Source organism: Cavia porcellus, unplaced genomic scaffold (assembly GCF_034190915.1).
Source record: "Cavia porcellus strain 051 isolate PalLab524CR breed Dunkin Hartley unplaced genomic scaffold, mCavPor4.1 scaffold_5, whole genome shotgun sequence".
Classification (NCBI taxonomy): Eukaryota; Metazoa; Chordata; class Mammalia; order Rodentia; family Caviidae; genus Cavia; species Cavia porcellus.
Window position 1 is genome coordinate 78,866,029 of NW_026947488.1, and position 72,089 is coordinate 78,938,117.

Consider the following 72,089-nt stretch of genomic DNA (forward strand, 5'->3'; position numbering starts at 1 on the left):
GCCGATTCAGTGTCTGATGGGTCAGGAAGAATAAAGACATCATATGTAAGTGAACTTCTGTCCCAGCTTTCCCATGAAAGAGGAAAAAGAGATTCACTCCATTGTACGCAAAGAAAACACTGCTCACCCGAAGGCCAGAAGACTGGAGAGCACGCAGAGGTACTACGGCACCTTGTGGCTTTAGGAATGCTATATGGAGCACCTCCATGGTCACTGTCTCTGAGGCCCTGGGTGATGGTAATTAGTTTCCCCTTAATGGGTGGTGGACATCACAAAGAATTTGCTGTGGGAGAGAGAATTTGTGATTTGTTTGGGAACAGATAGGGAAGTCCTTTGTAGAAAGCCCGAAGAAAGTCCTGGAGAGATTCCTTCCTTAGGAGGAAAGTTTTGTTATATGACCTCACTTTGCCCTCTTAGGTTGGTGGGGGCCAAAGAAATTCACACATGGGCTCTAGCAATGACTGTATGTGGGAAATGAGGCACACTTTAAGTCTAAAATTTTAACACATTTAGCAACATTTTGGAATGAAAATGAGTGTATCTTAAGAAGTTCCCCTAAGTTAATTGAGTTTAAGTAATGCAAAAACCTTTATTGAATAGTAGCGGTTAGCAATTTAGAAGTCTGAATCATGATCTTTTAAAATTGCATGGCTCCTGTCACTCAAAAATTCACAGAGCTATGACAAGTTGAGGATGATGACTAAGTTTGCTTCCAGGTGTGGAGTTAGTTTGAAAATAAATACAGTGCATTTTTGACTGATTATCTCATGCTCTTACGTTAATATACTTATGTCTGTCTGATTTATTTTTACTGTGTTATATAACCAAAATTTTTTCTAACACAGAAAATAAGAGAACCACCTGAGTAGGTATGCATCAGTTTTTCTAGGGATGGTTTTGTATTTTGTTGGATCTTAGACCACTACTCTAAGTTTACTTGTGCTTCATTGCAATGAGGATTTAAGATAGATTACTATCCGCATATTTGTTTTCTACCATTTAATATCTGAATTGGAAAGGATGTTTGAACTAGTATCCTAAATAAATTAATTTGAGCAAAGAATCAACCAACCTCAGAGAAATGATATACTATCCCAGGGTAAATAACTCATTCCTTTCTCTCTCCCTCTAGATTTCTTATTGGCATATATAAACTGTTTAATTGTAACATATGTTAATGTTAATAAAAAGTCTTTTTTTCTTCCTTTCTTTCTGATGCATAGAATACAGTGACTTTCAAGCATTTTTTTATTTCTTATAGTACAGGAAGCAAATATAAGAGTCTATGGATGTCATACGTATTGACATACTTTAATTACTGTATTTTGTTTCTTGGAGCATTGACTCTAAGTATTTTGGATTAGTTTATTTTTAAGTAAGCATTTTATTGTATTCACACATTTAATTTTTTCTATTTGTGTATTTTACATTTGTATTACTCTTTTCATTTATGATATTCTAAATAGAAATAAAACTTTTATTTGAATTTTTCACTATAATCTGAAACTTTTAATAATTAGAAAAGCAAATCAGTGAAAAATAGCTGTTTAGTGTTGTCTGCAATAAGGCTAGAGATCATTTAAAAATAGCGTTATATAATTTTAAGAGAATATGTACTTTATTCAGGCTTTTGTCTTTTCTTAAAGAAATCTGCTTAGCTATACTCTCACAGAGCTCTTTCACTTTCTCAAAATCTTCCTGTATTGAATAGCTCCTTTTTTTTTCTGAAATAGTCAACATCCTGTTGACTAACTTTTTCCCCTCTCTATAATTAACAACAACCTTTCCTTATTAATGAAAACAAATGAAGAAACAAACCCTTACCTTCCTATTCAAAATGTCTTAGCCAAACTACCTCTGCTGATCAGGCCTACTCAACCTCTCTCTTACCAACTGACTTTGTCTTGGGCTATTTGTACTATTATATAAAATATCACAGACTAGGTAACTTACTAACAATATAAATTCATTTCTCACAATTCTGGATGTTGGGACGTCAACTACCAGGCTGTCAACACTGGTGTCTGGTGAGGTCTGCTCTCTGATTCCCACGTCTTCATATGGCAGAAGGCAGAAGGGCAAGTGGGTACTCCATTCAACGTGAAGCCCTTTTGTGAAGGTGCTAATCCTATTGGTGAGCATGACTCATGGCTTAATCTCCTACCAATGGCTGTATCTCTTAATAGCACTATGAGGGCTTTTGCTACAACATGAATTTGGGAGCAGACTCACATTCAAACCATAACAAATTTTCTGAGGTCCCAACAGCTAGTTTTTTGACATGCTACTACCTATCTGAGCATGTGGTGAAATTCCTTGAAACCTTATTTTCTCTTGAAATTTATGATGTGATCCTGTTTGAAATTGTTATTTTAACTCATTGCTATTTCCCCAATTTAATTCTATGTACTTAGCTTATCACTTAGGAAAAGTAATAGTTTAGTGATAGAAAAACACCACCTGTGGTATAGGAGTTAGAACATTTTCTTCATCCAATTTCCTGAAAATTAATTTGAAGTTGGTAAGCTTCTGATTTTGACAAGAGATATATGTGACCTAAAGGTTCCTAGTGTACCACCAAATTTACAGTGATGGAGTTAGCATAAAATTGCAAGATGTAACAGAATTGTAATCATTCTCGGAACATTCTTAATTGTTATTAAAAGAGAGATATTAAGATTTGCATGCGGTTTTGCTGTGACTAGTGTCAGCTGAGTGGGCAGTTATTCTCTCAGAAACCTCTTCAAAGTGGCTGAAAGGTTAAGAGCTACTTGGTTTTAATATTTCTGGTCCTTCCATGTGCCCAGTGCTACCAGCTTCTGTACACATTATATGATGTACTTTAGGACTCTGGCAGAACCAACTCTTTACTCTTTCTCTCTCTCTTTACTCCCTAAATAGTTACTTATATTCTTTTGCACTGTATTTACCAATAAACACTTACTTAACCCTGCTATGAATGAAGTCCTGTACTTTTCACTGAGTATATAGAGATTAATACGATCCTATTCTACTTGTAGTCCATCAAGGGAACCAGACATATTAGTGGAGTAGTCATAAAATACTTAAAATGGAACTTTTGTCTGCATAGTAAGTGTAGCTTTGAGAAACAACTCCTTCACCACTCTGTATTTATTTCATGAAACTCAGAGATTAATCTAAAGGTAATAATGTGAGCCACATAAAGCCATTCAGAGTTTTTTTTTTTTCATAAAATCTGATATATGAATAGCTAGAGAACAAAATCTTATTTTTTTAAAAATTTGGGGCAACTAAGACCTTCTGTATGGAGGGACCTAGTCTGAGGATAAGGACAGGAGATAGAACTATAAGTAATAGATGGAATAAAACCAGGTCACCAAATATCATTTAAGTATTTATGTTCTGTGTTCCTGTCTTTCTCCCTTGAAACCTTGAGAGCTGAGACTAAAACATACCATTAGTATAAGATAAGTAGCACATGCTTACTGCCTTTCTCCATGGAATAACTACTTTTTCTTAAATAGCCAACACTCTCTTGCCTGGTATGCTCTTTTTTCACCTATGAACACCATCAACTTGATAGTAAAAGCACTAAGAAATCATACAAGGGCAACATAGAAGTCATAGCTGCAGAGGTGCAACCTGGACAAATAAGGCTGTATTGGATGAAGTCAGCACCATTTTATTAAAGGGATAAACAATATTGTTGGAATGGAGTTTGAGGCTTCCAGAATGTTACATAGAAAAGTACCAGCATCCTCCAAATCCTGTTGCATTGATACATATTCAAATGTTGCATTACTTCACTTTAATCAATAATTGAAATAAATAACTTGATCAGTGAATTACTTGAAAATTCTATTTCATCAGAAACAGTATAAATATATGTGTGATACATCACACAGAGAATAATTTATTAAGAATGTAGATCTGGGGAGGCTTGTCATGAGATTCATTGGGCTGAAAGATTCTCTGCAATCTAACACATGGCAGAAGTTTAATTTTGCCATGAGCCACACCGTCTCCTGCATTTCACCTTCTTAAAACTCAGCATACTCAGAATGATTTTCCTAGACATAATGAACTCCCCAAAGGGAGAACTGGTGTCCCTCTGGTGTTTACTCTACCCTTTATGTCTAGCCTAGCATCTGACATACTCAGAGACATTCAGCACATCTTCTGTACACAATACTCTTCAAGGTGGGAACACTGCGTGCTGCACGAAGTCAGGACTCTTCCTGAATTCAAGGCAGATGTCAGAATGAGAGGATAACAACATGGAAAGAAGAGGAAATGTCTGTTGTGGCGTGGAGGATAGGTATTTCTGCGTGACTGAAGTGGAAGCACCTTACCCTTGTGCTCACACAAAGAATGTACTGTGAGTTCAGCTCAGAGGAATACATTAGTTGCCCTGGAGGGGCTATAATTAGTAAGACTTTCTAGAAGCCAGAGGAAGTGTATTCCACAGAATTACAAAATATCACAGAACTCAAAGCCTAGTTTGAAACCCATCTTAGTGACCCAAGGAGGATGGAGGTGCTGTCTCCACATAATATTCAGTATCATGAAGGTTACCAGTTTAATAATTCTTTCCCTTCTCTCTGTTTCTCTCTCTCTTAAATTCTTTTTAAGGTTATTTTATGTGATACTACTTAATATATATTTATATGATATATATTTAAGGTTATGGTTGTGATATTATTGTCAGATACCTCAGCCTTTGTAAAATACTGGTGATGTAAATTACCTAGTAAAGAGTGTATTAAATTTTACTTAATGCTGTCACATATGCAAAGTAATAAAAACATATATATTTATCATCAAAAATTTGAAAAGCTGTAAGTAGCCCACAGGTGTTTATTAATTTTTGAATACATAAATTTGAAAAATAAATGTACTGAGAACAAATGCCCATTATTCTTCAACTATGATCAACTCATGACCAAGCTTGTTTATACTCCAACCCACTCTCCTATTTTTATTATAAAGTAGACTTCATATAATTTATTAAAGTATTTTATGCATTGTCTCTGAGGATGGTCGTAATATTTCTCAGGAGAGCCTTGATCCTTATTTTGAGGATCCTTGGTTCCACTCCTTGGTTCCACTCCAGAACCCTCAGCCTACTGGCACAGATCTTTCACTCCACTTGCACAGACTTTCTAGCTTCCACTGCTAGAAAGTGGAGGCCTTTGGGCCTTCCAGGTGCAGATCCATAGGCTAGACTTGCATGGGTCATTGTTGTGGGCTCTGGGTTTTCAGCTGAACTCATTCAGGTTATTACCGTGGCATTCAGGCTCTCAGCCGGTCTTTAGTGTTGTGTACAGATTTCCTGCACTTCTTGTATTTGACTCCGTGGGTGACTATTATAAATACTATAAATCATGTGTCCTGTATATAATTATTCTCCTTGCAACCCCTGACTACAATAGGCCCTCTGTCAATTTCCCAAATAGAAATTCTACCTTTGACCCTGCGTCCTTCCCACAGAATCACAATCTTTCCTATAGAACCTTCTCCTGCTACTTTCATGCAGAGATCTGCATGGCACATTATCAAATTTTCAGACCTCTAAGAAAAGGAGAAAGGTATACATAAGTCTGTGTGTCACTTTCCTACCCTGAGCAGGTTGCTTTTACGTAATCTTTTTTTTTTTTTTTTTTCCTTATCAGCCACATGCCTGTGACACAGCTTGTGGTGCTAGGCTAGTGATTATATTGGAATCAGAAGATGAAATTTGATAAACAGTGCCTCTTCTCTGCAGAAACATGATCTCTTGTCTGAGAAAGATGTTTCTTCCAACATAAAATTATCTTCTTTTCACTCTGCCAAAGTAATTAATGATCTATAGTATGGTATATACAATTTTCTAAAATAAATAATGTGCTTTAAAGAAGTTGTAATCTGTTCTTGCTTTCTTTTTATTGCTGCCATACTGATAAGGCCCATTCTTGACAATTTATTTTTATCGATGTTTTCAATAGTCATGTAATGTTTTATTATTATGGATAGATAATATTGATATTGATTCATATTATATATGCAGAATTGGTAAATAGAACAGTCACATAAAGACAAGTTGAAATTTCGACCACTCTTAGAGACATTATTGCTCTTAATCAAATAAATACTTGGAAATGTTTTATATAAAGGAAGAAAGGATTTTTTTTTTGAGAAGGGACAATTATATTACACATGAGAGCATTTTGAAACTAACATAGTAAATAATTGTTGTGTTTTAGCAACCATGATGAATCTTTTTATCTGCCTTTTCTTTTTTACAACAGCTGTACTGCACCTTTCTCCTGAGATGTAATGGTAGTGAGAGTCCATCATAATCTGTGGTCCTGGACTTGGCAGCCATGATGGTCTAATTATGGTTTCCTACACTGCTGAATGCCATGATTGGTGCAGGGACTTATCTCTGACCAATCAAGCCAAAAAAAAACTCTTTCCACAAAGGTTGTGTGGTAGAGGCTGTGGCTGTTTGTTGTGGATCACAGGTAAGTAAGATGGAGCCAGGCGTTTCTGAAACCAGATCTCCTCCTTTGGTCTGTGAGCATACAGAGCTACAAATCATTTTTCCCTTTTCCTGCCCATGTTTTGAAAGGTACCCAAGATCTCTTCCCTTTATTTGTTTTTCTAAGCTGGTTTAAATTTTTGTCATCTTTGAATTTTAAAAAGTCCCTAGTACTTTTCCTATAGAACCTTGTACTATTTTATTTCTAATACAGAAGTGTTCAGAGAGTAGAATTTGTTTTCTTTCACTGGCTAGATCTATATCCTTGGGCAAGCCACTTACACTCTAAACTACAGTCTGTCATCTGTCACAATAATATTTATTTGTCATGGTTTGCTTACAGAGTGATTGTATGGATTTAATGAGCTGCTATATATAACATGCGTAGCTCATAGCCTTTAAATATTACTTTTTGTGGAACATTTTGTTTACTCACTGAGGTAGAACATGTGGTAGGTTGAATTCATCCCTTCCTGTATCCATCCCCTTAGTTTATAGCTTTGCAGTGTTTCTCTCTACAGATGGATGTATTTCCACATTCCATTGACTTTTAACATGGCCATACAAATTATTTTGGTCTATGAGTAGTTAGCTGACTTAACACAAGCACAGGCTTGAATAGCGTTGCACAATGCAGTCTGTCCTGTTGATTGCCCTCTGTGATTGCCCCTAACACACCCCAGATTCTCCTAGAGGATGTAAGTTTTGTAGGGCAGAGCTGCCTCAGGAGACTCCAAGTCTCTTGAGTAAAATAAATGCTTTCTGTTCTATGTTTCTGAAGTTACGCAGTTATGATACAGCAATGATTGGGGCAATCTAGCCGTTAACAGGCAGTTCCAGTAGACAGATTTTAATTCAAATTAATCCCCCAAGTAGAAAAATATTCAATACAAATATTTGTCCCAATAAAATCTGTTTATTAAAAACCTAGTTTGGAAAGGTTTTGCATCCATAGATATTGTGGAAATGACCAAGGATCATGGTTCCTCATGCAAATATAATCAGAACCCTGAATCCCTTGAGAATATGACAAATATGACAGCTTATAAGGTTACATGAATTAATGGATACTTTAATGTTCATGATTAGTCCATAATCTGTAGATTCAGAATCCCCAATCTTGTGAGTTATAGCATAGGAACACTGAGCATGTTATGTATCATAGAAAGCCCAGTTTGAAAAAACCTCCTGATTCTGAAAAATGGTATAGAAGTAAAAGCTTTTACTGATATATGTGTCTTCACCCGTTCTTATGTGATGGCCTATGGACAATCTTAAGAATATGCTTACAGTAATTATTTGATTTATTTTATATAGTCAGTAGGTATTTAGCACCTACTATCATATATGGTACATTTCCTGTTCTCATATGTCTGTGTTGTATGTGTCTACACGTCAATTATACAACAGAGTATAACAGAAAAAAAGAACAAAAGGGGTTGAATTTGATTGAGATGGTGTTTATGAAAGAGAGAGAGAGATTCTACAGGTTGTCCTGTAGAATGTAGGTGAGCTCTATTATGAGGGTGCGTGGACTAAATAGAGCATAAAAGCTGAGTAAGGGAGAGTTTGTCCTATCTGCCTGTCTTTGTAATAAGATACTGATTATTTGACTTCAGACTGGAACTGATGCCCTGTTCCTCAGAACTTTTGCACTTGCAACAGAACTGTGCTGTTTGCACTCTTGTGTTTCTATCTCTGCCTCTGCCTCTGTCTCTGTCTCTTTCTCACTCCCTGTCCTTCCTTCTCCCTCTCTGCCTATCATATACATTTTGTATTTGTGTGTATGTATATGTATATATATATATACATATATATACATACATATGTACATATACATTATATATAGATTATATATATGTGTGTGTATATATATATATAGTATGTGTAACCTCTGAAGAACCTAAACTAATATATGTGTCATCGAGTGGTATATTGTTATCAGAATGTGAATCTGATGAGGCAAATTTATCTAGTTTATCTGGTAGAAATAAAGAAGAGGTTAACAAAACAACAAACTATAGGTCGATCAGACTTTATGGAAACAGAAAGAAGAAACAGCAGTGTAAATATGCAGAACCATGATCCGGTTTGCTTTCTGTTGCTGATTAGAGTGAGGGTAGTTTACAGATAGTGGGATTCTGATTAGAATTAATTAAATGCCTAAACTGCTTCACACATTCTCCTCTTCACTGGTCAAAAAAACTCGTGTTTTATGGCAACTGTATTAAGTGTAGGTAAAGTAAATAAGACTTGAGTGTAACTTTGCAGTAATATGAAGTCTACTGGAGATGATTTGTGTCAAAGGCTGAGGGAATAGAATTTCTAGGTGCAGGGAATTTTTTCTTTTGTTTTTCTACTGCTGTCACTTTTAGATGAGGAAATTTTGAGTACTTTATCCACATTGTCTTATAGTGTTCTTCAGGTTTACTGTTTATGAAGAAGTCCTAAAAGATAGAAACTTAGGGCCTGGGAAAGGTGAAAAATCATTATTCTGGGCCTGCTTTGGGGTTTGCTGCTCTGTGAACAGATGCAGAGAGGCATGAAGTCAGGTGTATCCATAAGGAGCCAACTATACAGGACCTAGAATACAAGGTGAAATAATTTAAAAAATTTTGTGTGTTTCTGATCTTTTTGATTAGAGGAGCTGCATAAAAATCATGATTGTGATAAAAACAGGCAAACACAGATTGATGGATTGGAGACTTAAAGCTGCGTGTGAACAGGTAGATGTACCCCACACCACCATCCAGGCTGTTTATAATATGTGCAACCATAACAAGGACTTGGAAGATAAAAAGTCAACAATTCTTTCCTCGAATGGAACCGACACACGATATAGAGCACCAACTGTGTGTTTTACACAATATTAAACACCTATCAAAACCTCCAGAGAAAATGACAAAGCAAGAGAAAAAAATAGGTACCCACATTCTTTGTTACTTCTTTATTCCCAAACAATATGTGTTAAGAAGTAATTTGAGATTTAATGAAATATGCAAGTATCTAGAATGTATGATCAAGACTTGCAAATTAGGGGACAAATGTACAATAGATTGTAAGGTAAGAAAGCAGTAGGTATGTTCCTAAAATTGGAGAAACGCAGTAGTGATGCGGTTATTGTAGTTAAAAACAGTAGTTATTACCACTGCTCAGAACTTGCATCTTGCAAAGCTAAATCACTTCAGGGACTAAAAAAGCGAGTCATGTGATGATGACTACATATAGGAAGGGTGATCAGCACTCAGTGTCACCAGAAGTCAATGAGCTTATGTCCTTTAAGTGGTGGTGGTGGTGGAAGAAAAGTTAGGAGCAGTTCGCTGAGGTATTAGCACACTGGAGGTCAGCAACGAGGGAGAAGGGCAGGAAGTGCAAGGAAATAAGGTGTGAACTGTAGGTATCAAAAGATGAATACATTTTGCAATTGAGTGAAGTGAAAGAATCAGGGTACTTACTGTAAAAAGATTTTTTTCAGATATAGACATATAAAATGTTCTCCTTTTCTTAGAGGTCTAAAAATTTGATCACGTACTATGCAGATCTCTGCATGAAAGTAGCAGGAGAAGGTTCTATAGGAAAGACTGTGGTTCCATGGGAAGGACCTAGGGTTAAATGCAGAATTTCTATTTGGGAAAATAACAGAGGGCCTGTTGGAGTCAGGGGTTGCAAGGAGAACAATTACATAGAGGACACATAATTTGTAATAGTATTTATAATAGTCACCCAAGGAGTCAAATACAAAGAAGGTACGGAAATCTGTACACAACATAAAGACCTAAAGGTTTCCAGATGTATTTCCTATCTTAATGGGAAATAAAATCAATAGCAAAAAAAAAAAAAATTCATTCACTGTCTCCCACTTCCCTTACTGTTCTCCCCCTCCACCTCACTGCCCTCCCCACCTCTTTGAATTTTTGAGACAGAATCACACTATGCAGCCCAGGCCGGCCTCAAATTGTGTCAGTCCTCCTGCCTCAACCTCCCTAGTGCTGCCATTACAGGCATGCACCAGCATGTGCTGCTGCTTTTTTGATTATTTAACAATTGAAAAGAAAAGCTTACTTCTGACATAAACATCAGGTGGTAACTAAGGTTTTCCAAAACAGTTTTAAAATATGTTATTCTTATATCTCAATAAAGGTTTTACAGATTGATTGACAGTGTTAACTATATAATTCACATGTTTAATGGATGTAAACTTTTATTATTTTAAATTTAAAGCTTCATTCTATATCATCATTTTGTTCTTGTTTTTGGTTTGGGTGGTTTTTTTTTGTTTGTTTTTGGTACCAGGGATTAAATCTATGTCATTATAAATGCACGTTTAATGTGATATAATATTATGGTTAAATTAATAAATAATCTACATAATTAATAATGTGCTAATAAACAAATTATGCATCTCCAAGTCATTTTTAATGTATAAAAATATGAGCTGGTGGATCTTGGAGTTACAATGTGTTTGTCTCCCTAGTATACTTATTTAAATCAGATTTATGCTTTATTTTATGGATTAATTTGTTAAAGAGGATAGGAAAAAAAGTTAAAATCTTCATTTGGGTTCAACTGTTAAGGATTATACCACTCAACAAAGTACAGGAAAAGAAAAATAAAGGCACTGCATCCTATGAAAGCTTTAGCTGAAGAAAACCTTCCTGTAGGAGGCAGCCCTGGGAACAGGCAAACAGGAGCCTGTGGTTGAGAACTGGTGAATATGGAGATCTTCATAGAAATAAGTGTTGAACTTATTTTCTCTTTATAGCCACGATCAGATGAAAAAACACTGTCATTATCAATATCCTGTTGCCAAAGAAAAACCAGAAGCAATCTTCAATATATTCATGTGCAGCTCTTCTATTTCTTTCCAGGAGAATGTTGATTTTGTTTTATTCTCCCACATAATGCATATGTCTTCTGTTTCTATTTCAGTCATACTTAATTGTATTAAAGCTTTCCCACCTGGCTGGCAGAACTTCAGAGTAAACAACACTTTAAAAAGAAAAGTTGATTTTGAATACTAAAGAGATTGTTCCAAAATTTCATCCTGTGTTTTAGTAAACAAGTGTGCATATTTTAATGATCTTGAAGAGGTGTTATTTGTGGATTGTATAGTTGGTGAAGTACTTGAGGTAAACTCAGAGTAAAATGATAGAGGGAAGGAAACAATATCTTATGCCATCCAGTATGGGCTCTGTGTCTGTGTTTGTTCAGTTGATAAGAAATTTCCATTTCTAAACAATAGGCATCATGGGCATTTGTTTCATAAAAATCTTTAAACATGTTTATCTTGGATATTCCTACACTTGGGTAACGTGGAGGAAAAAAAAATTTTTTTTGAGCAGAATGTATTTACTGAGAGAGAAAAAGCTTTTGTCTAAGACACAAAAAAGTATCCCAAGTGGGTTGCCAAGATGCTGTCTTTTCCAGGGACTTTTATAAAATAAAACCACAAGGTGAAATAGGTCCAAGGTGGAGAAAACATGGGAACTCACAAATGGGTATAAGGTGGGACAGAATTCTGGTAAACCAATAAAATTAATTGCTCAGGTAAAAGTGATTAAATCAGGAACAAATTGGGAAGCCAGGCACACAACAAGAGCTTCCTGTAGGGGATTTGAATGGTGACTCCTGGCTTCCTCAGGGTTGCAGAGAACTATTTAGAATATCAATCCTCAGGACCTGGGTGCATTTGTTTGATCTTTTGTCTTGAGGCCTGGCCCAGGCAGTATCTCCTTTCAATTTTGTTTCTCTAATTAGGAGGGACTGATGAATCTAGTTTCTTTTTGGTCCCTCAATTAAGTCAGTAGAGGGAGCCAGAGTTACCCAGCCAGTGGTCCTGTATGATGTTTCAACAAGGCAAGAAAGATGCATCCAGCAAACCACCTTCATTTTCCAAACAATCGAAATGGGTACAGTGAGGGTAGGAAGTTTACTGAGTCAGATATGGAAAGATTTTTATTAAGTGTTTTGATGTTTATAAAAAATGACTTCATTCAAATGAGTCTTTTATGAAGAGCAAATTCGCAATACACATGGAATATGCATTATAGAATGTATTTATAAATAGTTCTTGGAAATACGTTATGAACTTGTGGAATATTATCCAAGGCACTGGTGTGCAAGTAGGTGCACAAAAATAAATTGCTAGATTTTGCCTTAGTTCTCATTAAGATTCCTGCCCAAGCCACTATTTTTGCTTTTCTCGATGACTGGAATACTATTCTAACAGATCTCTCTGCTTCCACTCTTACCCCTATAGCACAACCCAAGAGCCAGAGATTCCTTTACAAATATACCACAGTGTTCAAAAAGCTCTCAGTGGTTTCCTACTTAGAGAAAAACTGAAATCTTCACAATGACCCTGGAGATCTTCACTATGTAATGACCGCCCAATGCATGGTCGCCTTAGCACCTGCACCTTCGCTCTGCTAACTGGGCTTCTCATGGGTTCCTTCCAGACTCCTGCTCACTTTTTGTCTTAGAGGTTTTGCAATGACGGTTTCCTCTGTTGAGTTTTCTTCCCAAAGGCAAACTCTTAACTTCCTCAGTCTTTGCTCAAATGTCACTTTGAAAATACCATAAACTTTAATTGCATTGATTCTCCTTATCTTTTTCTAGAACACATCACTTTCGAATATACTTATCACTAAGCAATGTGTTTGTTTATCACTAATGTGTAATTGCTCTTCACAAAGCAATGTGTAATTTGCTTCATTCTATGTTTATTGTTTGTTTTCAGCCATTAGAACATAAGCTCCAAGACAAAGATTTTAAAAAATACCCCAAAAATAAAAACTTTGATCTCCAGGGGATTTCTGATTCACATGCAGTTCTCATACAAAAAATTTCTACACAGCAGTCACAGACTGTTCAATAGTCACAGCTTGCAGAATTATAGTACAATACCATAGCCAGAGTTGATATTCATAGAATCCGTCCACCTTAGTCACATCTCACTGGTTTTGTATGTCCTCATTTGTTAGTGTGCATTTGTTTTGACCCAATTTTATCCCATGTATAGATTTGTGTGACCAATGTCACAATCGATATATAAAACAATTCCTTTGCAAGGACCAAGGCTAAAATTTGTTGTTTTATTAGAGTGCACTGACACACAATGAGTATTCAATATTTGCTCGATGAATAAATTGAGTTATTTTATGTGCTAGGACTTACAGAAAATACTGTAATCATTATATCTCAAATAATTTGAAACCCTACTCCAGGTTTTTTTGGTTGTTGTTAATTTTAAATGTATTTATAAATTTTACTTTTTAGAATATATGCATCAGTCTGTTGTATCTAAAGTGCCAGTTACTATGCTATGATTTCTTGAAATGTGAATTAATGTAAAACATAAATGCAATATTATTCAAGTTTACAAAATTTATTTACTATTCTTGAGGTTCTAATTATTTCCTTTTCATTCTTTTTTGGGGGGAGTGGGGGAAGTGGTGGTGCTGGAGTTTGAACCCAGAGCTGAACTACATTTCCAGCCAACTTTCCAATTAAATGTAGTGATTTTGAAAATAAATGACAAGTTTTACTGCTAAGTTAACCATGCTCCACATATGTCCCAGAAAAAATAATAAAAAGCAAGTATGGCAGGATTGGTAAGCCTTCTACCTTCTGTCCTCTTTTTTGAGGGAATTCATTAATATAGCAAAATTGGAATCAGAACAAATCTCTTCACACTGAGCTGCTATTCCAACCATCTTTATCTACCTACATAAGAGTTTATCATCATACTGACTTGCCCTTTGGTAGCTGTGATGGTTGCTCAACTTCATCTGTGAATATAGGAAATGGCTGATTTGGTTGGATGAAACCAAGAGTGTTTTCCTTTTTTTGTGAAGTCTCTTGACATGTTCAGAAATTGAACTAAGATTTTTAACTGTATTAAATTACAAACACTGCGGTAGGTGAAGGATACAGTCGTGAGAGGCCTTCAAATTCAGTACTTCCAATCAAGATGATTCTCCAGTAAGTGAAGCATAAAACCTTTCAGACGTTTTAAAAGCAGTGAGCTACTCCCTCTCTTCTACATGCAAGAGCTAAAGATATAGACATGAAAGCAACCTAACTTCTTGTGCTTTTCTTAGATTAACTACTTGGAAGATATTGCTTATCATCAAAAAGTAAATACAACAAATATAATTGAGGACCAGAGGTATATTTTTTTGAGAAATGCATCTTTCTTAGCCACATAAGCACTTTTCTGAGTCAAATGTACCAAAGTTTTATGAAGTCCAAACTAATTTGAATATCTTCAGTGTTTTCTCTAGATCATGTCTAAATAATAGTGAAATAGTAGAGATAAGTGTATCTAAGTCATGTGAGATAAAAAAATTAATAATCTAGGGCCGGGCTCAGCAGCACAAGCATCTGCCTGGCAAGTGCAAAGTTGTGAGTTTGATTACCAGTACCAAAATAATAATAATAATAATAATAATGATCATTATCATCTAAGGCCTATGGTTTGGCTATATTAAATGAGGAAATAAAAGAAAGTATTAACAGGCTGTTAAATTTTATTAAATGAAAAGTATTAAAAAGTATAGGCAAAAAGCTTAATTGATGTGATTAAAATGAAATATTCTATATTTCAAAAAGACTATATGTGTGTGTTGATGAATATGTATATATGTTTATAAATTTTACATGTATATTATAAAAACATAAAATAATAGTTTAAATAGAGATAAAATTATCATTATACTTTGAAGAATTTTAATAGGATTTTATACTCTAACCACTGTTCTAAATATTTCACATGGTTTATCTCATAGAAATCTGAAACAAAATACATACATATCAAAACTTTAAACACAGTGTGGTGACCAAATAACACTTTATGAAGCTGTCCTCAATGTAAATAAGTACAAATGCAGAAAAGAATTATTCTAAAAAGCACTAATCATATCAAAAATAAAATATAGAATAGCCTTTTGTAAAGCTATTACATTATATTTAAGGAAATTAAGTAATATAGAAAAATTATATAATACAAAATGTGCAGTTTAAACTTAACTGTGTGTGTGTTAAACACATTCATCATGGGGAACTGGTACATACACATACTGGCTCTTGGCTTTTTATTTCCTCTTCCACATTCCCTTCCTCTGGTCTCTCTCCATCCTAATGGTCTTCATTATTTTAAATATTGTACACCTAATTTGAACTGGTAATCCATGCACATGGTATTATCTTTAAGTGATTTTATAGGTAAAGGAATCAGTAAACTTTTACCTTCCCTTCTGCTTCTTTTTATTTCCAGGTGTTGCTATTGAAAAGAACAATAATTTCTACATCCTTTTCAGTAGCCATAATTCCTACTTTTGCATTAGTTTTAGTCCTTACTGACAAAGCAAATTAGTGGTCACTACTAGCTAGTCTACCATGGTATTTCCAGACAGCTCTTGGTTGACTTGAGTTTTCCCTCTAACAGTTCACGAAGAAGTGGTGGTAAATATCTTCTCTGGGTTCTTGCAGATTCATAAATATTTTTCTTAGCCTTTATGCTTACATAATATTGCTGCTCTCACTTTCTAAAAAAATTGTCCCAATAAGTTTGGTTACTTTTTAAAGGTTTCTTGGGAATATTTTTTCCTAATTTCCTTACCTTCTATTTATTTTTACAATTTCTGTTGTCATTTTTCTTACATTATTTTGTACAGTATAATATTGGTTTCTTTCTGATTTTTATTTATCTTTAAGTTACATGATCCCTTTCTATGAGAGGTATTGCCTAGAAGTTCATGCAAGGCAGAGGCCAGGCAGTTATTTCTTAGCAGCAGAACTCTGAATGGTTCAAGGTTGGTGCACATGAATTCTTTTAGCGCTGCTTCTCCAAACAACCACCATGATTAGCACTGCAGGGCTGTTGAAAAGACAGAAGATCTCTGCTATTCTCACTCACTGATGATATAGTGACTACAAATATGCTCTCAGCTTATCATTCCCCATCTCATCTGCTTCCTAAAGCCACAGCAAGAGTAGAGAAGCATCTACCACCAAATGTCCCATCACTTTTATTGATATCAGAGCCAAAAGCAGCTGTTTGCTTTGAAATAACTTCCTTATTCTTTAACATGAGGAACATTCCTTGCCATCTTTTTTCTGAGAATGTGGGTTTTCACATCTTCTGCTGCCTGCTTGACCTTCACAGATCCTGGTGGTCCTTCCCTTGCATCCTGATTGGGGTTTTACTTATTTTCTAGATTTATCACACATACAAGTCATATACTGTTCCTTGTCCTTCTTTCAGGTTTTGGGTACTTTCTGAAAGGTAAGTATAAAAAAACCCACAACTTTACTAAAACTGGAAGTCTGGCTATAGGCATAAATGCATACATTCAGAAAAATAATTGTGGCAAATAACATCTGAAGATTTTCGTGAAATTTTGACTTATTCTTGACCTGTTTCCAGAAGAATGGTTTATCTTTAATGTCTTTGTTTTTCATCTTTTCTAGTCCCTTTTATTTGTTCTTTGAATAGTAATTTCCTGGTTTACTGTTCACTTAGCTCTCTCTTTGGCCCTCAGTCCATTTTTCTTCTCTCATGCCATTTTCATTCCTTAGTACTTTTAGTCAGAGTGCTGAATTCATGATGTGTGTTCAGAGAGAATATTTTCAATGAGGATGAGATGAGCTGGAGAAAGGTGCTGAAAAGGAGGGATAAAGGAAGCAGATGGCCTTGACTTCTGCCACTGTCAAAAAAGAAACGCTTATATGTGACAAGCAAGTCTGAATTGCTGTCAGTAGGAGCCTTGAAAATTTTTGCTCAGGTAAACCGTGCATGAACGTTCAAACTTCAATTTTATAAGCATAAGAATGGGAAATCACACCAACATTTTATTCTTATAACAATTTATTTTTACAAAAATGTCAAATTAATCATGGAAAGACACCAGACTTTGAGGTATTTCACATGAACTTGCTATTCAGATACTTTTTTTTGGAATGTGTTATATAATGTAATCTTAACCCAGATAATGTGTCATAACCAAAACCCAGAAATTGAAGAATTATACATTTCTCTATGTTTTCTCAATATAAAGAAATATATCAGTCTTTAACCTGAAATAAGTACTTGAATTCCTTTGTCTTTTCTAACAGTACTGTGAATTGAACTTAGGGCATCATTCGTGAGAGAGAAGTGCTAAAAGAAGCCTCAGCCCTTTTTATATTTTAGTTTGAAACAATTTTGATAAGCTGTCCGTACTAGCTTTGAATTTCAGGTCCTCACTCTCCATCCTCCAAAGTAACGGGGATGACAGGTATAGGCCAGTGCTCACTGCCTTTATTTACCATGAGGCTATGAACTTGCCTTTATTATATTCTAGCAAGACTGCAGTCAAGGTGACATACTCTTAGCCAGGCTTTTAAACTTTCAATTATTTTTTCTTTGAGTGCATCTTGGTCCTTAATCACACTCTCCCATCTTTTTTCTTCTAGTACTCATTCAGAGCTTATGGCCACCAACATGGAACAACCAACACACTGTTTGTCTTTTCTAACAATTTCTATGTCCTATGCGATTTTTTCATTTGGCAAGAAATCATGGTGTTCTTTGACTGGCTCAGCAATTCTTGCCAGAGCTGACAACTCCTGATACATTCAGCACTGTGCTGTTATCTTATGTTTGCATTGTTTATTTAACTGGCTCTTATATTTAAGTATGGAACCTTCTTTGTTCACCAAAATCCTTAACACCCAAAAGACGGAACTCTTTATCGCACGAATATGTTACAATATACGATTCATAAAAACTACTTAACTTCCTAGAACCATGATCAAGAGACAATGTAGGTATGGTTAAGGGTACGAGGCCTGGAGCCAGCTATGATCCTGGATAAAGTTTCTTACCTCCTGTAATTCAAACTTATTACTTGTGAGAAAGAAATGTGAGTATTAACTAAATTATAATTATGATTATATTTGCCATGTGATATAACTTCTATTATTATAGTTATCAATGTTGATACTGTTATTTTGGCAGAAGGAAATTGCAAATTTGCTGAGCATTAACATAGAAATAAGGTGAAAATCAAACTCCACTAGTTCCTAGAAAATCACAGATATCAAAAAACTAATTGGATTATACATAAGTGAAAAAGTTTTATAAACAGATGAATATAAGTTATATAAAAATAGCTTTTGAGACTAAGTATTTTTATTTTCCCCATCACTTGTTAATTAACAAAATAAGTCACATACAGCAAAGACAGTTTCAGAGACAACTTAATTTTTCAAGTACTCTATTTCTATAAATTATCATCTATTTTTCTTAAATCCATCTCAAGGCATCACTCTTTTTAAAATCTAAGACTGAAAATAATTATGAGATATTTCAAATCTAGAATAAAATGTAGAAACTATGAATACTCCTTTATCTTAAACTTAGTTCTCACATGTTGACTTTTTTTTATATTGTTTCTTTTGATTTTTTGCTACCTTGGATATATTCATGCTTTTCTCTGTTCCCGTTTTATAAGTTCTGCCACCTAAAGGACTTTTTAGTTCAGTGCAACTGACTATTGAAGGATTTGTGTAGATTTTACTGGTATTCACTCCAGTTTCCTAAGACTTTATAGTGCCTTTTAATTTAACTTAATTTTTAATTTTTATTTATTTATTTTTTGAGACAAGGTATTGATATGTAGTTAAGGCTGGCTGTGAACTCACTATGAAGGCTGGCCTTGTGATGATCCTCTTGGCTCAGTCTCCTGAGTGCTGGAACTATACGCGTGCGCCAGTATATCTGGTTTATGGCTCCTTTTAAATAATTAAACTGGCATGTATAATTGCTTCTCTTCTCAATCTCACACAAGTTTTAGTTGGAAAGTAGTTCTTCAAGTCTTGGTTACTAGCCCTGTGCTTCTGAGAAGTTGGAACTCTAAATTCTTTTATTTGGGAGAAATGATTCTTCTGTGGGGATGCAGTGGGAGTTGTATGTACTTCTGCCTTAAATATTTTCATTTCGAATCTAGTGCATGCTCTTTAGCTCTGTAATGAGTTGTGATATAGTGGTAAAGGGAAAAGAAATAATCACTGTTGGACATTTAAAAGTTAAGAAGAACTTCATGTTGTTATGGATAGATGTCATGATGGTTTTTTATCATTAAACACCAATAGTATTATACTTTAAATTTCCTTTGCCAGTAGTGAATTCACTAAAGACATATTTACTTCAAAACTTCAAGGTAGGGAAATGCTACAGTTCCTAATCACATAGTTCATATAAAAGCTTTTTTAATTTTGGATTCAATGATTTGCAAATGTGCTTAATCATGCTTTCTCAATAAACACACAGCATTTGCTAATCTATCCTTTTGAAAGTTAGCTAGGCCTCTTGCAAAACATGTGCTCTTTTTATGGTGGGAGACATGGTAAGCATATTCACAGGTTGTTAATGGAATTCTGTGTAATTATAAATACATATACTCAATTACTTATTCAACAAAAATTTATGAATCACATATTGTATGAGAAGGATGATTCAACACTAAATACTGGGGATATATAAGTCAACCAAACAGAAAAAGAAAATTTTGCCTGCCTGGAGCTTACAGTCAAATAAGGGTATATTGATAATTATAGTTAGATATTTATATGTTTTCCTACATCTATCTTCATTTGTGAAGCAGCAGTAGGTCAGGTAGAATTAGAATTAACTCACAAAGTATGATATGGAGAGGGGAATTTGGGGTAAGGAGGTTTTGTTTTATTTGTTTTTTGGTATCAGGGATCAAACTCATGACCTTGTACTTACCCAGGTAAGCACTTAAGCTGTTGAGCTAAATCCCCAGCCCTGGGGTAAGGAAGTTGAGGGTGGATGCTAGGAAGCACTGATGGTATAGCCATGGAGTCGAACCTTCTCTGATTAGAAGTAAGTAAGGAATTGTGTGTGAAGGAGGGCAGAGGTAGAAAGCCAGAGGAAAAGTTCAGATCAATGGCTTGTAAGTCTCAATGTAGTTGAAAGGCTGAGAAAGTAATATGTTTTAATAAGTGCTTGGAAGATTTTAGAGGGATAGTTTATTTACAGTGAAAAGATTTAAGCCTAGAATATAGCACACCTAGGCTTGCATACCTGTATTATTATCTCAGCTGTGCAACTCACACTCAAGTCATTTGTTTCCAAGTAGTTTTCTCACTGCCTGACACTGTCAACTGTGAGTTCGGTGACTTGAAAAATGAACTAAGATAAAACAAGAATGAAAATGTTTGTTTAGTAGCAGATGGGAGATAATAAATTAATTTTTTTGACTTGAAGTTGAGGTCCTTGTGGACAGTATAACAAAAGGATTGATAATTAATTGGGGGTTACACATCAAGTGGAGTTTTGTAGGCATTTGGCAGTCATAGAGCTTTGTGAATCATCAATCTTTCATGATATTTGAAGCTATAAATATGGGTGAGATAAAAGAAGAATGTGTAAGGAAGAAAAGGGAGCAAAAAATTGGGGGGAAAACATAAGGAGTACATAGAATAAAGGAATTGCACCGGAAACTGGTAAGGAAAAACAATAAACACTGACATTTCAGAGACCAAGGCAGAAGATGGAAAAAACCACTTTTCACCATTACAGTTTTGCTGAAATTACTGTGTACTAAATCTATGGGAAAGTTCCAAAGTCTGGTCACAAGAGAAGGCTCATTACAAAGTATCAAAGGTTTGCAGATGCAGAGTCCTTGCTTATCTGCAAAGGATTTGTTTCAAAACCCCCAATGGACTCCCGAAACTTTGAGTTCTACTGAATCCTATATGTACTATGTTTTTTCCTATACATTCCTATGAGTGTTAGATATTATACCTATATCTAATTGCATATTAGGAACAGTAGCAGATTAACAACAACAATTATGAAATAAAACAAAACAAGATACAATAATAAAAGTTATGTGGCTGTGGTTTTTCTTAAAGTATCTTATTGTACTTTCTTCTTTCACTTGAACCTTTTCCTTGGCAGATCTGAATTGCCAGCATCTCCACTCTTGCACATAGGGAGCATTAGTAAGTAAAATGATGTCTGCTTGAATGCAAGCACCATGATTCCACAAAAATTCATCAATTAACCGGATGGTTATTAAGTGACTAATGAGGGAATGATATAAACCATGTGGTCCCTTTGGATAAAGGAATGATTTATATCCCAAGTGGAACAGAGCCAAAAAGGGCAAGATTTAATCACAGAACATAATATAAAATTTATGAATTGTGTATTCTGGAATTTTTGAGTTAGTATTTTCAACTATAGTTGAACATGGGCAATGAACCATGAAAAATGAAACTTCAGATATGAAGGAATTGAAAAAATATTGTCTTAGTTACTTTTTACTGGTCACTGAGACAAAACAAGAGACACTGGGAGACACACCTTCCTGCCATTACATTACATCCTGGCTCCACCCCTAGGCCAGTGTGGCACTCACACCCCCAATCCAAGTGCTAGACAATAAACCAATGACAAATGCATAATGCAAATGCATGAGGCTTGGGGGCCACCAACATAAACCATGACAAATATTTTCCACAATTCTTGTCCAAGATATCCTTGAAAACAATGGTTTAATGTAAATAATAGATCATTTGAGAAACATATTTAATTATTCTTGGAGATTTACCACTCATGTTAGCACATCTGTAGCTCTGAGAAGTCAGCAGTAAAGGAGCTGTTTTGTCAGCCTAAGTTTTTTTAGGCTTACTGAGTGAATATTTTTGGTATTATTGTTATTACTAGCAAAGTATACTTTTATCATTTAAAATCAGTGTATCAGAATACACTTCAAGAAATGATTTATATCATCACACAAGACTGTATTGGTGGAAGGAAAATCTGTGTCATCATTCAGATATACACAATCAAAGTGTTACAGAGCGAAAATACGACTAAGTAAGAAGACAGCACTACAGCAACCCCGAATGATATATCACTCTCATTTATTGTCATTATTATCATCACAACATAATTCTTAATCAACTAGAGCTTAGGGTTCAATAAGATTATCTGTACTTCAGTTTGCAAGTCACCCCACATCATTCTATACATAAAACTTATCTAATGCAAACTTCATAAAAGTGCTTTAAGTTCACAATAATAGATTGATCAGTTCACAGAAAGAAAAAAAATAAGCTTCCATAGAAATATAAGTACTGTATGCTATTCATCTGAGTCTGTCTGAGACTTTTTCTAGGATTTATAGATAGTCCTTGCGGAGTATAGTAAAGAAAAAATGTTGAGTATTATTGTAAACCCAAATATCGAGTTCAATCATCCGAGTATTGTAATCCTCTTTCTAGTTTTCCTCACCATCCAAAAAGTTATATTTGTAATCCCTTTGAGATGTTATTGGAATTCCAGCAAATTAATTCCAATATACCATCACCAATGCAACCCATGGCGAGAATAAAAACACCAAGACATGTTCCAAGTTAAGGGGAGCCAAGAGGTCCTAAATCCAATCCTCTTGAGGACATGCGGGCGAAGCCCTCAATCCTAGGCCTCTCCCAGCATTTATTATCTTGTGAAGACAGGGGGTGTGGCTCAGGGATGAGTGATAGTGAGGATGTCGGGGATTACTGAGTAACTTGAGCTGGCTGGTCAAGTGCAAGAATGGGATCTCTGTAATTTGCAGAAATAAAGATATGCAGAAGGATCAATTCACCTAACCCAATTATAAGGTAGCAGAGGAAATGTTTTGGGGGACTATCCCTTTGGTTTCTGATATGCAAACTCTTGTGCCCTGGGGAGTCATAGCCCCTTATTTTGAGGCTCTACCCAGTTGACATTCCCAGAGCTATTTGCTCTAACATCTCACTAGCTCAATCCTGTATTGTGGAGAGCATCATGTGAGGAAACAGGACTGTCTGATGGCTATAGACGTTGCACATTTGCACCTGGTCTAGCTGTATTTGCAATGCTCAGAGCCAGTTGAAGAGATAAGTAAATACCCTAGCCAGCCTTTTACATATCAGTATAAAGAAATGAGTCTCCAAAGTAATCAAAGTCGCAGCAATTGTTTTGGATTCAAAGGGAATCACTGGAGTTGTCTCATACAGAATACAGTAAAGAAAAAATGTCATTAGAATTATTTGTGACTTGTGCTCATCAATTTTTTAAGCTCTGTATACAGTAGTAAGATAGCTAATTAAGAACATTCGTTGTGATGACAAATGACATAGGTGTTGCATTTACAGTACCTAACAGCAAAGGCCTGAAATCTAATATCAAAAGGTGTTTTCAAACTGTTACCCTAACTGGGTAATTTTAGGATGAAGAACCATGGAAATTCACCTGTCACATGAGCAATGTTATGATTTGTCTCTTTAGGTAACATTTATTATTGTAGAACATATTGTAGATTAAGTAGATCCTTTTCTAAATGTTATAGCTATTTATTTTCTTTCTGTCTGTCTGCTTTCTTAGAAAATTCAATAAATATTTTAGGAGAAATCAGAGTAACTTATTTCTCCTCATGAAAGATAAGGTATTTAACAGAGGCAAAATAAATACTAGCGAATGGGGTTTTAAAAACAGGATCTCACTCTGAAGGGGTAAAGATTTCTCATTTGTTCAGTCCACAAATGTGTATTAAATGCTTCCTGTTGGAGAGAGTAGCAGATGCTCTTGGAGACCAGATTATAGATACAGTAGTAAAATAAATGAAGCCCATGTGTTTAGAAAACTTGCCTTTCAGTGAAGGAAGCATACAAGGAGAAAATGAAAGTAATACTCATAATAATTGAAAGGGTTTTGGCCCAGACAGGACACTGTAGCCAGAAAAGCCTCAACCAGAAGCAGGAAGCCCCTATCTCCCCCGCCCCTAGGAATTTACCTTTGATGCCATCTTCCTGCCCCTGGGAATTTATCTGTGGCATGAAACCTAGGATCAATGGGCTACCTGTACATCCTTAATGCCCGCCTTAGTTTCCACCCCAAACTGAGGCTATTTACAAACCCCCACGCCTCGTGTCCTCCCGAGAGATGGCCAGATGCCAGCGGTGGGGAATGCTGGTCATCTCTCTCCCTGTTCTCAGAATAAAGGGCGCTTTTTATTTTATACTTCTCATCTTTTGGAAATATTTTTCATCTTTTGGAAATAATCCTAGCAATAATAAGTGTTATGTAGAAATAAGCAGCAGGAGAGAAGGCAAAGAAGGTGCTCAAGAACTCTGCTCCCCAGCACGTACAGAACAAAATATAAGAAAACAAAACACAGAGAAGGTGAGATTTGAGAGAAGACCTGAAGGAACATGCGAGACAACAGGAGATTGTAAAGAAAACCTTCTTGGCAGAGAAGAACAGGGCAAGGCCCTCAGTGAGGCCCCAAGGGAGGTGCAGGCAGGAGAGAACTAGAAGCCTGCTGTGGCAGAAGAAGACAGGATTGGAGTGAGACCTAAGAGGAGGATTGGAGGGCCAGATAGCACCAGGTTCCAAGGACCATGCTGAGGAATTCGTAATTTCTTCTAAGCTTGAGCGCAAGTCTCAAGTGAAGGAAAAGGCACAATCTGATTTCCATTTTCTAATACACCTTTGAGGGCTACACCTTTGAGGGCTGAATGAAGCATTCACGTTACAGAGCGTGGTCAGCCCCGGGGCACTGGGGAGAGGGGTCTGTGCCTGACGAAAATGTGAAGGTGGAGGAAGTGGGTCCATCACGTTCAAGATGTATTTTGGAGGCACAGGAAACAAGCCTGGCTGCTTGGTTTGAGATGGGGCTCAAGAGAAGAAAAACAAGCAAGATCATGGCTCTGTTTGGGCCTGAGCAACTGGGTCGATGACCACAGGAATGGTGAATACCGAGATAAAATCAGGTTTATACCAAATATGGACACAAAAGTGACCTCATTAAAGAAGTAGGGGGTCCCAAAAAATTCCTTAATGCTTTTTTTTGTAAACTTAATCTACTTTGATAATGGAAATGCCACTAGAATTTCAATCTTTAGTTACATAAACGCCTTCATTGAAGTGATGGGTGGCAAATGTGTATATTCGGGCAATGACCTGCTATTTGCCAAGATTTTTGTTACTTTGGAAACATAAATCAGAACAAAAATAGCTTATAATAAGATGTAGATTTATATCTCTTAACATCTGAAAAATTTCAAAGTCTTTTGTGTATGTCCTTGGCAGATTGCTCTAGGCTAAATTAGATACTGTTTTCTGTAAATACAAAGCAGTTTACTTATACTTAAAAAAACAACAATTTCCCAAAGAAGCACTCTTTCTCTGGGAAAAACAAATCAACAACTAGGGAGTCTTACTTGGCTTTAAAAATAAAGGTAGCTGTCCTCATGCCAAGTTATATATGAGGGAGAATAACCTGGTAACCCCAACCTTCACTGAAAACATAACAAAAACAAATTATGGAAGGAGCACTGGAGTTGGGCGCAGAGAAAGAATTCTTTGGCAGTAAATCAGTCTTATAAACTAGTAGATGTTAGCCAGAAACGAGACATTAGATTTTAATGAAACCTTTTGTGTGACAGGCTGATAAAAAAACAAATAAATTTATTTTATCTCTGCAGAAATCTGTTCTTATAATTACTATTACATAATTGAAGAATGAGAAGTAATTATATTTTTCTAAAAATACAACCAAATACTCTTTTGTAATGCTGAGCAGCTTCATGATGATGTAAGAGAGCAGTTATATTTGTTGAAATAATCTGACAAATAGCATATGGGGGCTGGTTATTGTATAGGTAACTTTGTACAGCACTTTCTCATGGCATGGTTTGAATGATAAATAAGCTGAAATGTATTTTGAGCTACCAGGTGGACTGGGCAATCTTAATTGAGAGCTTTCAGGTCAGTGTCAATTTTTTTTCTTCCTCAGTTTTATGAGTTTTGAATATATAATCACCTCTTACACTAGGACATTTAAGAAAAAAAAACTATTCGTGTGTGCTTATGGGTTTAAAAGCAAACAAATAAAACCTGAACTCCTATAATTTTAATTAACTCTTTTGTTTTTAAGTTGGTAAGAATGCAACTGAATTATGAAGCATTAGATTCTTTCAAGATTAAGAATTTGCAAGAAGCATAAATGTAAGATTTTCCAAAATATCACCTCAGGGACTGAAGAGATAATGTTTGGCTGCCTTTTTCTAAATTTTCTGCAGACAATAAACATTGATTAGATCACTTAACTGGAATAAAAAAAAGTGTGGCGTTGATTTATTTTAAAGGAAGAGAAATTATAAAAAAGAAACTAGTTTCTTTGCAAAATGTTGCTAGGCGCAGAAACTACTGCCACAAATTATGCTTTCCGTTTTCCTATTTGCTAATTGGTTAGATCAGAATAGAAACTTATATTTATGTCATGACAGGTGATGCTGTGATTCCCATTACGCATAAAAAGACAAATTTTAATAGTTTATAATACCAAAAATAGCCCTTTCAAACTGAATGCATATTCAAAGAAACATTCCCATTCATCATATCATAGGCGGGAATTATCATTCTATCTCAATCTTATGTACATTCATTGTAAATGTAACAACAAACTATTGGCTTACTTTAGCGTAGATTACTGAATACAAAACTAATTCAAAATACTAATTCAGTAACAAATTACTGAATTAAAAACTAATTTGCTGTTGCAAGAGTTAAGCCAGTTTAAGGTTGTTTCTTTACATTTAGCCATCTGTAGAGGAGTGTGAAGTGCTTAACTAATTCATACATTCTATGCAAATCACTGAAGTCAAAACAGTTCCCTAGCTGCTCCTACCTCTTACTGTTTTGTGCTGTATTCAATAATCAGAACTAGATTTTTCAAAGGAAACCTGTCAAATTGTAATTACAAAATTTGTCCCTGTCTATTGTCCAAAGTCATCACACTTTGGTTCAGGTCTGAAGAAGCAGGTAATTCCTGCGGGCAGCGAGTGAGGCAGAGGTTTGGACTGACCTTGTCCACCAGGCTGTGCGGTCTGCTCCGTGGGGAGCATGGTTTGGTTGAAAAGTAAGCCAGTGTTGATTTTTCTCCTCAGAAAATATGAGCAAAGAATGGCTTATCGCAGTAGGCTTTTCAAACATATTCGGTGGAATATTTTCCTTGAAACATGAACAGTTTGCTTCTCATTTGACGACCTGAAGTAGAAAAGTTGGCAACCTCTGTAATCACTGCCAACCAAGGAACCCTGCCAAGCTTTAAAAGACACAGGAAGGCCGGGCCAGCCAAAAGACACTGTAACACAGTAAATCTTCAAGGTAAAGGTGACAGATACTGGAGAGAAGCATGGAAATGAGCTGTGTAAGTATTTGGCCCTACTTTCTCGCATTATAGAGCAGAATCTTGGAAAAAGAAAGCCCTGAGGGTATACATAGGAAACCACCTCTTGGGGATCTGTAAACATAATTTAGGGTGAGGAAATGCTTGACTGTAGTTCTGAGGAGTATCTGACTGCTCATCAAAAGCTTACCTTAGCTAAACTAATTGAGGAATGTGATGGAATTAGACTAGGAAGCCATGTGCCATCCTATCTTTGAGAGTTGCCACGGCAACTCAGAAGGATTGACTTGGGTATCTGTGGGGTATATTTTAAAAATAAGACCTGGAGGAGGTAGAGAAGGGGGAGGACCAGAAAGAACAAACGCTGGTATTCAACAGTAGCTGGAGGCAAATGACTGGTAGGCTTAGCTTGTGAACAAATCTGACTGAGCCTGCTGCTCCTGCTAAGCCTTTGGGATTGTACATAAGAGAAACAGCGAGGCACTGGTTGCTCTCACATGTACCCTGGGTGGAGTGATGTCCAAAAGCAGGGCTACATACTAAATGTGGTGAGGAAGTGGAACTTGGTTTTATCGCTATTGTCAGTGCATCCATTTGTTTTCAGCTATTTTTCTTGTGTGTTCATGGGAATACTAACTTGGAAGCAGCCAAAAAGAGAATTCTTTTCTAGAAGCTGGTTTATATTTAAACTGTGCAAGAAAATAAAAATTTGTACCTCTAAATAAAAGTGTAGTTTGCCAAAATTCCCTTCATCTTCTCCAGTTTCTCTGGGATCAGGATGTCTTTTGTATGCACGTGTATGTCAAATTTTTTTCTGAAGTTTGAGCCCACATCAATTAAAGATAAAATGCACTTCTTTTAACATAAAATAATAAAATGTGCTTTTTTTAATATTTCCAATCTATTTTCCTCAGGCTTATTTTAAAAATATTTGTAAATATATATGAAATTTTAGTTAACTACTGTACACAGATCTTTATTCATGTTTTGTAAAATAGTTAGGTTTTACACAGCTAGTCCTAGAAAGCACAGAGAAAAACTGATGCTGGGCTTAAAAGGTGACATTTTACCATCAGCTTCCTGTTTTGAACTCCCCTGTGCTAATTTGGCCATATGATGGCATGACTTATTTAGAGTTATTTTGAGCAGATATAGCAACAGTATCTGCTAATGAAGATTTGAGCTGAATGACCATAACTTATTCTTTGCTCTGAAAAATGTATGTGTGTGTGATAGGTTTACTATATAAAAGATTTGTGGTGAATAGTTTATAAATATTAATAAACTAATTCTTACTGCAAATTCTACCTTGCCAATTGACTCACATGGAATATGTCAGTAACTCTGGCTAAACTATTATACATGCAGTCAGATTATGGAACTGACCCACATATTAATCTTGTCTTTACATTAATGAATAAAATGAGAGCTAAATATTTGAAAATTGTGTTGAAATTTCGTTTTGCCACTTTGATACAAGGGACTTTGCTGAAACAGATGAGTTCTAAAATGCTGGAAAAATATTTCCTTAGTGTTTTTTAATATTGCTTACTATGTAATAGATATGATACATGGCTATGATACATTTTTAATCCATATAATTGACATTTTCTCCATCACTTTCTTAAGATACTCAAGAAAATAATATACCAGCCCAATCTGTAGGATATTATTGACAGGGATATGAATAACTGAAACATTTGCAGTACTTATGTTTGAACAAGCTTTCTGATTAAAGGTTAGTGGGCAAAGTCACATACTACTCATTCCTGAATAGAACATTCACAGCCCAGGGATCACTGAATAAGCTAAATCATAATATGGAACATAACCCTGTGTATAATAAAGCATTTTAATATGCATTATACCTATTATAGCCCTGCCACTGTCGATCACTGAGATTTGTATGTTATGTGTCAACATGTCTATAGTTAATTAAACATGTGGATAATAAGCTATAACTTCCTCATGTAGAAAATGTGAAGTCCTGGAGACCTCACAGAGTAAAAGCATCTATGTAAAAATACATACTAATTTTTGTGTATTAAAATTAATAAATAATATGGAAGTATATAAAATAAAGTGAAAGTTTATCTTGTCCACTGCTTTTATTATAACTTTAATCATTTGTGCAAGAGATCATGTCATAATATACTTATTTTTAATAAGACGATTTAAAGTGATACATTTATATATATACATCATTTTGCAACTGGAGGCTAAACAGTGTCTCTACCATTGAGCGACACCTTTGGCCTTTTAACTTTTTTATTTTGAGACAAGATCTCACTTAGTTGCCCAGATTGACTTTGATATTATGATCCAACAGCCTCAGTCTCCAGAGTAGCTGGAATTATAGGTGTGTGCATTATTTTTAATAAACAAAGTTAAATTACTTTATAGATCATGTTTACTAACTAATCAGCATACATTGAATGCTTGTACTTTAGGATCAATTAAAACATCTTTGAAATGAGATGGACAGTGTCTAGTTTATTTGAGAAAAAGAATGTGTGCCTTTAATGTACATTTCTTATTAAATTGTAATATTTGAAGACAAACATTTAAAATAGCTCAAGCTTTAGAGATTAGAATAGAATGTATAAAAATGACTTACCCAGTTATGAATGGGTGCAGGCAAATTATTATAGTGACAACTTTCAGAAGTGTAACCCAGGAATTATTAAACCATTTAAAATTGCAGTGTAGAGGCAGAAGGATTGCCATGAATTAAATTAGTCTGGGCTCCATAGTGAGCTCAATGCTAGCATTAACTACATAATGAGATCTTATATCAAAAAGTTAAATTGCAGTACTGGTGGAGCCTGGCACAGATAAATTCTTGAGCATCCTTGAATGTGAATTTTATAAGGTCTAAATGCATAGAGGTCTGGTCACTTTGCTCACATAAAACATTTATACTGACAATATAATGCTTATTTTTATTAGATACACCAGCGTTCTTATCTGCCATGAAACTAAATGATTTGCAACATAGACTTGCTTCACATATATCATTGACTTTCTTCAGTGAGCTTAACTATATGCTTTAATTTTTATGAAGTATTTGAGATATTCTTTTCTGTCATCTTGAAAAGCTCAAATTATTTCAACCCAACTAAATAGAAAATTAGAATTCTGTTGGGCGAAGAAGGGTTGGTATATATATATATATATATATATATATATATATATATGTGTGTGTGTGTGTGTGTGTGTGTGTGTGTGTGTGTCTGTATGTGTGTATGTGAAGTTGCTATATATATTTAGCTTGGTGACTTAAAAATCTGATGCCTCTATGATTTCTGAAATGATTATAAAGCTAAGTATGCCCTGTTGAAAAATGAACCAGAGTGAGAATATCCAATGCTATGTGAAATACTCACTAGGGAGAAGGAGTCTGTATCAGTATAGAATTTGGGCATTCTAGAAATAAAATTTCCAGATTCCTGTACTCATTTATGTATTTATTCATTTTGAATTCTTTAAAATCGTTATGTTTTTGTCAAAATATCTTCAATTTTTCATTAGAGAACTAAAAGTGGTCATGGAATCCAATAAGGTCTTATAGACCTTGTAGATTTTTCTGTCAGTGCTTGATGTAAGAGGGAAACTCATCAGCAGAGTCTCTTTCCACATACAGTTGAGCTCAGAGTTCCTTGTCAGTAGGCCCAGCCTGTATGCTGAGTACAGAAATGAAAGAACATCTCTTGGGCTTTGTCATTCAGCTGAGAAGTTTGTAGACCCAAGCAAGGGGCTGTAACAGAATTATGACCTAGGATGATCAGAGTAATTTCTTATTTTACTGGAAAGATCATCAATATTTGATTTAACAGAGAAGCCTAAGAAAAAGCAGTAAGCCTGAAAGATCCTAAAATAGAATTTATTTCTGTTTAAAACACTTTATTAGTTTTCTGAAGTCCACGAGGATGTCTCTATTGCTCCTCTGATACCTAGGGCCTGGCGCAAAATTGGACTATACTGTATGAAAGAATACCAACGTGCTAACTGCTTCTTTCCAAGACAAGGGATTGGATAATCATGTAGCACTGTGGGAGGCATTCTCTAGGTTGATCCCAAAGATCTCGGCCACCAGATATCCACCTCTTTTTGTAACATCTCAGAGTGTGGTGTGGAACTAGGTATTTCTATCTAGTAAATAGAGAAGTATAAATGTGATGAGAGGCTGCTTTAAGGATTAGATGATTAAGAGTTTGCGGTTTCTTCTTCTGTTTTCCCAGGGTTACCCTGAGAGAGCTCATTTTAGAGAATTTATGCTACAGTGTCAAGAGCGGCACTGTGGAGACCCCCATGCAGCAAAAGCTGATGTTTCTGCCAGTGGCTACACGGCTGGGCTCAGAAGTGGAGTGCCTCCAGCGGAGCCTGGAGGTGGCAGCAGACATGTCCAGCACTTTGTGGCATCATCGGAACACTGACTTGGAGGCACCACCTTTCTGCATCCGGATTCCTCTCTCTCTCTCTCTCTCTCTCTCTCTCTCTCTCTGTTTCCCTCCCTCCGTCTCTCTCTCTCTCTCTCTCTCTCTCTCTCTCTCTCTCTCTCTCTCTCTCTCTTTCTATTTTTGGTGATGCTGGGGATCAAATCCAGGGCCTTGTGTATGCAAGGCAATAGCTCTACCACAGAGCCACGTCCCCAGCCACCCCACATCTGAATTTCTGATCTGCAAAAACTTGTCAAATAATAAATGTTTGTGGTTTTTAAATCATTGTGTTTGAGGACAATTTGTTACACAGTAGTAGATAATATTGTTTTGAATTAAATTAATAGGCTATAAAATCTCCACCTACCATAACTCCTGAAAAAAATTGATGTTGAAGCATAGGGATAAATGCACTTCTCCCCTTTTAAGTTTATTGGAAACTCTAAAACCAAATTACTTAATTCAAAAGCACAAATTACTTAAAATAGTAAACGTAGGAGGTTTTACTGTGAAGTATTTAGCCAAGATTAAGAGGTAGAAACATGCTGATGGTTTGTACTGTCATGTGGATAAAAACTGAATTCAGTTTGGGATGGGCGGTGCACTTATTTAGACATGTGTCATCTTCAGGGCTGCGCCCACAGACTCAGAGGCCATCCCCATGCAGAGCACTGTGGGGAAGCTCCTAATCTTGGTCTGTAGTAGTAGACAGCTTGGATTTGATGCTAACTTTAGTGCTTACTAAGTCTGGACGAGTAACTCCTTGATATATTACTTTTACGATTCAAAGAAAGAGGGAAAGTTATAAGAGTGAATGAGTTATAAAAGTAAATAGTAGTCTGTATGGGTGGTGAAATCTATGTTTTAGTAATAAGTGAGTACGATTTTTATTTCATCATGGAGTTTTCTCAAAAGTTCTATTTTCCATAATCTTTTTAATTGTTCGGTCCCCTGGTTAGATTAGTACATTTCTGCCTTCACAAAATAAATGAAAAAGTGGCCAATCTGTGTTCCTTTACAATTAAATCATCACAGATGCATATCTACATAGTTTAGAGCTCCCTGTCAAGCAAGATAGGCCTAGTCTTTGGTGGCTACCCGCTGAAATGCAGCTGATTCTAATTGAAATGAATAGCAAGTATGAACCAAGTCCTGAATTTCGGTTTTCTTATGAAAAAGAAAATAATAAAAGTCTCTTGTTAATTTTTATAAAGCTTACGTGTAGAAATGTTGATATTTTTGATACATTGCATTTAATAAAATTTACTGTTAAAAACTGCATTTTATACTTTTTATTTTTTCTTAAACATGGCTACTGTAAATGAAATTTTCCTTTGTTAACAACAGCTTTCATTCTATTTCTTTACAAAGTGCTCTCCTAGCTCCAAAATCAGCTAAGAAAAATAACAGGGCCCCTCTCTCTTCCCCTTGCCCTCCCATTCTCAACCCTCACATGCATTTTCACCTCTTTGAAGTGCTTAACTTACTAGGTAATCATAGCTTTGTTTCTATGCAACGTGCTTTTCTGAGGGAGGCTTGATTTTTCGGCAGAGGGTGTTCTCTGGCCTTCATGTTCAATTCCCCAGCCCCAGGGGTGAATCAGAATCCGAGGAGGTACTGCAATCACATTACCAGTGTAGGAGATCTGCTCACAACCGAGGCCAAAAGGGATACACGGCTGATTACCCTTGGGTACAGTTCTTTCTCCCCCCCCCTCCATTTAATTTTTGTTTTCTATATGCTTATAACCAATACCATTCCAAAACTATTTCTCTGTTCTCTTCTTTAGATCTCAGATGTGTCCAGTATTCTTACAGTTCTCTTTTTTGCAGAAGTCCCTCCCAGAGCCACAAAAGTTATTCCAAAACATGCCAGATCCTCTTTTTCTTTGGTGCACAGTCAACATTTGGGAATTTTATTTCTGCCCTGCCCCTGGGATTCCCCTCATTGTGCTTCTTGGTTGAGTCAACTCTACTCCACACCAGGACTTCCCCAGGCTTGCTTTATTTCTTCTCTTTGTTGCACTGTTTCCCAAAAGCTTCAAGAAAAGGAAGCAAGGATGACACATTTTTTGAGACCTGTTATCTGAAAATGTTTTCAGACCTGTCATAGTACAGTTTAGCTGTTTAGCTGTGAATAATTTTAAAGAGCTTCCTTTTGAGAAGTCCAAAGTTGTTATGATTTTGCAGATTTTGCCTGCAAAAATGTTTTTTACTCTGAGATCTTATAAGATTACCATGTTGTCCCCAGTGTTAGCAATTCCACTCTACTCTACATCGATTTGGTTTGTTCTGTGCCTGTTCTTTCTACCTGGGACACATCACCTCAGGCATCTCCCTCACCATTCTCAGAGAATCAACCATGTCACCCATCTGCACTCCTCATTTCTGTTACCCATTTTTTGTAGCAGGTATCATATTATGCCATCAGATCTATTTTCTAGTTTACTAATTCTTTATTCAGTTTGGTCGTGTCTACAGTTACTCGTGCACGTTATTTCAATTATTGTATGTTTATTTCCAATAATCCCATTTTTAAATTGTTTTAAAAGGTGTTTTTGATAGTCTCTGTTTCTTAATTCACCTTTCTTATTCCCTTTCATATCTTTAAACAGAAACATACATCTTGATATTCAGCATCTAATAATTCCAGTGTCTGCTATGCTGTCTGTTACATTAATAACCATGAAATCTTAACTTAAAAAATTCTCTGTAGGGATTCTGTAAGGACTAGATGAGAAGGATTCTAAATTTTCTTCTGCTGAAGTCCTGGGGACATGATGTCATCTGGTTTCTTTAATAATTCTTTGGGAGCACTTTGGGATGGCACAGATGTGTGGGTACAGGTTTGTACTCTTGGCTAAATCCTAGTGATTTTTCCCCTGTTAGCTAAAACACAGAGATTAGAGAGCTTTTTTCTTAGATCACCATTGCTAAAAGGGCCTTTTGTAGGTTGCTCTGTTTTCATATGCACAGTGCTAGGAAGATTCACGTTTCATGTGTGCAGGTTCAGGTCTTTCATCCCGCTCTACGGGGCGCCTAAGGCCACAGCCTACCTTTGTGAGGCCCATGGATGCCTTTGGGCTGGGGTTGCACACTTTTTGCTTTTCTTTGTCCTTTGCTGAATATTTTTGGATACTAGTTCATCAATTTAAAAATATACCATGTAGAATTTTTAACTATTTATAAATGGTTACTGTATTATAACATTAAAAACAGAAATAGAACTTTTACAATTGTAAATTATTTTTCACTTACAAAATGTGTGTATAGTGTATAAAAATATTCCCCCATCAGTCAGCTTAAGGAGAAGCATGCCATCAATGTTTGACATTCCCTGTCAATCCCCAAAAGATGTTAATCACCTCATGATGTCATTTTCTTGTTCTTCTTAAATTTACCAGGTATCTGAGTATTTCTTAAAAACAATATTTAGCTTTGTATGTCTTCAAATTTGATATAAAATTCATGCTGCTGCAATTTTCAATCTTTTGTCTTTTATTTGTTGATGACTATCAGATTTTATAAAACTTTGCAACTTCTCAAAAATAAACTTAGCATTACTCACAAAATTGTCATGTCAATATATAAACACCATAAAATAAGAAATTACTAGTGGGCTTGGAAATTTCTATATATTCCTTTTAGTAGAAATAAAAGTCCACTAGACTTGTTTAGTATTGACTATCCACAAATTAGAAACAAAAAAAGCACTATTACATGAAAAGACATGTAAATCTTTTCATGTTGACAGCAGTTTCTTGTGTTTATTATTCTTCCTACAAATCCAACAGCAACCTCACAATTCCAGATGAATTAGATAAAGTACAAATTTAGCTTAATGGTTAAAGATTGCAAAATTGAGCAAGAATTGAAGTGATAAATAACATTATCCCTGCTTACTCCTCAATATGCACACAAACATAATTTTAACTTAAGAACTTTGAAATGGGTGAAATTTGTTGACTTTTTATTGATCCATTTCACTTCAAACAGACTTAACAATTTAATATATATATATATATATATATATATATATATATATATTTCTCTTTGTTTTGTCCTGTTTTGAAAGAAAGGCTGAAAATATTGCTTAATGAATTATAAATCTTACAAAAACCCTCTCTTTTCTCCCAGTGTGTTTTCAGATATATACAAGTTAATTCCTGGGAGTAGTATGAACCAAATGCAATGAATACAATAAAGATTTTCTTCTCTTTGACAAAAATAAGAGCAAGGAGAAGAGGAGAGCTGTTTTGTTCTTTCCTGGAGGCAACTGTCATGTGTTTGCCATGTGTATAAATGGCTAATGTCCGCCTGCTACTCATCAAACCAGGAGAAGGGAGTTTTTGTGAAAAACAGAGGCCTAAGGCCATGCATTATCATAAGATGTAAGGGGCCTTAAACTAAGAAGGCACTTAATAATGTATGTCTGTATACATAGATGTACGTATATGTGCTTTACTAATCTTTCATGTTTCTGTTCAGTTTTTATTTACTATTTCTATTTAAAGAGACAAAACACGCACACTGTAACACATACAATAGCATAAAGATGAGACACACTTTATATTGTTCCCTGAATGCTATATAACCAAGATTCTATCACTATAGAGTTTATTTTAGCATCAGATTTACCATGAATATATCTGGGGCAGACATCATATTTTTAACATCTAGAGTTACATTTTCCTGTTAAGGTAATCGTACTGACAGCCCTGAAACACTGCCTGTGTTACTTAGTACAGTTATACGAAACAGTACTCTATCCCTTTGCTTCACTTGTGCCTGCTTTCTCCTCTCAACCAGATGCTTGGATTCCTTTGTTTTCTAAATATTATGCATGCTCCGCTCTCACTAATGTATCATTGGATATCCCATCACCTGTCCAGCATTACCTGAGCAACTATTGTATGCCGGGTAGTGTTTTAGGTAGTTAAAATATAGGACAGGAAAGACACTGTACTCTTGGATAGTTGACAGGCAATGTAGAAGAAATCAAAATAGAATGAGAGGATTTCATATACCAATAAGTGCAAGAATAAATAATAAATAGAGTGATGGAGAGTGACTAAAAGGTGAAAGCCTTTTTAACCTTTTAAATAAAATTACACAAATTTTGCCACATGTCAATCTAAAATTGTTGGTTAACACATATTAATTATATATATATATATATATATATATATATATATATATATATAAATGGGGTAAAGTGTGACACTCCAATCCATCAAATCTAGTCTTTCTTTATCCACCCTAACTCTGGTAACTATTATTTTGTATTCAGAGTGAATTTTTGTCTGATTTTTCTCATGTGGGAGACAAAGTGTTGCATTTACCTTTTCTATGTCTTAGTTAATTCATTTAAAATAATATTCTTTAGTTTCATCCATTTTTCTGTACTCGGCTTTCTGTAGGGGCTACTCAAGAATTACTAATTCTCCAGAGAAGTGTTTCATTTGATTCAGTGTTTACTCGTGATTAGGGCCCAGAGTCTGCAAAGTTACACATTATCATAAAGAATATTATCAGCAGTGATATGACTTTATCTAATGGAGATCACTTCAAATTTCCTGATTTATTTTCTTATAAATATAATCCACTTAGTACATAGCATACAAATTTATTTCAGTTTCTTTAATGATACACATATTTGTTTCTTAAATTCTTAGAAAAAGGGAAATCATCTTTCTTCAACTCTTATTTATGAATTTAAAAAATCTAATATTCGTCCAGCACTAGAATGAGACTCGTGATTTTAACCTTTTGAAAATTATAATTTGATCAAAGGATGAAAAATGAAATGATTCTGAAAAGGGAACATTTGATCTTAAATCTAAAATGACAAGGCAACAAATAAGGACAAAATTTTCTAGATAGAATGGTACCTTTAAAAACACAGCAGGAAAGCGTGGAGAACTAAAGGCTCAAAAAATTTATATGTAACAGAAGAGAAGGAAATGATTTTTTTCAAGACTTAGTAGGGGATAGATTAAGGTGGGCTTGAAAAGATGACTACCATAATACTTTTTAAAAATTATATATTGTCTAGGAAATTTTTGTTTCACTTTTTGGACAAGTTGTTCAATTTCTTTAAAAAGTCAAGATAGAGAAAAGAATATAAAAATTAGCATGAATCACAAAAAAAAAAAAAAAGAGAGAGAGAGAGAACACTATAAAAGGTATTTACGTTGACACGTCTCCTGAGACTCATTTCATTTCAATTAAGGCTTCAGATGGATCCAAACTGTCTTATAGATGACTTTTCTTTTCTTATTTTTATCAGCAAAGAAAAGAAACTTTGGATTCCAAATTGTCAGAGACCTGGGGCAATGAAAATAAACACAGCTTCTGTGACTGATTCTGCCTCTGACTGATTATATTTGTAATACTGTTCTAGAGCCTCCATTTCTAAAGCGGACACAAATTTGCCCAGAGATGTGTGAGAGTCCTTTGTGGAAAGGTTTGCAGGCAGATACAATTAGCTACAAATCATCTTGACATGCTGAGGCAAAAGTTTCAGACCACGTAGCTGAGGTTTTTTTTTTTTTTTTTTTTTTTTTTTTTTTTTGCGTTGGTCTGTCTCGTGTTCCCTCACATGGTGGGGGGAGTGGCAAAGACTAAAAGGGGAACCTCAGGCCTTTGCTTTTGTTCCTGGCAGCCACAAGACTCTGCTGTTAACATGTCACTTCTTAATTGCTAAAAGGTCATAATATTGTGTTTTTGTTTTAAAAGTTTGTCTCATTTTCTTAGGGAAAAATAAAGAACACGTGTAAGACAGCAGGGGAATTTATTGTTATTACTTTTTAAGCTAGTCCCCTGGTCCTAGTTTCTTTATCACTGTGTCCTGATCTTTTTGGCAAAGCTCATTTTCAGTTTCTACTTTGTTTTTCCAGTCTAAAAAAAAGGTTTCAACTGTCGCCCAGATGGCAGAAATTCACCAGCAAATCCAAACTGGGGAAATCCCAGAGCTGAAAAGAAGAAACTTGCAAGAAAGTCTTAAAAAAGAAGCATGCATAAGGATATTCTTGTTGACTAGTGAGTGATCTGTAGAAAATTCTGAGATGAGTGGCAGTAAAAATTTAAAAACGTGCGTAATTAAATTATCAGAGGATCTATTTTCTTTTCTCTGATTGGGTCCCCAAAATAATGTTTCAAAGCCCAGCTTCTAGATAAATTACATATTAGTAAATCATTCCATATATTTATACCTTTCTAATTTTTGGGTTAAAAATTTCTCTTGACTGCTTTCTAGAATCCACACCACACAAGGATTATTTCATGCCAAAATCAGCTTAGGAAATCTAGCGATCAAAGGAGAAAGGTGTGCAGACACTTTGAAGACATCTTGGAAAGGCACGTTCAGAACAGGATGCTCTATGGAATACTGACGTACTGACGAGAAGATTCAAGTAGATTCCACAAATAATGCAACCCTGCAAACTGGGTACATAATAAAAAGCAATTTGAATGGCTTATTTTTGAGACAATTCATTCATATTTCAGCAAACTCATGCAATTTATATTCCTGAATATCAATTTAAACAGGAAGTTTGATAGAATATGTTTCATTCACATTTTAGATAAAAGTCATGGATAATCATTAGCTTATACACTAACTTATGACACAGAAGTAAGTCATGTAGGGAAATGGGGTGTACACACATGTAGATAAGGGCATAAATTGTAAACTTCCACAAAAGGCAATTTGGAAAAGTGTATTCAAAAGCTTGGAAATAGTCATGATATTTGATTCATCAACTTTTCAATGAAGTAAGAAGATACATGTTCAAAATTATATAACATTTATTATGCTTTCATTTTGTTTACAAAAATGAAAACCTGGAAAGAGATAAAAATAGAAAAATTTGTATGAATTCATTCACAAAGAATATTTTGCACATCTTCAAATAATAACGATTTATAATTACTGATATGGAAATATATTTTGAATGAAAGAATAAGACTATAAAATTGTACTTAAAGCATGATAGTATTTTTCTAACAGTATGATTTTTGCACTTTCTAGTAAATATGGGTGAAACTTTTAAAATTATTGGATGATATTTTAAATTTGTTGTTGATTTAAACTGTTATAGTTTCTTTTCTTCCTCATCAATATATTTTTGGACTCATTTGGACGGTAGCAAAGATTTGTTTGCAGTTCTTTAGTTACAGTTTGTAGTGACTAATATGTGATAAATAAAAGCTGTAGAAGAATATAGGGATGTTTTCTACCCATAAAAATAAAGAAAACTAAGTATAGATCCAAAGAGGTGAAAGAAATAAAATACTATACTATTTGCTAATATAAATTCTTGGTTATCCTGTAGTCTTAGGAGATATTAAAGTCCATTTAATGTAAATAAGTCATCATATGGCTTTTTGTAAACATAAGCACAAATATCACAATGTTTTGTTCTAGCTGAATTCTAATATATATGAAAATTAAACTTTGCCACAGCACACAAAGATTTCATACAATATTTATGAGCAGATCAGTTGTTGAGAATAACAAAATGTGAAGTATGCAAATTAGCTATCATAATGGTTAAAGAAATCTGTGCTTGCCTTTAAATTTACTGGAGAATATAGGCTAGAAATGAATGTGGGTTAGTGCCACATTTGATCCACAGTAGGCTAAAATCATTCTAGTTACATCTGCCATTGCATTCAAGGTATAGTGCATATATTTAGAAAATTCAGAAATATAATTTCAGAAATATATAATGGATTGTGTTATGATTTTAAACCATATGTAGCTCAGGTTACAACTATGGTATATTTTATAGCTAAACCAACTCAAGGAATTCCCTGACTTACAAGCAGCTAGTTTGGAATCTTTCCCCTAAGAATAAAATGAAAACAAAAACAAAAAAAAAAAAAAGGGTGAAATTGTTCCTATAATATCTCATTCGGGGAGTTATCATTGCAATTAAATAATATCTAACATTGGCTGTGTTTGTAATACAGTACAGTTTGACACAATAGACAGTGGGTAAACACCACTACCCTTTAATTCTCACATTTTTTTTATCAACTTTAGTTATTTTAACAAACATGAGTCATATGCAAGAAAGAAAAATATGTCTGGATGAGCTTAATGATTCAAGCTTCAAGTGTAGCAGTGCTTCAGAACTGGAGATAATTATTCAGGATATCAGCAGTTTTATGAAAGTCTGCATGAAACAGAGCCCACAGCAGAGTCTTTGCTGAGTTGTGTGCTCTCCTCCGCCCTTGCCTGCCCTCAGAGGAAGGATGAGTACTCTTACAGGATAAACTTTTCCTTCTAAAATATTTCTTTGAAAATATATGGGAACAACAATCCAGAATGCAAATATAGCCCCATAGAGATATTCATACTTTTGAAAGTAGAAAATCTTAACAGTGAAAATTTGGAAATATATCAGTTCTGGAGAATTGTGACATAAACGAGTAAATTTAAAGCTTTCTCGCGCATCACCTAGGTCAAACAGTAAACCATAGATCCATGAAAGAAAAATAAATGATTATTGTTGCATAAAACTGACCGATAGAATGGATTCTTTTATAGCTTTTTGATAAAAATTGCTGAATGATAAAATTTGGATTATGTTGAATCTAAAAATTAATTTGAGAAGAATTGATATCTTCATAAAATATTGAGTCTTACTATCTACAACCATGGTTTATCCTTTGTTTATTTGAGTCATCTTTAAGCATGTTGGCAACAAGGCAATAATCTGTATAGCTTGTTTCTGAGCAGTTCTGATTTGAAAGCATTACGTTTTTATGAGATCATTCATGTACTATTGGTGGTTAAAGCCCACATACAGGAAGATGTTAATTATTCTCCCAAATTATAGTTTTCTATGGAATGTTTGGTTAACAATTGGATTTTGCTATTTTGGATCCCTTCTGGTTCTATATGAATTTTGGGATTGCTTTCTTTAGTTCTATGAAGAAGCTTGTTGGGATTTTTACTGGGGATTGGGTTAAATCCATATATCAATTTGGGGAAATAGCAAAAGCAATGTTAGCTAACAGGAGCAAAGCAGGAGATTGCAATTCCAGATTTCAAGTTATGTGATCCAATTACAGTGATAAAAACAGCATGATACTGGCACAAAAATAGAAGTGTAGACCAACGGTACAGAATGGAGGATGCAGACACAACCTCAGTCACATTTATTCAGGGGCCTGATCTTGCAAAGGGACCAAAAACAAGATAGCCTCTAGGAAATGATGCTGGGAAAACCAGCTATCTACGTGCAGAAGATTATAAAACTAGACCCATATCCCTCACCATGTACTAAACTAAAATCAAAATGGTTCAGAGATCTAAATATTAAAACAGAAACACATTATCTGTGAGAAGAGAAAGTAGGTAAAACTCTTGAAGTCATAGTATAAGCAAAACCTTTCTGAACAGAACCCCAATTGCAAAAGAAGTAACAAATCAGTCACCAAATGGTATTGTATCAAATTAAAATGCTTCTCCATAGTAAAGAAAATAATTAACAGAGTAAAGAGACAACCTACAGAAAGGGAAAAAATTGCCAGCTATTCCTTAGACAGAGGATTAACACATAAAATATACAAAGAACTAAAAAAAAAAATCCCTGCAGAGTAAATGACCCAGCTAAAGAATGAGCAACTGAAATGAGCAGACATTTCTCAGAATAAGAAATACAAATGCCTAATAAATACAGGACATCTCTGTCTTACTCCAGAAAGAATGGCAGTCATCCAGAAATCAAATATGGTAAGGCCATAGGAAAAAAATAACCCCTCTACACTGTTTTGCATTGTGAATATAAACTAGGACAACCACTATGGAAATCAGTATGGAAAGTTCTTAAAAACTTAAAATAAAAATTCCTTCACCAGGTCTTCCCCAAGAGTTAAAGACACCATATTATACTGCTACATGCATAACTATGTTAATGGCAGCATAATTCACAATTGCTAAGTTGTGAAAGTGGCCTATATATCCACCAACAGAGGGATGGATAAAGAAAATGTGACATTTGTACACTGTGGAGTGTTAGTCTTTCATAAAGAAGGATAAATTTGAGTCATTGTGGAAAGTCTATTTGTCTTAAATTCATAATATTAAGTGAAATAAATGAGACTCGAGCTTCAAAACTGTACAGTTTGTCTTATATGAGAAATCCAAAGTATAGATAGATCAAAGAACAAAATAAATTATAGACAATGTGAAATAGGCAGGTAGATCTTTGGCAGATAGGAAGGTGATTAAGAGATGGAGTGAGGAGAATAGTAGAGGAGAGGAAATGTACTAATCAAATAAAAATTGATTAGATTTATTCATAGGTATTATTTTTATGCTATAATAAATGATAAAATTTTAAAAATTAAAAACTTACCAGGTACTACAATGATAGTTTATGAAAATCTTGCTAAATTTTTTATTGATTCTGATAATTTATTTGTAGTTTGCTTAGAATATTTTATGTGAGTTATGTGTGACAATAATGTTTTATGTATTCTTTTCCAACTCTACAAAAATATTTTTCTTGTCTTTTTGCATGGAATAAAGCCTTCAGGAGACTACTTTATAGAATTAGAGATACTGAGCATTGTTTATTTATTCATGATCTTGATAGATAAATCCAAAATGTGTTGGAACATAGGCTGCAAGATAGAGATTAGCATGTTGATAGCAGCGCTCTTGGGCTCCACCTCTGTGGATGAAGTGGAATGCAAGAGGACTAGATTGTAAGAGAATTTAGGAGGTGATGCAGGCTCAGTTACTGGAGATCAATTTCAAGTTGCTCTAAGTCAGAGGAAGGGGAGGAGGTCTATAACTCTGTATCAACCTCTAGTCGGTTTCAGTTGATGTGACTCTTTGAGCTTGATGATGATGCATGAGTTTGATGGATGATATTTTAGAGACATTTCTATGTGCTGTGTACTTAAATACATATGGTTTTGTGGTCACTACTTTGACAGAGTATTTTATGTTCAGTCCTATGGAACAGAAAATTTGAAGAAAAAATCATTTCCTATGTCATATTCTTCCCTTCCTTAAGACAAAATGAAGAACTTTCTAAAGAGTGGATTCTTGTTGTTGATGATGTTGTTTTGTTGTTCTTTTATAAAGAGACTAGAATTTTTATCCTCTGGGTGAATGCTTATTGAACTATAAAAATTTGGTCTTGTTTCATACTATCCTTGCAGAATTTTAGAGCATTTGGTGCTGTGTATTAACCTAAAGAATGTTACAGCATCTAAGGAAATTTTAGTCTAAGGTAGGTGAAAGTGTTTATTATAGCAGGAGGATCAAAGTTGACTTTGCTATCAGCATAATGGTTTCAAACTTCCATGAGTCAAGTAAAGCTGGTGAAAAATTGCCATTTGAGACATATTAGTAGATCTCCATCAAGAGGAGCTGTTTGTGGAGTGTGAAGATATAAGGCAGAGTGAAGACACGATGCATAATTGAGCGGAGTTATGAGAATTTAGGAGGCAAGATCACATTACAATAGAAAATTATTCCGTGTATAAACCCAGAGGAAAATACAGAAGAATTTGAAAAGGCTTCAGATATTCTCTATGAAAATAAGAAATCCTTTAACTTACTTCAAGTAAGGATAGATATCTGTAGCATTAGAGAAGCAAAAGTTTAACATTTTTCTTTGATAAATGCCTTCATCTTCCAACTCTCTCCTGCCCCCATAACTTTTGTGTAATCCAGGTGAAACGGGAAAAATTTAAGAGGAACACACATTCTTCAGTCACAGATCTGGCCACTCCGATGGAGTAAGAGGATATGTGAAAAGCATAGTATTATAAAGATAGATATTGAATTAGGTGTGGTATTAAAACTTGTATCAGGACTGGATTTTTATAGATGTAACTAATATGAAAATTATAACTTTCAAAATAACATTTGCTGATTATATAGCCAGATGGTAGAGAACAATGCATACTGTTTACCAGAATTAGGAAGATAAAAATATAACCCTGATAGTCTATCAATGTAGACAACAATAGCAGTAACAGGAGAAATAGTCACTAACCTTTGTGCATAGTTTCATTATTTACAAAGCACTTTCACACAGCTTATCTTTGTTCTACGATGAGAAGGCAGACTTTATTCAAGGGGAGCTATGGTGATGGGCATAGGTTATTGCAGTGAGGGAAAACATTGGACTCAACTCCCCAAGTGATCTAAGCTCTGTAAGTATTGCATTCTTAGTTCTCCATACAACAATAATTAATATAATTAATAATTCATATTTTCATATGAGAATCATAGAGCAACTGTAACATCTTCCTGGAGTGCTCTTTCTGCTGTTTTCCCCTAGTTAATTTTTTTTGCTGCAATTTTGGGGCTCAGATCAATGCTATTGCTTTAAGAGAGCCATTTTTGTCTCTGTACTTAGATTTATTACCCCTTTTATGCTTTCAAAGCACCCACTATTTCCACTTCAGAATCCTTTTCACCATTTTGGGTAAATAATTATGTGGAATTAATTAATACCAATTTTATTAGGTGGATTCTTATTTATAAGAAGGATTCAGTAGATGTTAGCTCAACAGGTGGAAAAGATTGAATGAAACACAGGCTCTGTCTTGACATTCTTTGTTCCTAGACAAGAAGAGATTCTTTGAATTTCATGATCTGCAAAGCTACAAGCTAAAAGATTTCATGATGGTAGCAATTTGTCATGAGATTTAGTATTTCACTGTGCCTGGTTAGAGATTCTGAAATGGGCAGGAAAGGCCATCCCTTCCCATGATGTGCATCAGGGAAGAGGGGAGAGTGCAAAGATTTGAGAATGTGGGTTACAGATAGCATTTTTGTTTCTTAGATAGCTGCTGACTCGGCTTATTAGCAAGAGTAAGCCCCTGTCGTCACTCTTATCCATACAGAGATTGAGAAGAAATTGTCCTATCTTACTATTTTTACTAATCAAAAAGAAAAATATCAGACTAACATCAAGGACAATGCTTTGACAATTTTTACAAAGGTTATACATACTGTTAGGTTTCAGTCAATTAAATGTGTTCACTTTTAAAATGTAAAATTGAGCAGTTGATATTTTTTCTTTTAAAGCCATTTTTTTACCATGAAAAAATGAACATATTTTTCTAATGAATCACTGGAAGAGATCAGTTGCCCACCCATAAAATCTTATGGGAACATTATATCCCCTATTGGTGTCTTGAAACATTTTAATTACTGTAGCAATAATTTTGAATTCTACTTGGTTTAGATTATTTCAAAACAATACATAAATAATGGCTTAGGCTGAGGCTTTTGGTAAGCTAAAATGAATTTTATTTCACTGAAACATCACTTCTGCTGTGAGTTTTAAATATGATTATTGTTACAAGTCATCCTTCACTTTTTTTTCCCTAGGCAAGCTTTCCTCTTAACTTTTATTTGTTAATGATTAATTTTGGATTGATCAACTAAAAAGATACTACAGTAAAAAAAAAAAAAGAAAAACATCAAATTAAGTAAACTTAAGGACTTTTTTGTTACATTTATCATCTTATTAAAATATATTAATGTGTTTATTGAATGCCTTCCTTGTGTGTAAACTAAATGTATCAATTTAATGAAACACCCAGGTAAATTATTTATGTTTATTAATAATTATGGAGCTCTATAGTTGCCAATAATTTCATGATAGTATTTTTTCTTTAATAAAAAAGAAATATATAAGCCCAAAGTTATGAAAAACTTATAAACAAAGATAATATTTTCTCTCCATTATGCTGGTTTAATTATAATTGTTAACCACATTTTTCTTGGGGAAAAATAGTACATGTAACAACAAGTTTTGCCTTATCCAAAGCTTTTTGAGATAAGCAGAGTACAGATCAAAATAAAATAATTATTAAAAGTACTGTGCCACACACATGCATACACACAATAAAGAACTAGAAAAACTAGTAAGTTCAACAGTGTTTCAGGACACAAACTGAGCATACAAAACAAGTAGAATTGCTATGTGTAAATAATGAATTATATGAAATAAAAGTCTGCAAAATAAGATATTCATAATAGCTATCTAAAAATATACATTCAGAAATAAATTTAACCAAAGAGCTGAAGGATATCTACAGTGCAAGTTATAAAACACTGTTAAAAAAATTGAAGAAAGTACAAAAAATTTGGAAAACATCCTATGATCATGGTTTGGAAGACACAATAATTGTTAAATTGTCCATGTTATCAAAAGAGATTACAGATTTGATGCAATCTCTATCAGAATACTACTAACACTCTTCACAGAACTAAAATAAATAAGGCTTAAAATGTGTATAGAACTATGAAAACTCTGAATAGCCAAAGTAATCTTGAGCAAAAAGAACAAATTAGGAAACATTATACTAATTAACTTCTTAGCATAATACAAAGCTATAGTAATCAAAATAGCAAGGCAGTAGCATATGTACACACATATAGACCAATGGGGACAGAATGTGATGCATACAAATAAACCCACACTTCTACAACTGAATTATGTGATGAAGATACTAAGAACAAATGTTGGAAGAAACAGACTTTTCCTTAAATAGAGCTGGGATGATTGTATATTCAAGTAAAACTATATCCTCATCTGTCACTCAGATAAGGATAACTCAAAATTATCCTTACAAAATAACTCAAAGTGCTTTAAAGCTTAAGTATAAGACTTGGGATTTAAAAAGTGTTGGAAGAAAATACAAGGGAATTGCTTCAGGACGTGGGAATGTTGCAAGATCCAATAGGCACAGAAATCAAAAGCAAACAGGATTATATAAAACTAAAAAGTTTCTATTCAGCAAAGGAAATAATCACGGAGTAAAAACCTTTAATCACCAGGGAAATGCAAATCAGTACCACAATGTGATATCACTTCTCAGTAAGAATGGTTGCTACCGAGGAGACGAAACGTATGTTTTGGTGAGGGTGGGGAAAATGGGAAGCCTCTTCATATCATTGATGGGAAGGCAAGTTAACTATTATGCAAAACAGTATGGAGGGAATACAAATTATAAAGATTAATATGATAAGTGAATTAATAGAGACACAGAAGGAAAGTATGACATGATCTTACTCATATATACAATTTAAATACATTGATCTTATAAAATTTGAGACTAGTTTGGTGGTTACCAGAGGCAGGAGTTACTTAGTGGTAGAACTGTGGGATAAAAAGATGGAGAAATTTATCAATGGATACTAAGTTACAGGTTCAGAGAGCAGAAAGTTCTAGTCTGCTATTACAGAATCAAGTAACTGCAGATAACAGTAAAATATTGTGCCTTTCAAAATTCTAAAAATTCTACTAAAAGGGTTTTTTAAATGCTTTCAGCATAAAGAAAAGATAAATGTTTAAGCAGACAGATGTTTTTACTTTGATTGAATATTACACTAAATGTGATGTGTGACTGAAAAATACAGTGAATATTTAAATTTAAAAATTTATTTCATGTTAAATCCTGGAAGCAACCTATATACCCATCAACAGATGACTGGATAAAGCAAACGTGATACCCATATATAATGGAACACTACTCAGCTATAAAAATGACTCATTTGAGACAGTTGTAGGAAAATTGATTAACCTGGAAATGGAATAGGAGGGAGGAGGAGGAAGAGGAAGAGGAAGAAGAAGAAAAGGGAAGAGGATTTTAAAAAAAATAGGAAGAAACATGCTGTTATATGTTGTTATGATTGATACACTGTATCAATTTGAGAAGTTCAGAAATTTAACTGAGACTCAGCAGGGAGCCAGTAGCCAGAATCTGTTTTTTGTAAATATCCTCATGCTGTGCAAAAGAGGTCACAGAGATTTTGCGAATGCTACCTCCACGTTGGAGGGGATGGTGGTGGTGGTCTGTGTACAATATAAGGGAGAAGAGCATTGTTCTCCACTTTTTGCTCTGGCTACTGCCTTGAAGTGTTGCCTCAATACCATGCCACCCTGCCTTGGAATCAACTGTGATTATGGACTGAAACCTCCACAAACTGTAAGCTAAATAAACCTTTCCTTCCTTCATTTTGTGTTTTGGGTGTTTTGTCCCAGCAACAAGAAAAAAAAAAAATAACTAAAACATGTACCTGTAACCATTCCTCGAGATTACTGTAAGCTGCATAAATGGTATGTATGTACAAATAAGATAAAAGATTTTAAAAATTCGTTACTGTAAAACACAATGCCGTTAATCTCTTTCAATGCATGCTCCTTCACTTCAGACACACTTATTTCATCATCCTTGTCACTTTCTAAAACAGTTCGAGTAGTCCTCTTTTGTGAGTGTCTTTAATTGTGCTTCCCTGGCTGTCTTGATGTTCTGCATAAGTAATTTACCTTTCATGGTCATTTGGAAAGATCCAGAAGGTGCAGTCACCAGATCCTGTGAAAAGATGAACGTGGAGACACAGGAATGATTTTGGGTCTGCTTTTCTGTTGAAAGGCATTGGACAGCAACATTAACTGTATTTTTGAACACACCTCATAAAGCCAATCACAAAAGAGGATTTTTAGTATATGTGCTGCCGAAACGAGCACGAAACAGGACTCTTAAAAAACTCCTTTCAAAAGTACTGAGAATGATAAGATGGGTGTGTCAGAAGTAAGGGAGAGTATTTTAAGGGAGATTAATGGCAATGTGCCTTTATTACAATAGACATTTTAATTTAAACATTCATCATATAAATTGACCGCACTCCTACACACATACCAAAATATCAGATAATTCCTTATAAATGTGTGTATTTTTTATGCTTTTATCTATCAGTTAAAACAATAAATTTCATTTAATTTTTTAAAAAGTGCTATTATATCATTTTGTGCTTTCCAAGCTGATGATGCTTGATAGATTGGGTAGTTACTTAATTACAAAAGAAATTGATCTCATAAGCAATAGTTAGTTCATCAGTGAGGCATACGATATGTTATTTATTCAAGTAAATTATTTATATTTTCAGCACACTTTCCAGTTGAAACCTGAAGAAGGGATATTTTGGAATTCTGATAAGTACAGTAGAGTCTGGGGAAAGGTTGGGGAAGTTCCCTGAGGCATAACTGTAAGAAAGAATGAGTCATTGAAAGGAACAGAATTGATATCAAGGAAAGGGATAAAAGGCAAAAAGTAAATCAACACATGGTTGGTCAAAGGGGATCAGGAAGACTGGAAGGTCCAGAGACAGGAAAGTATTTATCTCCCTTGGCAACTGTGTTTCCCTTGCCTCATTCATTAGTCACATCTAAAAGTCCTAGAGGAGAATCTGAAATTAATGAACGAAAGTACCATTTTCCTATACATTGCTTATGACATCAGATAATACAAACTTTTCTTTGGTATTTTATATCATTTGCGATGTATGTGTGTGTATCTTCTGTGTGTCATTTGGAAATAGAATCTGAGTGATAAAGGAGTTTTCTCTGGTCTTTATCACAGAATGCATGTGGAGCAGCACTACACAAAGAGGGTTTAGTGAGCACAGAGATTGAAGCAGTAGAGTCAAGGAGGTAGCTGATTAACCCAGAAGTGAGATCCATAGACCACAGAGGGCAGGGAGGAGGCCAGTGTTAGAAGTACTACGACTGCCAAGAGAAGAGGAAAGGTCTAGGAGTGGTGGAGTCCAGAATGAGAGAAACAGAAAGCATACCTTGTGGTAGGGAAGAATGATTGTAGCGCACTTATGTAACAAAGCATTGTCCAGAGGAATGCAGCTCAAGTGTACGGTGTGGGAAGCAGTGGAAAGAAGACGGATTGGAGGAATTTTCAAGAGAAAGAAACTGAGAAATAACAAGAAGAACAGGGACTGTGAGTGTAAGTTATTGAAATTGGTGAATGATAATTTTAATTTTTGGATTTGAATCCTTGGAAGCAACAGGCAAAAATACTCTGAACAATGGGTTAGGTGGTTTTATAGTTTCATATTATAGTAAATGTAAATTATTTCTGGTTTTGTATTCTAATTTTAATCAATTTGTGTTTCATTGCATTTAGTTCTCAAAACCAAGAAAAATTTGAAAAAAAGAAGCAGCTTATAATAAAAAGATATGCCATAAATATGTCAAGTTGACAGCTAAATGGGAACTCAAGAGCAAAATTGTATTTAAAAATATTATGAGGTTTAAATTTAGGTTAGTTATTAATTAGTTGGTTATAAAATAAATTTTGAGTATTCTAGTAGTCAAACAGAATAATCTGACAGAGTACAATTCTTTAATATTTTTAGCTGCTACAACTCTTTAAATATTTTTATTATGAGCAACACATAAATGAATTGCATTCAGATATTTTTCCAGCTGAACCTAACGCACATGCACACAAGCACACACACACACACACACACACACACACACACACACACGCGCGCGCGCGCGCACACACACGATTCTGTTTTTCTTGTCAGAAGTAAGTGCTTGTAATGCATGACTTTGCAGTCTTTTGTCTATTTTTTTTGGTGAGGTTTTTTTGTTTGTTTTGTTTTTAGTATCGGGTCTCAACCTCAGAACCTTGCGTTTGCAGAGCTGGTGCTGTCCCACTGAGTTATATCCTTGGTCCCTTAATGTGTTGGTCACCTCTTCTTCAAAAGTGGGGTCCATGAATGATGTAAATGAGAAGGCTCCTATGAAGGAGTTCTGACCTAAATCAGAATTTTGAGAATTATAGTTTCTGAATTAAAATGTTTTGAAAAATGATAACTAAAATATCAACATATTCCTTGAGTTGGAGAATAAATGTGGCTTACAAGTTGCTGCAGATTTCTGTACTTTCCAAATTTTTAGTATTGAGTATCCTATTTTAAAGTAAAAACAAAACAAAACTCTCAATTTAAATGAATATTACCCATAACATTCTAAAGGCTCAGGTGTAAAAACAAGGCTGTAATGCAGAACCTTAAATTTTAAGCCATTTGGGCAATGTTTGGGTGGTCAAAATCTGTTAGAGGTTTATCAAAAATTGTTCAGTGGTACTAACTAATATACTGCATACATCTTGTTTTTCTTAGTTCTATAAATAATTTCTGATTTTTAAGTCAGAAGACAGTCAGTGGACAGTTCCAGCTTCGGTTATTTTTTCTCCATATCCAAATTTAGTTCCTTACCCAATGGGTTGTTTAGGCATCAAACGTAGGGGTTATTGCATTGGATATATTAATTATGATCTTTTTTGTGGATCATATCATCATATGATCATATAACACTGTACGGTTTATTGAGGTCAAATTCTGTATAACAAATATTTAATGAGAATATACTGTGTACCAGATAATTCTATACCAACAATATAAAGGCAAATATTAAAGATCTTGTTTTCAAAACTGGTCATAAAAATCACTTAAGTGACTTGGAAGTTAGGATTTTATATGTCTCTAGTATACACAGAAGTATAAAACCAAAGAGCTAACATGAATCCTGGTAAGGTAAAATTGTACAGTACGCTGATGTTTTCAATAACAGATATAATAGATTCTTCTTTACAAGACTGGCAAAAACATTTGAAAATTAATACAAATTCTTTTGTAATTTTCCTTTGTATTTAGAGCCCTAAATATTAAGTGTTTTACAACCGTGCTTCTGATTGTAGATTTTACTTGTAAGATTTCCTTAGACTGTAAATCAAAATTTTATCTAATGATTTGATTGTTTTTTTCACAGATTAGCTATATACTCAAAATATGCTCAAGAATATAGAGTTGGGTACAACAGAAACACACACACACACACACACACACACACACACACACCGGGTGTACAGAGAGAGTGTGGAGAGAGAGAAAGAGAGCTCATGGTTCAGAAGTAGCTATTATCATATTTATGGGGTAGTTTTGAGGGTCTTTAAAACGGATGATTTAGGGTGCATGCTTTTATAATTTCTGTTTGCCCAGCTGTCAGACTGTGTTAGAATGTAAGTTATATGTGTTTAAAGTTGAAATATGTTCCCCATTACTATTGTTCTTTTTTTTTAAGGTGGAGGAAGAATAATTTATAGGTAAAAAAGACCATCCCAGAGCTAAATTTACAGGGTTTTTGTGTTTATAAGACCATTAGAAATATTTTTGAAGTAGTTTTCTGGAAAGGAAAAAGATTTTTGAGTATCTTTTGTGTCCTAAAATTGCATTTTTCTTAAAAGTGCATTTTTAAAATCTCAATGTCCTTATCTTCTTTCTGTTTTTATAATTTTTTCTATCTTAGCTTCTCCCCCTGAGATCTTTTATTGATTTCTTATTTTTGATCTCTTAGTTTTAAGAGGTTGAAGGTCTGTCTTTGTATAACTGCTTTAGGTTGAGGAAGGCATTGATCTTGGTTGAGGAAGCATTGACCTGCTTCTCAGGTTTAGTTTTTGGTGCAGTGTGAGGAGACACTTAACTCCTCTGTAGTCTTTAGGTTGAAGAGGGCATTGATCTGTTACACTATTCACTAGTGTAGCAGAATAGAAAGTTAACACTCAAAAAATCAATAGCATTCCTATACACCAATAACAACCTCACTGAGAGAGAAATTAGGGAAATGGTATCTTTCACAATAGCATCAAAAATAGGGATCAAAAGTTTTACTGAATAATTTAAAGAAGACATGCAAATAATGAGTTTTATTTTTGAAGAACTATCATATTTTATGTTAATAAGTCTGCAGTACACTACAAAGATGTTAACAAATTATTGATACTTAAAACTTAAGAACTATATTAAATCACCAGCAGACAGAAACTGAAAAGCACTGAAAAACAGTGGTTTTGAACTGGTAGAAGACAGTAGCATTTGGCATAGCTTTTATATTTAATATTAACCTCCATTTATTTTGAGGTGTTTATCCAAATGTGTAATAGGTGGCATTTAGAGCATAGAGATTTTTCTCTTTTCTGCTAATAAAAAGTCTAATGTCCTCTTCTTTTAATTATAACAACAGTGAATTAATATAGTAAATAAAGATAGATATCTTTATTTTATCATTTTATCTTCTTTTATCATTGGACCACTTAAACTTTTATTATAGGGCTCTATTTTAGAGGCCTAAAAGTGTTTTGTAATGAGTGATTCTAGATAATATAAACACATAACAATGTGTCTGCTCTCACTAATTCTGTTCAATGTGGTTCTTGAAATATTATCTAGAGCAATTACACAAGAGAAAAAATCAAAAGGGACATGGATAAGGAAGTAAGAAGCAAAATTATCATTATTTGCAGATGACATTATTCTACATAGAAGTCCTCAAAAACTCCATGAAAAAACCCCTGGAAGTAATAATCAAATTTAGTAGTGTAACAAAATGGAAAGTTAACACTCAAAAAATCAGTAGCATTCCTGTACACCAATAACATCCTCACTGAGAGAGAAAGTAGGGAAATAGTATTTTTCGCAATAGCATCAATAAAAATGAATTATTTAGGAATTTCTGTGACCACCAAAGTGAAAGACATCTACACTGAAAGCTGTAATACTCTCAAAAAGGAGATTGAAGAGGACATCAGAAAACGAAGACAAACTGTTTCTCGATAAGCAGAATCAACATAGTAAAAATGGCCATATTTCCAAAACTGTTTTATAGATTTAATACAACAATAATAATACCAGTAACATTTTCTATGTAACTGGAGAAAGCAATCCTAAAACACATATGAAAATAGAAGAGGCCCAGGATAGCTGAAGCCATTCTGGATAATAAGGGGAAGGTAAGGTGTATCACAATCCCAGAATTCAAGTCATACTACAAAACTAGAAAGATAAAAGAGCATGATAGTAGCAAAAAAGACTTGTGGATCAGTGGGATAGAATAGAAGATAATAGAAGATACAGAAATAACTCCAGGCATACTCATCTGTATCGTCTTTGACAAGGGAGACCAATCTCTTCACTGGGGGAAAGATAATCTCTTGAACAAATGGTGCTGCAAACTGGCAATGCATATGCCAAAGACTGACCTAGACTCATCTCTCTCTTCATGCACTAAGCTAAAATCAAAATGGGTCATCTACTCTTCAGATGAAAGATTAATATCTAGATTATCTAAAGAATTCAAAAAAATTAAATAATCCAAATATGGGTATCTTAAATAAATAGACACTTCTCAGTTGAACTACAAATGGTCCACACCATTGGGCACTGGAGGGATGCAGATTAAAACAGCTCTGTGTTTCCATCTCACTTCATAAAGAAGAATACCGTGAAGAAATCAACCAATAACAGATGCTGGCTCAGTGTGGAGACAAAGGAAACTGTTTTCATCGTAATGTAAACTACAAGGCTGGGAATGTAAAGTGTTATAATAACTATGAAAATCAGTATAGAGATTCCTCAAAATGCTAAAAATAGAAATTTCTTTTGACCCTGTTATTCCCCTTCTAGGTATCTTCCTCCCAAAATTTAAAAACATTATATCACAGTGATGCCTACTTACTCATGTTTATTGCAGCACAATTCACAGTAATAACTTAATCTTGGAAATAGCCTTTTCATTTTTCATCAACAAATAAAAAGACAAAAACAATGTGGTGTTTAAATGCACACAAAGGAATACTCTTTTGCTGTAAAGAAGGATAAACTTGAGCCATTTATAGGAAAATGGATACACTTGAGACCGTAATATTAAGTGAAGCAAATTAAACACAGAAGCTTAAGTATTACATGATTTCTTTTATTCAAAAACTTAATATCTAAAGTATGAAATAACAGATAATAGAAAAAAAGACAAAGAGAAAAAAAGTAATTATAATCCAGTGCAGACAATATATCTAAAAGTGTGTCTTAATACAATTGTCTTACATATTTTATATGGTTTTGGTCTATTAGTCTGGCTTTTAATGTGTACATATGATAATTTATTTTATAATATCTTATAAGATAAATAAATTAATCTGATGGCAGCAAAATAAAAGAAAGGTAGAGATAAGGGGAAAAACATAATCATAATGTGTTGTGTACATGTGCCAGTTCTCTACAATGAATGTAGTCATTATGTACTGCACATAGGTACTAATTTATACCTCCCTAACTAAATAACTAAAATAACTAAAAATAACTAAATAACTAAATAACTTTAAAATAACTAAAATAACTAACTAAATAACTAAAAAAAGAGAAGCATATAAGTTTAGTTTCTATCATAAAAGTGACAAAACTTAATAGCTAGAATATTTATGATGTCATTTTTATTTTATAGGCACACCTGCATAAGAAGATAAATCTTCATCTGAAGAGAACTTGAATGTACATTAGAATAACATGAAGGGACTTCATTAAGAGAGACTGGAGCACATTTTGGAAGGGCTAGATAGACTGCAAGTCAAAACTTAATCTTATGACTACATTACAGGTGCGGTTAGAAACTGCCAGCAGGGGAAGGTAAAGTGTGCAAAGCCTCTTTTTTATATTGCACCTAGCTTTGGTTTAATAGTACTATGATTCTCTTTCTATATCTATTTACTTTGGTTACACATTTTCAATGAGTTTTTAGGATCATGTCAAAGTAATACCTGTATTAATCAAAATGTATGTCTTTATATATTTGTCAAATTACTCCTCAGGTTTTAGTTTTCGGTTCAGTGTGAGGAGACATTTAACTCCTCTATAGTCTTTTGGTTTATTAGTTGTGTCAAACGCCAGTCTTGCCTGACAATATGGCTTGCTTTGGAAACATGCAACGTTTCCCTGTTTAGTGGCCTTCCTTACAGCACAATATACCCCAGCTGACTCCAGCCCTCTGGGGCTTAATCATCCTGCCGCTCAGGAGGTAGAGAGACTCTGGAGCTGTGGAATCTTTTCAGAGGGATCTTATCATGTCTTGGGTCCTGGCTGATCTTGCAAGATAAGTTTCAAAACACTGACTGCCCTTTTAGATCAGTTACGGTTTTGAGCTTTGGTCTCTAAACCTCAGTTGTTAAATATCCAGATGGTCAGTTTTACCAGTCTTGAAGTGGAAATTGTAGGTTTTAATCTTAGCTGTTAAATTGGAAATATTACTAGGGAACAGTATGTCTTTTATTAATTGTGATTATCATTAGCAATAGGATTCAGTGTCATATTATTTCTATATTGTAGGTGGTGGTCTATCATCTTAACATATTAAATTGTCTTTTAGATGTCATAGTTTTATAGAATGTTAGATAAGGTTTACATATTTTATAAGAAAAATTTTAGATCAAGAATGAACATAGCTGGGGATTTAGTTCAGCGGCATAAGCACCGGCCTTGCAAGCAGGCAGTCGTGAGTTCGATCCCCGGTACCGATAAAAAGGAAAAAGACAAAAAAAAAAAAAAAAAAGAATGAACATAGCATCTTACCATAACGATTAGGTTGACAATATATTAGAACTAGTAGCTTTTAGTTAGTATTTCTAAAAATTATTCAAAATTTTATTTTTTCAATTGTTTATCTTTATCTAACTGTAAAATATTAAGTGGTATAAATACATTTTTACCTAAACTTGTTAATTTTTTAAAAATGTCTTAAGTAGAGTATATTTATTGATCCATGTTCTTAACAATTTACTAATGTCTAATCTTTAATCATCAATATGATACTATCTCAACTATATAAAAAGCACACCTAACTATTATAATTATGTAACAATCACATAAATACAAATCTAAAAAATTTTATAATCAAAAACCACTTTAGTCTACAGGGCATCCGTGTAATAAAATGTTTTCCTGATTTCCACTTCTGAGAAGGCTTGTACACTTGGGAAACATGAATGCATTTAATATACCATCAGGTTAGCAGTAATTAGCATCACAGCTCTATACCAATATTTACATATATTTAGATTTTGCTTTCAAGGTAAAATTTAAATTTTAAGATGTTTATATGGTGTAACTATACCGATAAGAAAAAGCACCTTTGTATGTCTGTGATCTCAGAACTCGGAAAGCTAAAGAAGGAGGATTACTGCAAATTGGAGGCCAGCCTGGGCTGCATAGTGAGTTCAAAGCCAGAGTGAACTACATAGTAAGACCTTGTCTCATCAAAAACAAAAAAAAAACACCTCCATAGAGCTCTCGTTGGTTTAAGGAACTTCTAATGACCAAAAACAGACTTATTACCCAATATATAAGTGTATGTCATTTATATAATAACAAAATATTTGTTTAGTCAAAACCAATAGATATAAATTAAATTTTATTTATTTTTGGATATAGATTAAATTTTAAATGGTGGGACCAAATTTCAAAAGGTGCAAAAAATTTTGATAGTTTTGTTTAAGGTGTAGATACATTGTACATTATAAAAGATAGCACTTATTAGTTTGTATGCAACAAATGTATATAGTCTTACCTAAATAAACTTCAGTTTAAAATTTAGATTCACAGCATATTTTGTCTTTATATGTACATAAATCTCTACTCACAGATATAGGAAGTGTTATAAATTAACAATAGTTGTTCATTTAATCCATTAGAAACTTACTATATGAAAGCATTTTACAGTCAACATTTAAAGTTACAAGTAAAATAATGTTACAAGTAAATATTTTAACTTTTTGTGTTTTTTGTTTGTTTTGAGACAGGGTCTTGCTATATAGTTAAGGCTAGCCTTGAACTTGCAATGTAGTCCAGGCTGGGCTCAAACTCATGGAGACTCTCCTGATCATGAAGATCAGCTTCCTAAGTGCTGGAATTACAGGTGCACACTATCACACCTGGCTAAATAATTTTAACTTTTAAAACTGTGTTGTAGGTAAAAAAACTAACAGTGAAAAACATAAGAAGTTATCTTAGTAAAATATACAATTTTAAAATCAAGCTTTTATAAATTTAATCAAAAGCATTTTGATAGCTTAAAAATCTTATTAGTTTAGAAATAGAAAACTAATCTTTTCATTATAGCAAATTTAATTATATATAATAATTTTTAAACAACACTTGTCAGACTGGAGCTCAGTAAGACTCTGGGAAGCCATGCATGGTGGTGCAAACCTCTAATCTCAGGGCTTGGTAGGCTGAGGCAGGAGGATTATAACAAGTTTGAGGCTATCCTGAGGTACAAAGTGAGGCCCTGTCTCAAAAACAACTCTGGGAAAAAAAAAAAAAAAAAAACCAGAGAAATCACCCATTAGTGGAGAAAATGGAAGAAATTGGGGAAATTTGTCTGTAAGTTTTTCAGGCCCAAAGACCACCCTTAAGGGAAAAATTTTAAAAACATTATTTTAGTGTAAAATAAAATATTAGAAATTTAACTGTTAATCAACTTAAGGAAACAACCTTAAAACTTTGTACATATTGATACATTTAATAAACAAAATTCATTTTAAGAAGCCAAGAATATTTGAATTTATATCTAGCAACTAGTGACTTAGGAACATTTATAAGCATTAATCTTAGTTTTATTCCCTCGTGTACCAATTTTAAAAATTATTTTAGGTGATTTATAAAGACTAAAGCATAATATAAACTTTTGGGCTACATGATATATTATTTTTACTCATGGAAAAACTTTTAAATTATTATTTACAGAACACAGCAGTATTTCTTGATTGGCTACAATCTGAATGTCACCAACTTTAAAAACATCTTTACTCTTATTTTATGAACCAATTTAGATTAGTTCACTGTTAAACTATGTGAACAGAAAGCATTTGGGCTAATGTCAAGAGGGTTCATTCATCTATAAGCCAATCGTCAGTGTTTGCAAGACAACAGATTTAATACAAGACACAGATTTACAAAAGTGGCTTACAATATTTGCCCACAAAGTCAAACACACAAGAGTGCAAGAGATTTGTCTTAACACTAGAGATCTAAAGAATCCAGCCAAAAGCCTGGATCTCATGGTAGTATCCCATAGAGTCCAGCCAAAGGCCTAGAGCCAAGACAGTGTCCTGTGCAAGTCCGCAGGGGCAAGCCAAGGAATCAGTGATGGAAGACTAGAGGGTCTGTGTGAGAAAGCCAAAGGGCTGGAGCCGGGGGCTGGACAGTCTGGCTGGGCAGCGCAGATGGCCAGAGCTGGAAGTCAAAGTGTCTGTGCCAAAAGCCAGGAGACAGACTCAAGACAAAAGTGAAGACAAAGCTTAGCTGAAGAGAACAACTGAAGTTTCTCCAAAGAAAAGCAATATGAGAGCCTCACCTACCCTTCTCCTTTTATACCATTCCAGCAGCAAGCTTCCTTATGTGGGAGGTTCATGTTCATAATCATACTACCAATCCTGTGGAGCATTCTCGTTCACGATGACCATTACTTAATGGCCAGTCTACATAGAACTAACCTACAGAAATAAAAATATTAACCAATTCCTATGTAGTCTTTGTGTCATCCAACTTTAAGATATTTAAGTACAGCAGTTATTTTTTTTTTATCCTCTGAGTTTGGTTATCTTTGAAAGTATTTTATAACTTTATTTTTATGAAAAGTCTTAGCAGAACCAGAAATATATAAGGGAAAAATAAATTGATAGGAGCTCAAAAGTATTTTTTAAACAAATTTTAAACCAATTATTAAGAAAAGATTAATAGGTAGGCAAGCTGACAACATATAGAACATTAAAGATAATTATATTAAAACAGGTACACTTTTAGATATATTGGCCATGTTGAATTACAATATTAATTTTCTTGGTTTTAGTTTAATATAAAACTAGTTGAGTTTTTTTAATAATATAAACTAGTTGAGTTTTTTTTCCCAAGGGTTATCAATGAGTTATGTTATTTGCATAAGTCAAAACAGTATTTTAAAAAATATATTTTAAGCTATTATGAATATTTTTTTGTTATTTCTATAGAATTACAACCAAAAGGAGACAGAAAAAAGAGCTGTAAATAGTTAGATGGGATTTTTTAATTTGTTTCTTTTCTCTCTTTTCTCTCAAACCAACTTGGGAACTTGTCCTTTTATTTCTTAACTCATATTTGGAGAAAAATCAGCCCTTTAAAATCTTCTATTTTAAGTTGGTCCCAAGTTTATAAAATATAAACTAAAGGTGACATTTTGGGGACTTTGACTTACCTATAACCATTTAAGATGTTCTACATGCTTATAAGGTCTCTCTTGTATACATCTGGAAAGAAATTAATAGAGAAAGAGAAGAAAAACGAGAAAAGATCCTATTTAAGTCTCCAAAGGTGGGTTGTACCCAGCTCCACCTTATCCTGGGCTCTCAGCCTGCCCCAAACTGAGGTCAGGTTGCCGGATAGCCCACCTAATGTCAGAGTCATGCTATAGGTGCAGCCTGTCCTGCTTTTTAGAGCCAGAACCACCTACGGGGGCAGGCCCATCCTGTTAGTCCAGGATCAGAGCCACCCATGAGTGGTAGCTCTGTCCTGTTACCCTTGTTCTTCTTGGGGTTTTTTGTTGTTGTTGTTGTTGTTGTTGTTGTTTGTTTGTTTGTTTTTAATGACCAATCCAAACATCTCTGCTAGTCATGCAGAAATCTGTTGCTCACATCCTGACCAATTGTCCTTATTTCTGTCACACAGCTATTCCAGCTTCCATCAACAGATCAGGAAAGCAGCAAGCAGGAGTTGCACAAAATGGCTCGGTTTTATTAAAAAAAAAAAAAAAAAAAAAAAAAAAAAAAAAAAAAAAAAAAAAAAACCTTATCCCAAAGATCTTTATGTCTAGGGACAGGTAACACACACAAAGAAAGTTTAAAAGGTTGGGAGATGTCATTTAGCAACTAAAAGCCTCATACTATTTTAGATAGGGAGAGGATATTGAGGCCAAAATTATCCTAAGAATACAGGACCCAGGAAGATGTGGGGAAGGAAGAGAGCCTGAGAGAAGCAGGCTGAGGGGCTCTGGACAAACAGTATCTATAGACAAGGCTGGACAGTCAGTCCTGGGGTCCAGGAAGGTCATGCAAGATAACTAAAAAGACTGAACTGGAGCCCTACCCACAGGTCTGTGGGTGTGTGTCTTACCAGCAGGAAAATGCAGAGGCCATGCATTCCCGGTCCCAAGGAACTATCCCAGGAACCACAAGAAAATTTCCTGAGTCCCCCGGCTCCCACTGATTCCCTTGACCCTCTATCTTCCTGCCTCTTCCTGATGACTAATATTAGAACAAGTGAAAGGATTTGAGTTTTCTGACAGATGAAAGCCTCAGAGTGGGAGAAAAGGGACAAGAAGGAGACAGGCATTTTTTTAAGAGAGAAAGGAAGGAACAAAAGAAAATTTTGGACTCTTTTTCAGTTTGAGTGCCTATCTGTGTAAGTTTGTAGACAGGGAAGGAGAAAAAGGGAAAGAAAAAAAAAAAAACCTTAAACTAGGCTGCAAAAAGCAAGGGATCGTGGCAGTGTGGAAGAAAAAAATGAAAAACCTTTGTCTGAATTTAACTGAAGTTGTGAATCCCATGCCTCTTTTATCTCCTGATTTGCCCAGAGAAAATGCCACTGGATTGGGTCTGGGAGTTTCCTGAAGTTGAGATGAGAAGCTTAATCCATCATAAACATAGAATGCTTGGAGATTCAACATTCTGTGACTTCCATCACAGAAAAGGAATTTTCAGAGTTACTCAGTAACAATTGTGGGATGGGTTTTATTAGGCAGAAATTAAAAGGTACACACATGAAAGAGAAAGTAAGAAAGAAAGAAAGAAAGAAAGAAAGAAAGAAAGAAAGAAAGAGAAATAAAGAAAGAGAAAGAAAGAAAGAAAGAAAGAAAGAAAAAGAAAGAAAGAAAGAAGGAAAGAGAGAAAGAAAGAAAGAAAGAAAGAAAGAGAAGAAAGAAAGAAAGAAAGAAAGAAAGAAAGAAAGAAAGAAAGAAAGAAAGAAAAAGAATGCTGGAGAGAAAGGAAGAGACAGAGACCTCATGAGTCATAACTTGGTTATATTAATGGGCTCTTGGGAGCGTCTTTAAAATGAGTGATTTAAGATGTGTATTCTTACGGTCTATCAAGGTACCCACCTGACAAGCTATGTCAGACTGTCATCCATTTGCATATGTTTGAAGTGAGATTTGCTCCACACCAATACTACTGTCTCCTTGAGGATGGTGGGGGTACAATTTACAGGTGAAAAGGCCAAGTCCAGAGGATGATTCATGGACACATTGTCTCTTTAAAACCTTTAGGATTTTTTTCCAGGGAGTTTTCTGATGAGGGGAAAAAAGAGTGAATAGCTTTTGTACCCTGAAGCTGCATTTTTCTTAAAATTGCGATGTTAAAATCTTGAATTCATCTATTTTTTAAAATTTTCTGTCCTTCCTCAGGGTGATCCATGGAAGACTTTTGGTCTCCATCCCACACTGTAGTGTAAGTTAAGATCTATTTTCATTGTACTGTATTATCGACTGATACTTGTATAGCTTAATTTTGCCGCTTAGGTTCATAACCAAGCTATGCTCTGCGTGAAATCCATGTTGGGAGTTAGTTCACTTGAAAATAATTAAGATCCAGTTAATAAATACAAAAGATTTGCTTAACCAAGTACAGGGTGAGATTTTTAACTTTTATGTTTAATATTCAAGAGTGCTAATCCATGCAAGAATTATTTAGAAGGCTTCAAAGTACTAATTAAATGAGCAGGGTATTGTATTTGCTAAAGCTATTTTCTGGCAGATTATATTGTAAAGAGGTTTACCCAGAATGAATGTTCCAACGCCTACTCAGCATACTAGTAAGAGCAATTCTTTTCCTCAAATTAAAGTTCTGATGAATGGCTTTTCCAAGCTTACAAAGCAGAGCACCTTGAATAGATTTGATAAAGTCAATTTTTGTTTGGGGGGATGTTTGGGGATTTCACTGGACTCAAGCTGTAAGATTTGAGCAAAAACAAGGCATAAACATCTGAAATGTCCTTAAAATAGCTGTGGACTCCTGTTCTATTTCCAGAACTAAGAAATGAGGGTTTTAAAACTTCTATAGAGTCATTAACTTCAAAATGTAAGTGTTTTGAATTACTTCTGTTTTGGGACACTTGAAGCATTTTGATTAGTGTCCTTTAAAGTAGTGAGCTGGCTCATTACCTATGTATTTTAAATTTTAAATTCAAATAACTTGAAATTACTTTCCTCTAAAAAGTTTCTATAAAGGTAAAAATTTATATCTCAGGACCCTTTTGGTTTGAGCTATCTGATGACTATGATTAGAATTCACAATATGGTGATTAACTATTTTCAATTACCATACAAACTAGATGTCATATAAAAAGTAATATACATTAGGTCTTTGTCCCCAGTTTCTGATAAGTCTTAAAACTTATACATTCTAGAGTTATAGGGAGGCTAGGAGCATTTTGCTGTTGTGGTTATTTTTGTTATATATATGCTCTTGGTTCTTGGTTTTGACACAGGAGCTTCTGAGAGCCTTTTAATTTCTGGTTTTGAGTGCCTCTAGGTATACTAATAGATGACTGGGGGCTGGTATCCTGAAATAGCTTTAGGCTGGGGACTGCACCAGAAAGCAGTGATTGAAACTTTAAGCCCTATCTCTCTACCTTCAGGGAGTGGAGAGGGACTGAAAATTGAGTCAATCTCCAGCTCTTTTGTGAAAGGCTTAATAAATGCAACTGCCATAAAAATCTAGAATAGGGCCTGGGTGGCTTCCAGTTACTGAGTACATCTGTAAGCTGGGAGGTTCGTATACCCTGATCTTATCAAGGGGTTGAATTCTCTTAACCTCTCCTAACCCTATATACGTCTTCATCTGGTAGCTCACTTGATTTCTTTGAAACATCCTTTATAATGAACCAGTAAACGCCAGTAATATGTTTCCCTGATTTCTGTGAGCTGTTACAACAAACTATCGAATAGGAGAAGGGTGTGCTAGGAATCCCTAATCTATAGTCAACTCAAAATTGTGGAAAACCTGGGGATCCACTACTTGAAGCCGATGCCTGAAGATGGAACTTGGGCAGGCATGCGACATTGACTGGTTTATACATGAAATCTGTACTATGTGTGGTTTGTGTCAGAATTAAATTACATGAGAAGATACCTAGTTGATTTTCAGAGAGTTGGAGTATTCCTTGTTGACTTGGAAAACATTCTACACACTGTGTCAAAAGTGTGGGAAGTAGAAAAACAGTAGTACATGTAGACACAGATGGAGAAAACAAACTTTCAGAGAAAAACAAATGAAAACTACTGAAATTGGTGGAATATGGAGTATTTAACTGAGGTAATCTGTTTCAGTCAAGAGTTAGTCCCAAGTCAAGAGTTATTCATTTGTGGCTGAACATCCATATGAATTTAGATATCATTAAAAAATTGTTAATAGTGTATCAGGATTTAAAAGACACAGTCCTATCGCCATGTTTAGTTTGAATTTAATTTGTTCTGGTCTGTCCACTCATGTCAGATTTGAGGGCACAGACATCTGACCCAAAAATAGCAGGTTATACCATGGTAACTATCCTTACTTTCCTATTAACTTAAACTGAAATCCTGTATTACTTACATTGTCTTACTATGACTGATCTTAACTGAATCCGATTCATAAGACCACGGTTTTGCCTTGGCTGATTTTATTTGAATTTGGTATGCTTGTTAGTATCAACCCTAAAAGTAGAGGCAACTACTCTGAAGATGACAAGATGTAAAAGATATCCATACTGGTATTAACTATTAACAGCTCTCAAGTCCTACAATGCTTTCAAAGTTGTGTTTTTATAAAAATAGGTAATACTATGTTTAACTATATTAAGCCAATGAGGTGGACAAATCTATTGAAAATAACAAGAGAAAATATAGTAGGCTTAATAAATGCAACTGCCATAAAAAAACGGAAGATCACCTATATTGTGATCTTATATGCCTTATCCATTGCATGTTTTTCTAGGAATTTGTTTTGCTGTCTTGATATGATTTGTTTTTCCGTATAATACAGAGAGGATAGATATATATGTAGAAATTCACACATGAGATTTTTTTAAAAAATTATTTACGGGAATAGATTATATTATATTATGTAATTATAATATATTATGTAAGATGTAATGAACAGATACTCTGAAGAAGAGACACTAAGAAACCCAATGCTAATTTTGTAGCATTATGATATAAATTCTATCAATACTATTATTCACTAATCAGAATGATGTTAGTCTAGTCTCTTAAGTTCAATTTCAGCATATGTAAAGATAAGGACAGCTACTACGAAGAAAATGAGAGATGCCATGGTAGTTATTATTGTCTTCCCCAATGTTAGATCTTGAAGACCTAAAAAGCCTTCATCATCCTTTAATGATTTGATTAGTTCTATAATATGCAATAGGTATTTAATGTGCATGAATATGGGGACAACTATTTGTAAGAAACTAGAGACAATTAGATAAACAGTGAAGATCTCCAGTGGACTTGCTTTGAAATCCGTATTTCTTTAAATTGTTTTTTTAACTGTTTTGTTCTGTTTTGATATGTTTACTCTTACCCTCTTTGAGATATAAAACAAATGTATAGGACTGATAACCATATTACTGAGTTTTTGTTCAGTCATTGAGCAGAACTGTTTGCAGTGTCACTTTTTGAATGTCATTTTACATACTTTAATTTTGTAACCTAAACAGCTATTTCTAATCTGACAATATGTAACTTATCAACTAGCGATTGCTTACCGTTTATTTTTCTGTAATTTTGTATTATTTCTACACTTTTTTTATCTCCATGTAATTTTTTTTGTTTCCTTTTCTTAAATAAAAAAAAAACTGCAGAGATTTTCTAGGTAAAGATAGTAACATTTTATAATATGTTGATCATGGAGCTGGACGCATGATGAATCTTTTTTCTCCTTCAATTTTACTTTATTTTTTCCAAATTGTTTTATTTCAAGGAGCAAAAGAAAAAAAAACTGAAAGAAAATTTCAAAACATATCAATCAGAATGGTATATATATTGCACATTGTTATCCCCAAATCATTCACCCAGAGCACAAGATATCTGTATTCAATTGTCTGAAAAATACCAGCACAAATCTTTCTATTCAGTGAACTCAGAGAAATCAGTAGTATACCTATCTTAACTATTTGTAATATACATAGATGTATATACATACATATGTTGTTCAGCTTCTCAGACTAGTGAGACAATATGATGTTTACACCTGTTTCTTATTTGTTTCACTTGAGTATGGTCACAAGTTGTATCCATTTACCTATAAGTCTCTAGTTTATCCTTCTTTATGACTGAGTAGTACTCAATTGTATAAAAATACCACATCTTTTTCATCCATTCCTCAGTCGATGGGCATTTAGGTTGTTTCTGAGATCCAGCTATCACAAATTGTGCTGCTATAAACTTGGGTGCACATATACCACCGTGGTATAATGTTTTTAATTAGTTTGGGAAGATATCCAGAATGAAATACCTAGTCCTAGTTTTTTGAGAAATTTCCATACTGATTTCCAAAGTCTTCATTCTCACCGGCAATGGCTTTTCCCCCACATACCCTCTAACAATGGTTTTTGGTTGATTTAGTAGCCATTCTTTTCAGGGTGAGATAGAATCTCAGTGTTTTTTCATTTTCATTTCTTGAATAATCAGTGACGGTGAACATTTTTTCACATATTTATTCACCGTTTGTATTTCTTTATCTGAGAAGTATGTATTCATTTCAGATGCTCATTTTGAATTGGATCTTTAAATCTGGGAGGACTGATTTTTGTTGAGTTCTCTGTATGTTCTCAATAGTAATCTTTTGTTTGAAGTACAGCTGTCAAATGTTTTCTCCCAAATTGTGGTAGTCCCTTCACTCTTGGTGGTTTCTTTTGCTGTGCAAAAGCTTTTCAATAGGGTGAGATTGCAGTTGTTGATTCTTTGTGATAGTTTCTATGCAATTGATGTTTTGTTCAAAATGTCTTTACTCACACCAATGTCATTAAGAATTTTATCTACTCTATCTTCCAGCAGATTTAATATTAAGATCTTCAGTCCATTCCAAATTTAGCTTAGTGCATGGTGAAAGATGTGGGGGAAATATGATGAATTTTAGAAAAATAGAATCTCTGGCCTGGGGCAAGTTTTGAGCCAGCAGATTCAAGGGACATGTTGTAAAAAAGAAACAAGACTCTTCAGATTGAAAAATTTAGGCTCAGGGATAGAGATTACCTTGCCAGCCTAGCTTGGATTTGGGCTCAGTGGAAATGTTTTAAGTATGTGAATAAGAGAAAGGAGATGCCAGTAGAACAAGAACAAAGGACCAGGATACAGGAAAGATAATGATAGCCTACTTTAAACTTGTGAAGAATCTTAAGAATATTATCAAGGTTCCCATTAACAGAGTTTAGAGACTGCCCACAATCTCATATAGAAAAAAATCAGCCTGAAAAGAGGAGGGAAAATAGATATAAATTATAATCAACATGAAATAACCAGTTGAAATGTGTTGACTAAGACCATAATTATTTCTTCAGCTATTTTCTGTTGTTACTGATTGGCACAGTAGGTTAAATTGCTTACACAAGGTGATGTAAAGCGAATTCTGTAATAGAAATTTAATTTATAATCATGGATTTTTCCCTGTTACTTTTACATGATCTATATTCTGTGGCATGTTGGCTACAGTCCATCTCTGCTCTCCCACAGTGTATGTGCCTGTGGCATTTCATAGACAATATGGCTTAAATTCTCAAAATCTTTATGTTCCTCATGAATTTATGCTTGTTAGCCACCCACACATAACCCTATTTTTAGTTCTAAACATCAGGAACTCTTTTTCCCTGAGCATCTGACCTTTGTTGGTTTTTCTTCAGTTTTAGCTGACTTTAGGCATCTTGAATAACTCATTTTCCCAGAGTTTCAATCTGACACTAGAGGCTCAGACAAAGACTCTACTTCCTAGAGAGGAGTCTCAAAGAGACCACTATGTCTGGCTTGAGGCCAAAATCAAGTTTAGATCAGGAGGGGTGACACAAATGGGACAGAAATAATGCGAGAGGACTTCCTCCCTCCCTCAGAGATCAGGACTAAACCATGTAATCAAATACAATCTCATCATTTACACGATGTGTCCTATGATATATTTTTAGTATTTTTCCTCCTCATTTTCTTGGCTTACCTTTCTTACAAAGTTATTGTAAGTATTTCAATGTGTGTGTGCTGTTTCATGCCATTAAAACATGATTTGTTCTTTGTCACAAGAACAAATGGGATTCTGCTGTACTTTGATGCTCTACTGACCAGTGTGGTTACTACTAGCTACATGTGGTTATTGACCACTTGAAATGTGAGCAGGTACTCATACTTGAGCTGTACAGTATAAAGCAGGGGTTCACAATGCTGAGTCACAGACATGTATTGGCCTGTGGCCCAGTAAGAACAAGGTTACATGCAGGAGGTAAAAGACAGGCAAACAAACAAATTTTCATTTATACTTGCAACTGATAATTATTGCTTGCATTAATGCATGAGCTCTATCTTCTGTCAGATCAGGGCTAGCATTAGATCCTCAGAGAATCTCAGAATCTACTATGAAGTACCCACTGAGGGACCTTGTGTACTGCTTATTCAAATCTAATGCCTCGACACCGGGAGAACATGGCGGACAGATAACAGCAACTACCGGAGGCTCTCTGAAAAACTAGGCTCAGAAGCCAGGAATGGTGCGGACTAAAGAGAATAAGCAGGTGGAGATATGCTCTGCTGACTCAGGAACGAACTGGGCTGAGAGAAACCAACTTGGAATGCAGTCCTGGTGCTAAAACAGGAACAGAAAAGCCTCGGTGTGGAGGCTGGACCCCGCGCCATTGGAAGCCGCGATTTGGGTTTCCCGCCGCGCGGCGGCTGGCTGCCTCTACAGCGGCTCGGCAAGGAGAGAGATGCGCAGAAGCTCTGAGAACGACAATCTGCGAACGGAGTCGAAAACAGCATGGGCAGGGAGGTGTGCACCGACTAGTGGTGAGGTGAGTGAGAGAAACTGACACTCCACCACAGTTTGACTTTCTGGGCCCGAGCAGTCCTGCGGGAGCAGGGCGCGGTGGCGACTCCAGCCACACATCCCCCTCTCGGGCGGGATTAGTGAAAAGTGCCTGGCCTGCCTGACACTGCTGGCGGATCCAGTAGGCTAGCCCAACCCAGATTCCAGAGCCTGACGGTGGCCGGGAGGGGCGGGCCCCACCTAGGCTGCCTGGTGCGCAGCGGTAAGCGGGAACACCTAACCAGCGCAACTCGATCAGGCTGTGGCTGACAGGGAGAGAAGCTGGGCCCCTCATATAAGCTTGCATATATAAGAAACAGAGAATATGGGGAAGGGAAGCAACAAGAAAGGCTCCTCGGCCCCCAATTCTGAGAAACAGGCAATAGCGGACACTGCACCAATAGACATTAAGCGCCATTATAGAGAGCCTCATAGACCAATTCAGGAATGAAGTTATCAACGACCTGAAGCTAGAAGTATGCAGGATAGTTAGAGAAATGCTAAGCACCACCCAGGAAAAAACAGATGGTGGAATGGAAGAACAGAAAAAGAGGGGAGAATCGTTTGATGGAGAAAACAAGAAAGCATAGAATATGTGAAGCAGGTTCAAAGGGACTATCAAGAAACTAAGAAGTCTATCCAAGACTGGCATAACAGCTTGAAAGAAACTAAGGACAGACTATCTGATCTGGAGGGCAGACTTGTAATATGGGAGAATGAAATGAAAAACTTCTTAAAAATAACAAAGAAACAAACAGCAATAATACAAAGACAAGAAGATGATAAGAGGAGCCATAACTTAAGGATTAAGAACATAAAAGAAGAAGTAGGGACACAAACAAGTGAACTACAAAAGCTACTCACAGAAATAATCCAGGAGAATTTTCCTAATTTAGCAAAAGGTAAAGATACTCAGATGTATGAGGCATATAGGACCCCAGCTACCTACAACCCAAACAGAGAAACACCCAGGCATATAATAATAAAAATTCCAGAAATTCAATACAAGAACAGAATATTAAAAGCTGCCAGAGACAAGAAACAGACCACTTACAAGGGAACACCCATCAGAATTACAGCAGATTTCTCTGCACAAACCATCAAATCACGAAGAGCGTGGGGGGAAATAATTCAAGCTTTAAAAGATAATAATCTCCAGCCAAGATTGAGATATCCTGCACAACTGTCCCTGGAAATTGATGGAAAAACAAGGTGCTTCCAGGATAAAGAGGAACTGGGAGAATTTGCAACCACCAATTCAACTCTACAGAAAGTATTGCAGGATATTCTAAAAAAAGAAAAATACAAAGAACCCAGAAATAGTGGCGGGGAGGCCACAACGAATGGAGCAGAGAACAAGATGAAGAAGACAAACTGACAGCTACTGACAGAAAAAGAGCTCAACAGAAATGAGACAGAGAAGATTGGATGATAAGAACAGCTATTTTGGAGAAAATGACATCTTAATAGGTAATACTGATTTAGTATCATCTTGTTTTGAAGTCTCATCTAGCTTTTGTTCTTCTGTCTCCAATGGTCCAAATAGGTTGTATCTTATTGGACTTTATTATGTACAATAGTATAAGCAAAAACCTTTTAAAGACAAGGAGATTATACAGAAACCATTGTTCATTTTCTGTTAGTCGATTCTAAATACTCTGTAATGCTGTCATTCTCTTAAATGGTTTTACATTGTTTTGATATACTTAATGCTACAGTATACGAAGTTGTACTCAAGGACTTCAAGGAAAGAGTCAATATGGTAACTATTTTTAGGTCAGAATTATCTGGTGGTGAAACACTGTTCTGCTTAAATGGTTATGTTTTGATCTGCACTGTTTCGCTGTTATGCCCTCTTTTTTTCTCAATCTCCACTCCATTATTTACTTTTTTATTTTTATTTTTTTTATCCATTTAATTAAAGGGAAAAAATAGCAGGATATATTATAGTAACCCACTTTGACTTTCTATTATCTCGATTTGAAGCCCTGTATTACTCTCACCATCTTGTTTTTGTCTGATGTTCCCCTATTCTGTTTTGCTGGATAGTATCAGGTCCGAAAGTTTAGGCATCAGCTGTGAAGATAATGAGATTCATTATAACGCCCATTCTCGTTGACTTTTATCTACTTTTGAAGACCTACAATGTCTCCAATGTTTT